The sequence below is a fragment of the Arachis hypogaea genome, chromosome 15 (assembly GCF_003086295.3).
Source record: "Arachis hypogaea cultivar Tifrunner chromosome 15, arahy.Tifrunner.gnm2.J5K5, whole genome shotgun sequence".
Classification (NCBI taxonomy): Eukaryota; Viridiplantae; Streptophyta; class Magnoliopsida; order Fabales; family Fabaceae; genus Arachis; species Arachis hypogaea.
This window is the reverse complement of record NC_092050.1, coordinates 28,044,477-28,116,565: the sequence shown is the minus strand read 5'-3', so window position 1 is coordinate 28,116,565 and position 72,089 is coordinate 28,044,477. Positions and strand designations below refer to the sequence as shown.

The 72,089-nt window shown below is 33.5% G+C and overlaps 1 protein-coding gene, 1 long non-coding RNA gene, 1 other non-coding gene and 1 pseudogene across 9 annotated transcripts; 2 read left to right on the top strand and 2 right to left on the bottom strand.

Annotated features, from left to right (window-relative positions):
* The first annotated feature begins 7,329 nt into the window (after nt 1-7,329).
* On the top strand, nt 7,330-8,655 carry LOC112746970 (uncharacterized). The gene is made up of 4 exons (XR_003174687.2): nt 7,330-7,389; nt 7,471-7,563; nt 7,698-8,253; nt 8,357-8,655. It is a non-coding gene; the product is annotated as an uncharacterized lncRNA (long non-coding RNA).
* Nucleotides 8,656-20,378: 11,723 nt separating this feature from the next.
* Nucleotides 20,379-20,487, bottom strand: LOC112752740 (small nucleolar RNA R71). Its single transcript, XR_003177160.1, has one exon. It is a non-coding gene; the product is annotated as a small nucleolar RNA R71 (small nucleolar RNA).
* Nucleotides 20,488-23,966: 3,479 nt separating this feature from the next.
* On the top strand, nt 23,967-59,483 carry LOC112748182 (uncharacterized; annotated as a pseudogene).
* A 118-nt stretch (nt 59,484-59,601) lies between these two features.
* On the bottom strand, nt 59,602-63,245 carry LOC112750071 (uncharacterized). 7 transcript variants are annotated; one of them, XR_011873335.1, is made up of 4 exons: nt 62,719-63,244; nt 62,525-62,582; nt 62,305-62,393; nt 59,602-59,901 (listed from the first exon to the last, which is right to left on the bottom strand). XR_011873335.1 is itself a non-coding variant. In XM_025798601.3 (3 exons), the coding sequence occupies exons 1-3, from the start codon at nt 62,918-62,920 to the stop codon at nt 62,377-62,379; spliced, it is 333 nt and encodes a 110-aa protein (XP_025654386.1). In that variant the 5' UTR covers nt 62,921-63,245; the 3' UTR covers nt 62,180-62,376. The 7 variants fall into 7 exon arrangements, 1 of the variants encoding a protein (XP_025654386.1); XR_011873332.1 differs by having other exon boundaries at nt 62,525-62,638; nt 62,719-63,239; XR_011873336.1 differs by lacking the exon at nt 59,602-59,901 and adding an exon at nt 60,373-60,887 and having other exon boundaries at nt 62,719-63,233.
* Nucleotides 63,246-72,089: the final 8,844 nt, after the last annotated feature.

The window sequence follows — 72,089 nt, the reverse complement described above, 5'->3', positions numbered from 1 at the left end:
CACAAACAAAAGTCACTCCTTCATGTGTATTTGGTATAACCTCACCGTTATAATATACTCGCAAATTTGCAACACCTTCCATAACTTCAGCCTCAATTAACTCTATTTTTTTGACATAGTTATCTGTCAAAAAGTACACCACTAAGGACTTTATGCAAGAAATAGTAAGAGGAGAAGTGAAGATGAAGATGAATGAAACTGGACTTCGTATTTATAGGCAAACCTGTGGATTTAAATATTATTCTGTGTACAAAATGCAACCTGCGTTTTGGGGCTTCCAAGAAAAAGTTTTTGACACTAACAAAACGCAACCTGCATTTTGTGGGCTTCAAAAAAAGTTGAATTTTTTGACTTAAAAAAACACAATCTGCATTTAGCCTAAAAAAAAATAAAAAAAATGGAAATACCAAAAAGTAACCTACGTTTAGTGTGTTTCAAAATTTAAAAAAAAATATAAAAAGTACAAAACCCATCTTGCGTTTTATATCTGACCCATAGCAGTGCAATTTTTTTTATTCCCTCCATTTTATGGTGTTACACGTTAACACTTTCCATAATAAAAAAAAACAGCGATATAATTAAATACAATATAAGAAAATTTAGGAGGTAAACACTTTTATTAAAATTTAGCCAGCACTTAATCATCAAAAGAAAAGTGAGTAATCTAAATATAATCTCACACCATTAAAAACATTAATAATGACTAACTAATAACTACAAATAACAAAATTTACTAGCTCCTAACACTCCTCTTTATGGATTAGCTACCCAACTTATCTTTCACGCGCCAAAATAAAACAACACAATTCTATCATCTGCATAAAATCGTTCCAGAACTAATAAAAAAACTAGGTCATCATTGTTTCTCTCTGATCGATCACATCTCTCATCTCCTCTACGGTTCCACCGTCATTGCCATTTTTGTGAGACTCAGAAAATCTGGTGCCACTACGGAGGACAATGATGGGGTTGAAAGGAGAGCGGTTGCCGTGACAGATACAGCAGAGGGGTGTGGCGGTTGATAGTATAGTTATTGTTGTTGACGATGTTGCTGTTTTGGTTAGAGGAGGAGTGGGGGTGCTGGCCGATCATGTATCAACAGTAAATTTGATCACTTAAATTTCTATTTTAATATTTGAAATTCGTATAATTATCTATTTTGATTTTGTTCATAAAATCATATTTATAAAAAACAATAATTTTTAATTTTTCATTGCACTAACGTGCTTTAGCCACTATCCTTAATATTTATTTTTCTTTTACTAACTTTATCCTTTATACATGTTATTACATTATTTATAAAATTCTTATTATTTCTCTTTATATGAATTATTTTTTTATTATTTATTATTTATATTTTTTATTAATATTTTTATTTGACATTATATATTTTTATAGTTATAATTTTTGTGTATTATATTTATTATTATCTTTTTATAATAGAATTTATTGATTCCATTAGGTAAAATAAATTAAACAAAAAAATTAACCATAAATAATAATAATAGTTAAAAATTATAACGTACTAAAAAAGAGTACTAAGAGTATTAAAAATATACTATATAAAAAATATATAAAAAAATTAAACATGCATAAAAAATAATATTATAATTTAATGTCATGTCCTTTTAAGTAATTATCTATCTAAAAGTGATTTTAACTAATATTATCTAAACAATATTTATTTTATCAAAATCAATTTTGGTAAAGAGTTGTCAAATATAAATTATGTTAACACAAACTTACTTCTACCCAAAATCAATTCTATAAAATCACTTTTATTCAAACTCCAGTTTGACAAACCACAATCCAAATACACACCTAGTTAAATAGTATACTAGTAACTAAAACAGATTAATGACCGTAGTCTGATTTTCAAAACCTTGGTTTTTACTCCATGTAGTGATAATATGATATGAAAATATAATCGAGATGCATGAAGTGGATGGGACGGTTGAGTTAACCATGCAATATTTGCATGCATAGGGAAAAGACCTCTTGCCAGGAATCTTGCTGGTAGAGAACAGCTAGGCCCTATTATATATCTATCTTTAGGTAACTACCTACTGCCCTAAGCTCCGTAGCATATTGCTAAATGCTAATTACAGGAATAAATCGTCAATTTTGTCGCCTAATTATTCTGGTGCCTCACATAATCACATGACATACTTCCTCAAGCTACGTGTGCTTTGTCGATTCACACTAACTCTTTCTGCCTATAATTTACATCCATTATTGTTCACCATGATTAACCAATCAGAACGTTTTTGTCAAATATGGCTTTGTTAATTAATGAGCATATTTTTTCTGGAGAATAAAATTTCATATTAATATTTTATGGAGAATTTTAAAGTGTAAAATTATACATAGAGAGAATAAATATTGTCAGGTAATAACTCATATTTTATTCAAAATGTCTTTATTATATAGTTTAAAGTTTTGAATATTTGCTGATGGATGTTCAAACCAAATAAGTTTTTTTTCCCTTTATAAAACACATGATTTGGATTTTGATTTTGTAAATTTTTCTTTTGGTCTTGGTCCAATAAAATTTAAAAAGTTTTAGTTTTAAATTTCTGTTGTTAATTTTTTATCAATATAAAATATTATTTTTTTGGTTTTGTTCCTGTAAATTTTTTAAATTTTGGTATCGTAAAATCTAAAACATTTTGATTTTAATCCCAACCGGTAGTTTTTGTTTCATTAAGTATTAATGTGCGAAACAAGTTAAATAGTTTTTAAATTTAATAGACCAAAACAAAAACAAATTATGAAAGCAAAACCAAAAAACATATACTTAATAAACACCAAAAATTTATTTAAGCCTAAACTTTATTAGTCTTCTAATAAACTTTGTTTGAACTTGCATCTAAAAACATGCATGCATGTGTATCAGTCCATGTACAAAATATTCTTTTATATATATTATAAAGAAACAATAAAATTAAAAAAGGAGAAGACACATAAAATTTTGGGTGGTCATTGATACTATTGGAAGATGGAGGACACATTATTGACACCTAAATAATTTCTTTTGTTTTGGTATGAAGTTTCCGTACATTATTAATAGTGAGAGTGGTTGTGGTCCAATCTAAGAGTGGGTGTTAATTATACACTATTACGTGCAATAATAGTGTCCGTCAAAATTCTCGTGACGAAGATTAAGTAAGCGGATATCAGTAACTCTAGACAAATAAACTGTCACTACTATAGTAGTATAGTACTATATATATATATATATATATATATATATATATATATGTTCATGTCATGTCCACTACTCTAATTATTTGAAAATAATTATCCAATTCTGAATTTATTTTTATTTTTTTTTTGAAGAAAGCATTGCTAATGGGTTTGCAATTTGAATGCATGATATTAGGAATCTGCACACATTCTGTGTCCATGTGCAAAGAACGGACACATCTACTGAATTCCAGTGGGTAACCTACCTTCACTGTTCTTGGTTATTATTAGTTTAAATATTTAATAAATAACAAATAAATTATTTTAAATGTTAAAAAAATAATAATTAATAATTAAATTAAATTTACATCAATATACCAATTAATAAAAATATTTTAAGTTTTCAATAACTTTTATTTATATTATATATTTTTTATTCCTCAATTATATATGTATATATCAAGTGACATTATTTTAAAATTAAACAGGAGAAATTCACTAAGTTCATATAACTTTAAAATTAGTTCATAATATATATATCACTACTAGAAAATTAGTTATTACAGACGGATATTTCCAACGGATTTTATCCCACTGAAATACAGACGGAATTTGAGAGGGATTTTTTTGTCGGAAAACAAACAAAATAGATTAGCATAAATTACAGACGGAAAAGAAAATCCGTCTATAATTCCGTCGAAAAAATTAATTTTTTTTCCGTGGAATGGTTACAGACGGATTTTTCGTCTGTAATTAGGTAGATAAAATACGCGTTTTATTAAATTATTACAGACGGAAAATCCGTCTGTAATTTAAAATTTTCTGTCTGAAAATTTTAATTTAGACCTAACCTATACCCTCTTCTCTCTTCCGCCGTGGCCGTTGCCGCTGCCGCCGCTGCTTGCATCGCACAATCTCTCTGTCATCCCTTGCGTCCTACGAGATCTCCCCGCCGCCGCTCTCGTCGCAGAGCTCTCTCTGCCGACGCTCTCATCGCATCTGCTCCCTCTGGCACCTCTTCCATCTAATCTCAACTCGCTCTCTCAGTTCTTCTTGTAACCATCTCAAATTTCAGGTATATAAATCCTGATTTTGTGATTCTGTTCTTTGTGATAAACCTTAGGGCTCAATTTTTCTGTGCCAGTTTTAGGTTTATCATACTCTACTTTTGTGCTTCGTTTGAATCTGCGGATTTACTCTGATTTTGATGAATTTTTTCTGCAATCGAAGCTTTCGTTTGAATCATTTGCTTGGACGAATGTTGAATCTGTTCTGTTCTGCTTTGTTCAAGTAATTTGTAATTCAATTTGAGCTATTTGTTTGATAATTATTTACAACTTTCATTGTTTGATAATCATTTACTTGTTATTCAGTGTTACAGCTCAAGATCTTGTTGACACTATGCTTCTAAATTTGCTTCTAAATTTTTGATATCTTCACTCTTAACGATGGATCTGTAACGCCTCTACTCAAGGTTAGGGTTTCATGTCTCTAATTATATGCTAATTATGAGATTATGTTGATAGTAATTGAGATTGTGAATGTTGCAGAGCATGACAGTGCATAATATGTATGTTGGAGAGGGTTCAGACTTCAAATATAATATATAAAAGGGTGGCTGAGCAGTGGGGTTCTCTTGGTGACTTGACTACGTCTGTTACATTGATTCAATTCGATTGATACAGAAGGAATACTCAGGATCTGCTAGAACTGGCGATGGATCTGTTAGACGAGATCAAGTTGGTGGGGTCAAAATACTCATGTTAATATTTCTTTACTTGATAGTTTCTAATTCTCTGAGTCTGAAACATAAAGTACTAAATTTTCAGAAATAGATTTAGCTTGTTAGAATGACGGCTGAAGAATGCACCAAAAAGCAGATCATTGACATCTAATCCACTAGCATCAAACATATTTAAGCATCAAGTTTAACCAGTTATTTTTCCACTTAACACCATCTTTGTATGTATTTTGTGTCTTCTGAATAGACTAGCATTGCATGATGTGTGATATCCCATAGTTTTATGTCTTCTGAACCAACCAACCTTGTGACCCGCAGCATCAACTATGGCGAGTCCCTTGGCTGTGAATGCCCTTATGGTAGCATATCACTGCCACGAATAACATAGTTGCATTGGCTGTGACGAGCCACAAGAAGTGATCAGCCACGACCCACAAGATGGCTTCTAACTTTTATTGCAATTGTTTCTAACTTTTCCACAGGCTTCAATTATTATATGTATAAATGTTTCTATGATCATAATGATGCTTATTTTAATCTTGATTCTATTTGGTTGATTTTAGATTTCTGCAAGGACCTGAAACTGATCGAGCTACAATGAAAAAAAATTAGAGAGGCCATTGACAACCAAATAGAAATTACTGTGCAACTCATTAATTATCAAAGAGTGGTAACAATTAATATAAGCTTCTTTAATTAACATTTATTCTTTCTATATCCTTTGATTACTCTGCAGTCTGCACTCTACAGAGAAAAATAACAAATTTAACAATTTAAATCTTATTATTCTACTTGCTACTGAAGATTCTTATCTTCTACTCAATAATTCAGGTAAGAAGTTTTGGAATTTGTTTCATTTGCAACCTATGCGAGATCAGAAGGTAAGGTACAACACGCACGCGCGCGCACACACACATATAAATAATCATACTAAATTTAATTAACCAGTTTTAAGATTGTGTTTTTATTAACAGGGAGAAGTACAGTATTTTATTGGTGTTCAACTTGATGGTAGCCAACAATTGGAGCCTCTTCACAACTGCATTGCAGATGATACTGCCAAAGAGGGACAATTATTGGTTTGTTTAATTTCTAATCATTAACTAATTCTTGCAATTCTCTTTATTTTACATTGGATAATTGTTGGTATGTATCTGTGTTAATCAGGTAAAACAAACTGCTAAAAATGTTGATGATGCTGTTAGAGAACTTCTAGATGCTAATATAATTTGTTATTCTATAATTTGCTTTATTTAAGTGTTAATTTGTGTTTCTCTGCCTCCCTTATCAGCTTATACATTGGCATATATAATGCCCTTGTTTATCAGCTTATACCAATTTCAGGGAAGTTGAAAGGCTTTCCAAAATCCTTTTTATATATACAAAAAAGGTGTTTATTGCAATTGTTTCCTTGGTTGCAAACTAATAGTGCTATATGATCAATGAATAAACAAATGATTTGATTATACATACAGTGATAACTACGCAGAATTCACTTTTTAGGGACAGCTTTCTGATGAATGGTTATGTTCTAAATACTTTCTAAATACGCAGAATCCACTTTTTATTGGAATTGTTAGAGCCAGAGTTTGTACAGTGCATCATGTGATTGATTCAACTTTGGTCCCTTGATAGAAATTCTGGGATTGGAACTGGCAGGAATTAGCCCTGTATGATATGGCAGAAATGATCAATTACATATATTCAGTAACAAATTCAAAGCTATTCATAGTTGGGCATTCACAGGTAGTTATGATTCTGGACATCATCCTTTTCACTTGCTATTTGGTGGTTGTTGTAGTATGCATTTTATTCATTTCTCTTATTTCCGGGGAACAATTATATCTGTTTGGGAATACATATTTACCTTTTGATTTTCTTTTTTATTACACAGTAAAAAAATGGTTGGTATGGTTAACTGTGGATCTGTTGTGCTGTAGCGTGTTCATCATCCTTGCAATTTGTTTTTTTTTTAGTTTTATTTGCTCCTTCATTCATTATTCAGATAATTTCTTTTCCTTATTTAACTCTGTTTATTCAGCTTTTCATTTTTCGCTGTTTGAATCTACTTGCTTTATGGATTGAGATATATAAATTAACTCTTTTTTTTTTATGTTGCTTGTTGTAGAGTTTTCTTCTGCTGCAGTAGATTCCATTCATTCAGATGAAGATCAGGTAACATTTTTTTAAAAAAATTCAACTTGCTTTTGGTATTAATGTGCTTTCTTTGTCAGACATTACATCCCTGGTGCTTTTGTGTGTTCCATTTTCTTAGCTTAAGATAGAAGAGATTGTGACTGAAATGGGTGGTCTTCTACATGCTAAAGCATCACTGGATTTGAACTTTGTCATTGTGAAAAATATTTTGGCTGCAAAATACAAGATTTTTTTAGTATCTAAAACTTTTTCAGGCTTTGGGCCTTGCTTATCAGCAATTGGGAAGGTATACTGCAGCCATAAAGGTACCTTCTGTTTGGGTTCCTCTTAAATCTTCTGGATGATTAATTCCTCAACCACCAACTTACTTTTGAATTCTCCATCAGTCTTATGGCCGTGCCATCGAGTTGGATGATAAGATGGTCTTTGCTTTGGTTGAAAGCGAAAATATCTCGTTGACACTTGGTTCATTTAGGAAGGTACTCTTCGATAATAATGAATTCTATTTTTTTGCAAATCCTTTCATGAATTTCTGGAAGCTGTTCAACCACATCCAATGGTTTATATTCTATAACTATCTGTGAAATTGTCTTCGGGTTTTTCTACATGAAAGGGAGTTGAACAATTTTGACAAGCTTTGGAGATTTCATCACAATGTGTGCCAGCACAATATGGGCTTGCTTTGGGGCTTCTTTGTTTAGCAAAAGATTGCATGAACCTGGGAGCATTTAAGTGGGGCGCTTCTTTATTAGAGGTTTGTTTTATAGAAATTGTTTGGATGCTGTGGCATTCGTTTTTAAGTTCAAATAAAATCTTCAATTTCAACAACTTTTAGTAACCGTTGAAGTGACTGCAGGAAGCATCTGAGGTTGCAAGAGCAAGTGCTTATTCTGTTAGGAATGTCTCATGTAGGAAAACGCTGCCTTGATTTTCTTGAATAGATAATCAGAGCTTAATTCCTTGCCATCTGTGTGTTTCAGGTAGGAAAGGATGAATTCGGGTATATGTTATGTGATATTTTAAAGCAGAACTTTGTTGATACATCTAGCGTGCGGGTTTGACTCTGAAGCTAGAACTGCATTAGCTTTTGTCACGCTTAGTCGATGGCGAGCGCGAGTTCTTGTTTTTCCGGAAATCTTTTAGAGGAGAAATTCTACAACTCTATCACGGTACCAAAATACATGAAAACAAAATTACAACACTGCAGTATTTTTTCCTCTAATTGAATTAGAGCAATAATGAATAATTACTTTTCAAAAATAATTATTTCAGGCCACTGTGTATGCCTCAAACAAATCATCAAGTTGCTTCTTGACCAATGCCAACACTACCACCGATGCAACTGTCTCATTTAGAGGAAGAACCTATGCAGTTCCAGCATGATCTGTTTAGCTTGGCTTGGCTTGGCATGGCAAATATACACGCCAAGAGATTTTTTATTCCATAAGATTTGACTACATACTCTTTTAATTAAATATTTGTTTGTTATGAATTATAGTTGATGTATCAACACACTTTGATGTATAGTTGTTACTTAATATTATAGTTAATGTATTAATACACTTTGTTTATGTTTTAAATTATATTAATTTGCTTGTTTATAGTACTATTCTTTTAGTTTGATAATACGATGAATTTGTTTATTTTTTGAAATATTATAAATATTCGAATACAAAATAGATAAAAAATTGTATTTATTAAATTTATATTTATTTTGTATGAAAATAGGTTTATTTTTGTAATAGAAAAATTAAAAAATATATATTTTACCTTACCGACGGATTTACAGACGGATTTTCTGTCTTTAATCAGAGTGCAGATGATTTTCTAAAGTTCAAATTACAGACGGAAAATCCGTCTGAAAATCCGTCTGTAATTACAGACGAAAAATCCATCTGAAAATTCGTCTGTAATTACAGACGAAAAATCCGTCGGAATGTTCGTCGCCTTCGAAAAAATGGATGCAGAATTTACAGAAGAAAAATCCGTCGGTAATTAGTAAAAATCCGTCTGTAATTTTTCGACGGAAAAAAAATCCATCGGTAAATAATTTCCGATGGGATTTTTACAGAGGGACAAAATCCATCGGTAATTTCGTCGGTAACCAAAAATCCGTCTGTAATAAAGACTAAATCCGTCTGTAAATCTGTCTGTATTAATCAATTTTCTAGTTGTGTATATAGTCATTAAATTAAAATTCATAGTGTATACATTATTATGTTAAAATTAATTCATTTTTATTATATAACTGTTTAATATATATGTATTATGTTTCCTTCATTGCATTGATTAAATTAAAAAAAATTAACATAAAAGTGTATTTAATTAAAGATGTGTATTTTAGTAATTTTTATGTCTCTCACATCAGCTCAAACAATGAGTTTCGGTCTTCTATATAACTATAATTTTTGTTGTGATAAGGATGTATGAAGTGAATGTCCATTAATATTTGGGTGGCTAATTATTTATATTTGAAACTTCAACTTTTGTACGTTGATGATTGAATTTTTGCCGGTATAGAAATTATTAAGTAATCAATCGTAGCATAGTCTAAACCGACTCAAAATCTATCACCAAACAAATCAAATCAATAACTGAGAGTATTAATCTCCCGAGTCGTTCTTCCCTAGGAATGCTACAAGGATGCAGGTTATTGGTTAAATGGTTTTTTTTATGGTTTCAAGAATGTGGCATAAAAGTGCTAACAAAGGTGAACAACAATCAATTAATCTTGAAGGCCTTGGCCAAGGTTGGACATTGGAAGTTCTATCACTATAGTTTCCTTCAATGATGATAACAATTAAGTCTTGCTCCACTTAGTCAACCTCTAATTATAGAGGAAATTCAAGTGAGAATGACTAGCTTGAGTCACAAGTCCTAGCTTCACCCTAAGGGATTCTAGCTTTAGTGCACTCCAAACCAATGGCAATTCTTAATCCTCAATCAACAATTGACATCCATTATTCAAGTGTCTCCAATGAATCAACCACTAGGCCAAGTGAGAGAATGCTACTCCATATCTAAAGTTGGTATTTTCTCAAATATTTGGAAGGCAAGAATGAAAGACATAGTAGAATGGAGAAGAGACTTAGAATCAAAGTATTTCAATACAAGAAATTAACAACAATAAGAACAATGAACAACAATGAAAATGAGATCTCCAATGCATTAATAGAATCCAAAACAACAAAATCAAATCTAAGATCTATGGGAGTTGAACAATTACAAACACTAGTTGAGATTAGAGAAGAGGATCTATAACATGAACAAAGTAAATTGAGAGTTGCAATGGATCTCACCAAAGAATGGTTGAAAATGGAGAAGAAATGAAGATGAACCCTAGAGAGAGGTTAGAGTCTCTCTCTCTAACAATGTAACTAACTAAAAAAATCTAAAAAGTGTAAAATGAGACTATGGATGTGAATGTGTGTTAATCTTCTTCAATCCTTGGTTCTTATATGCAGTTTGGCGTCAAAGTTGGTTGCTGAAACCCTCCAAAATCGCCAGGCACGTGTTGCAATAACAGAATCACGTTCAGACTACGACGCGTGCGCGCACGGTACGCGTGCGCGCCCCTGGCTGATTCCGCAATGTGCGCGCGAGCGCCTTGTGTGCGTGCGCGTGCTTGGCCGAGATCAATTCTTTGGCTTTTGTGCTTCTCTCCACTTGCATGCTTCCTTCCTTGCTCCTTTGATCCATGCCTAGCCTATTTCAACCTGAGATTACTAGCAAACACATCAAGGCATCTTATGGAATCAAGGATGAATTAAAATTATCAAATTAAAGGTTTAAAAAGCATGTTTTTACACTTAAGCACAAATACGGGAGAGATTACAAAACTATGCTAATTCATAGGCTAAATGCGAAAAAAGGTCATCAAAATACTTTAAATTCAATACAAGATAAACCCTAAAAATGGGGTTTATCATACGTCTATAAATAGAGAATCTAATATGAAGAATAATATACACAGCAAAAACAATTTTCTTTCTTTCTTTATGTTTCAACTATTTTAAATATTCTTCTCTCACTCTTCATATATTAGTAAATATATTAATTATCTCTATTATATTGAGATAGTAATTGTGGTGGATATTACTACTAGAGTTATCTAATTATATTTCTTTATTTTATATTTATTACCTCTTTCTTATTTATTTATTTATTTATTTTACAACACGTTATCAGCACGAGATTCTGATCAAATTTTAGGAAGACTCAAGTAACAAGTTTTCATTACGTCGAAGCTCTCTCATCTTAAATTTAGTGCTCTTAATATATTTGAAAATAACTATTTCTCATGAATACTAGATGTTGAAATCCATCTTGATTCAATGGTTTACCAAATCTTATATACCAGCGGAAAATACCCCAATTCGAATTGATGTTCCAGTTGGACAAGTGGCTACTGAAACAAATTCACGCCAGAAGCATGGTAAATAGGTTGGTTCCAAAGACAAAAATCCTCGAAAAAGAAAAGAGGTAAATACTATTACTGTTGAAAAAGACATAACAAAGATACCTGTAGTTGTCCAAAATTTTGATATAGTTTTGATGCCAGAAGATGTTCAGGTACCTGAAAATTGTAAAAATGACGAGATCTCGATAAATTATGTCTTTACAGGAGAGAAATGAGACCGAAATAAGACAATTATCAATGAAATATTTACATATAATGTGACATTAAATATCATGCATGAAAGTCAGAATCTTGAGCCAAGAACAGTCGAAGAATGTCAATAAAGGAATGGTTGGCTAAAATGGAAAGAAGTCATGAAGGTTAAGTTAGACTCACTTGCAAAACGTGAAGGTTTTGGACCTGTAGTCCGTACACCAGAAGATATAAAACCTATTGGATACAGATGCGTATTTGTGAGAAAACGAAATGAGAAAAATAAAGTTATACACTACAAAGCTCGACTTGTGGCACAAGGTTTTTCACAAAGGCCCGGTATAGATTATGAAGAAACATATTCCCCTGTAGTGGATGCAATAACATTGCGTTATTTGGTCAGTTTATCCGCATATCATAAACTACATATGCATTTAATGGATGTGGTAACATCCTACTTATACGACTCATTAGATCGTGATATCTATATAAAAGTCCCTGGAGGATTAAAGATATCTAAACCATCCAATGAATATTCACAAGGGTTATACTCAGTCAAATTGCAAAGATATTTATATGGTGTAAAGTAATCTGGACGAATGTGGTATAATCGTCTTACTAAGTATCTGGTCAAAAACGGATTTAAGAATGATGATATCTGCCCATGTGTTTTCATAAAGAAATCTGCATCTGAATTCATTATAATTGCTGTGTACGTTGATGATTTAAATATCATTGGAACTCCTGAAGAGATTCCAACAACTATAAAAGCTCTAAAAGAAGAGTTTGAGATGAAAGATCTTAGAAAGACTACATTTTGTCTCAGCCTGCAGATCGAGCATACAAAAAATGGGATCTTTATTCATCAAACAACATACATAGAAAATATTTTGAAGAGATTTTATAAGGATAAGTCACATCCATTAAGTGGCCCAATGATCGTAAGGTCTTTGAATGTGGAAAAGGATCAATTTCGTCCTAAAGAAGAAAATGAAGATATCCTTGATCCTGAAGTACCATATCTTAGTGCCATTGGAGTGCTAATGTATCTTGCTAATAATACACGACCCGATATATCATTTGCTGTGAATTTACTAGCAAGGTATAGTTCCTCTCCAACTAGAAGACATTGGAATGAAATTAAACAAATCTTTCGATATCTTCATGGAATGGTTGATATGGGATTGCTTTATCTCTATGGCTCCAAGTCACAACTAGTTGGGTATGCAGATGTAGGATACTTGTCTGATCCATATAAAGAGAGATCTTAAACAGGATACCTGTTCACATATGGTGGTATAGCTATATCATGGAGGTCCACAAAACAGACGATTGCAGCAACCTTCTCTAATCATGCTGAAATACTAGCGATACATGAAGCAAGTTACGAGTATTTTTGGCTCAGGAATTTGATCCAATTTATTCTATCATCATGTGGACTGATTGATCATAAGATAGTTCCAATTGTCCTATTTGAAGATAACACAGCATGCATTGCTCAACTTAAGGGTGGCTACATCAAAGGTGACAGAACAAAGCATATTTCTCTCAAATTCTTCTTCACTCATGATCTTCAAAATCAAGGAACAGTTGATGTCCAACAGATCCGCTCAAGTGACAATCTGACAGATTTATTTACAAAGTCATTTCCAAAATCCTCCTTTGAAAAATTGGTACATCAGACTGGGATGCGCCGATTTCGAGACATTAAATAATGTCGACAAGAGGGGAGGCTGTACTCTTTTTTTTTGGTCAGGTTTTTTCCCATTGGATTTTTCTTGACAAGGTTTTTAATGAGGTAGTCCCCATCAAAGGATATTGTACTCTTTTTTCTTCGCAAAAGTTATTTTTTCCATTGGATTTTTCTTTAGTAAGATTTTAACGAGGCATAATCTTAAATGGTCATCCAAGGGAGAGTATTGTGAAAAGGATGTATGAGGCGGATGCCCATTAATGTTTGGGCGGATAACTTTTTCAAGTGAAAAAGTTCAAATTATCAAAGGAAGACTGAAGTTAATTATATTTGAAACTTTGACTTTTGTACGCCTATAAATAGAGAGTCTGATATGAAGAATAATACACACAGCAAAAATAATTCTCTCTCTTTCTTTATGTTGCACTATTCTAAATACTCTTCTCTCACTTTTTATATATTAGTAAATATATTAATCATCTCTATTATATTGATATAGTAATTGTGGTGAGTATTACTACTAGAGTTATCTAATTATACTTCTTTATTTTATATTTATTACCTCTTTCTTATTTATTTATTTATTTTACAACAATTTTATATTTTAACAACAATCATGATAAATGTATATCAAAATAAGCTATTAGTATAAAATATATAAAAAAACTACAAAATATATACGAAAAATAAGCTTATATAGACACACACAAATATATTGTTCGTCAGCTGACCTGAATGAGGTAACTGAGAGAATGAGACTAAATACTCCAACATCGAATGCAAAATTGAAGATGGGGGTGACACTTGCAATGATACTCCGATGCCGGAAATAGATTCTTTCAATTTTATTTTTTCACTTGAGAGGGTAAAGTGTGATCTTTCATCATTAATTTTATAAGTGGAATCAAGGGAAAATATGAGAGATAAAGTATTGAAGAGTTAGAGATCACACTTTACTTCCTCATTTAAAAAAAAATTAAGAGGATCCATTTCCTCCAACGCTTAAGTCAGAGAGTATTCAGAGAAATGAGGTAAAATTAGGATTGTGTTCATACCTTTGGGGGAGCCTCATGCTCCCTATTTGTAATAGTTATGAGAGTTTGCTGAGGATCCCTTGATTTACGGGGTTCTCGTCATTTTCTTCCTCTCATAATTTAAAGGAGATTAAATGTAGGATCAGGGAAAATATCAGACTGAATCTTGCCTTTCTCGGGTTCAGAGGGCCTTCCATCTCCAGGCCATTAGTGATGGGCCGATTTGGTGGGCCGTGGAAAAATATCGAGACTCATGGTCTGGAACAGTGACCCCAAACATGGGGTCGCTAACTTGCGACGTCTCGTGTTTTGTATCGACCGTTATTACTTTTGAATTTGTACCATCGCTGGTGTTTGGGTTCTCGAACTTTCTGGCCTTCTAAATTGACACAATGATTGCACTGTTCGAGGTGTTGTAACTGCTACAAGTGTAGTGGGTTTTAAATGAAGGTGAAAAAAGTCCATTTTCCCCACCTTTTTGTCACCCTTTATAAGGCATTTGAAAATTCTAACTGTTATCTCTGTTATTTCTTCTCTCTGACATCCTTATTCTCTACTACACTTCTACCACCTTTTTGTTCTTCGTTCGCCACAGTGATCCCTTGCCCATCGTCATCCTTTGGTGATGGTTTCTGCTGTTACTTCTTGTCGCACCGTGCAATCGCTGCATTCTTTCACTAGTATGTTCACCTTAAGAGCATAATATACTTGATTGACCATAGGATAGCAGTGCAGTAGGGGTACCATTCCACCTTTTAGCATGTAGGTAGAGTTTAGTATTTTATCCTAGGTTGACATTACAAGAAAATCATCGAATACCATCAGATTTATTGGTAAAATTATGAAAATAATTCGTTGGCAAACTTATTACCGATAAATTTACCATAAAAAATAAGTTGATGGTAATATCCTTGCTGATAACTATTTAACGTCAAAATTTTGTAATCAATGGGAGAATTCTGGCACTGCTGTGTCCATCACCGGTGGTGGTGTTGTCGAAGTAGTGGGCTGCTAAGTGGGTGGAGGAGGTGGAGGAGTCCACTTTGGTAAAGCAGCAGGATGACTACCTAGTGGAGTAGAACAGTAGGACTCACGTAGTTAGGGTTTGGGACCATGATAAATGGATGATCCTGTGACGACCCAGGGGCAGCCGAGGTAGAAGGCGAGGATCGAGTGGTCCCATGGGAGCCAGTATCTAAAATTCGAATTTTTAGGGGAGGTTATATTAGGGGAAAAGTGTTGAGATTTTGGGCTCTTTGCTGTTATAGGACCCAACTAGCTTGAAGGAGAAGAGAAATATTGTCTCCTTGATTCTTAGGTGTGGTAAGATTCTCAACCCTAGTGGAATTTGTTGGTTTATGATATTGGGTATTGAGTTGTTATGTTTGAATGTGATAATTGTGGCTTAGGTAGTGTGTATGTGAATATTGAAGCTTGATTGAGATTTTGAAAAGCTTGGAAGAGGGCTTTGGTGTGATAAAAATCAGTTCTTGGAGTTGTTGAAGCTTGGTGAGCTTGTGAAAGAGTGATTTGGAGGTGTTCCGGGTTAAGCGAAAAAGCGGCTAAGGTCTGGTCTTGGTTTCCTTATCTAAAATGTAATGTGGTATGAAAACCTAGGCTAGAGGCTCTAAGATAGGAATTGAATGGTTGATGTTGTTGAATAGTTGAGATCTATTGTGTGGTCATATATATGATTATGAATATTGGTGTTTTGATGATATGATGCATGAGAGGTATGCATGTTTTGACATATGATTAATAATTGGTTGAGGTTGAAATGTGGGTGAGACCATGTTGAGAGTGAGGATGGTGATGATTGTATGTATTGATGGTTGATTTGAAATGGTATTGTTGGAAATTGGAATGAGAAAAATATATATGGCATGATATTGTGTTGAAATTGGACTATTTGATTGATATGGGTTAAAATGGTGGGATGTTGGTTTGTGATTTTTGATGAAAATGTTATTGTATGAGTTGAGGAGGCTTGAGGTTAGTTTTTGGTATGTTTTGGTTGATTTCAAAAAGGGTTGGAATTGGTTTGTTTTGAAAATGGCACTTTGTAGTTTTGTATGAAATATGGTTTTTGGGCATACTTTGACGGAGCATAACTTAGACTCCCGATCCCCAATTTGTGCAAAATTTTTTAGAAATAAAATTAGATCCGGGATGTTTATGCCATTCAAAGAGCGGGTGAAAAATGATTTGAAACGGAGAAGTTATGCCCATCGGAAGATTGGGGTTTGAAACTGTGAATTCTGTAGCTTTTTAACTTAGTAAAATTTTTGGCAGAACGCACTCCCATGCGTAGGCGTGGCCGATGCGCACGCGTCGTTTTCAAACATTCACTACCCACGCGTACGCATCGATGAGTGAATTCAATTGGCGCAGCCAAATTCCAGAGAGGTGTGCTTGAGTTGTGCTGGTTTTGTGCCTAGGCACAAAACGCACCCACGCGTATGCGTGGCTGATGCGTCGGCGTCACTTGGTTTCTTTCCCATCCACGTGTGTGCATGGGGAAACGCGTATGCGTCGCTGTATCTTGATGCATTCCGCGCGTGCGCATAAGCATCGCGCACACGTGACCCTGTTTTTACCCCGAAGTTGATTTTTTGAGTTTTTAAAGCCAAATTTAAGACTTCTAAGCCTTCGATCTCACCCTTTATGTCTTAAAACTTGATGATATGCCTAGCAATGAGAAGGGCTAGCAAATGTGGTAACTTGTGGATGAAGAAAGGGGATAATTAATGATGAATAATGATCAAGGATCATTGTATGAGATATGGGGGATGAATGTGGAAGTGCTTGATATTCCATGAGTCGAAGGGCTATGATTGTTAATGAATTGGCTGGTTATGGATTGTATTATGAGCCGAATGGCTGAGATATTGCCGAGTTACGGCTGAGCTATTATTGAATTATGGTTGAGTATGATTGCATAAATGCGTATTGAATGAAATGTGAATGTTGCACTTTCACTATCTGAGATACGAGTTTTTCTGGGAGAAAGCAGTGGCTAGCCACCATGTGCTTGATGAGCGGATAATTTATACCCTTTTTGGCATTGTTTTTACATAGTTTTTAGTATGTTTTAATTACTTTTTATTATATTTTTATTAGTTTTTATTCAAAAATCACTTTTCTGGACTTTACTATGAGTTTGTGTGTTTTTCTGTAATTTCAGGTATTTTCTGACTGAAATTGAGGGACCTGAGCAAAAATCTGATTCAGAGGCTGAAAAAGGACTGCAGATGCTGTTGGATTCTGACCCTGCTGCATTCGAAATTGATTTTCTAGAGCTACAGAAGCCCAATTGGCGTGCTCTCAATTGTGTTGGAAAGTAGACATCCTGGACTTTCCAGAAATATATAATAGTCTATACTTTATCCAAGATTTGATGGCCCAAACTGGCATTTAAAGTTAGCCTAAAACTTTCTGGCGTAAAATGCCAGAACTGGTACATTTTTCGGCGTTAAACGCCCATTCTAGCACCTAGGGTGGCGTTTAACGCTAGCTTTGGGCATATGAACGTGAAGGCTTGAAAGCTCAGCCCAGGCACACACCAAGTGGGTCCCAGAAGTGAATTTCTGTACTATCTGCACTTAGTTACTCATTTTCTATAAATCTAAGTTACTAGTCAAGTATAAAAACTACTTTTAGAGATTCATTTTGGACCTTTTGATATTTTTACACTTCATATTGTAACTTTGACGGCATGAGTCTCTAAACCCCATAGGTGGGGGTGAGGAGCTCTGCTGTGTTTCAATGGATTAATGCAATTACTACTGTTTTCTATTCAATCACGCTTGATTCTGTTCTAAGATACTCACTCGTACTTCAATATAGAGAATATGATGATCTGTGACACTTATCATTATCCTCAACCCATGAACGCGTGCCTAACAACCACTCCCGTTCTAATCTGAGCTCAATGTAGTCATTGGACGACAGCTTGAGTGCATATCTCTTGGGTTTCTGATCCACGGACCGAGTCCGGAGGTTAGAACCTTCGTGGTATAGGCTAAAACCAAATGGGCAGCATTCCTGGGATCCGGAAAGTCTAAACCTTGTCTGTGGTATTCCGAGTAGGATCTGGAAAGGGATGACTGTGACGAGCTTCAAACCTGCGAATGTTGGGCGCAGTGACAGTGTGCAAAAGGACAAGGGTCCTATTCCGACGCTAGCGGGAACCGTCAGATGATTAGCCGTGCGGTAGCTGTACATGGTATTTTTCATCCGAGACGAGCAATCCGACAGTTGATTAGCCGTGCAGAGATCATACCTGATATTTTTCATCCGAGAGGATCATACAGCTTGCCGTTGAAGGAAGCCATGCGTGTTTGGAGAAGAAGACAGTAGGAAAGCAGAGATTCAGATGACAAAGCATCTCCAGAACCTTAGCCTGTTTCTCATTACTGAATCACAAGTACTATTTATTTTATGTTATTTATTTTTCGTAAATATAATCACTCTTATCATTAATCTCCTGACTAAGATTTGCAAAATAACCATAGCTTGCTTCAAGCCAACAATCTCCGTGGGATCGACCCCTACTCACGTAAGGTATTACTTGGACGACCCAGTGCACTTGCTGGTTAGTTGTGCGGAATTATGAAAAGTGTAATCACAATTTTGTGCACCAAGTTTTTGGCGTCGTTGCCGGGGATTGTTCGAGTTTGGACAACTGACGGTTTATTTTGTTACTTAGATTAGGAAAAATTTATCTTTTTTTGGTTCAGAGTCACTAAAATTGAGTTTTCTATTAATGTTTTTGGTCAAAATTTTAAAATCCTTATTTTCTTTTTCTAAATTATTTTCGAAAATTAAAAAAAAAACTAATAACTTCATAATTTAGTCTTCTATTTGAGTTTAGTTTTATGTTTTAAGTTTGGTGTCAATTGCATGATTTTATTTTTCTTTCAATTTTTCGAATTATATGTTCTTAGTTCTTTCTTAATCTTCAAGTTGTTCTTGTTTATTTTCCTTGTTTGATCTTTAGTTTTTCTTATTTTGTGTCTTTTCTTGTTTTTCTTGTGCATTTTCGAATTATTAGTGTCCAAAATATAAAAATTTTTAAGTTTGGTGTCCTTTGTATTTCTATTTTCTTAAAAAATTTTAAAATTTATTCTTGGCGTTCATCTTGACATTCAAAGTCTTCCTGTTTGCTTTCTTAGTTTTGATCTAAAAATTCTAAGTTTGGTGTCATTTTATTGTTTTTTTCTTTTCTCATTAAATTCAAAAATTCAAAAAAATATCTCTTCCTTTATTTGCTCATTATTTTCGAATTCCTTAGGTTGACTTAGTCAAAATTTTTAAAATTTGGTAGTTTCTTGTTAGGCAAGTTAAAATTTCAATTTTAAAAATTTATCTTCTTAAATCTTTTTCAAAACAAATTCTCTTTCAAATTTCCTTTATTATTTTTTCGAAAATCCTTTATAAAATTTTTCAAAATCTTGTTCTTTTTCACAATTTTTGAATTACTTGTACTACTTTATTATTTTGATTGAAAAATTTTAAGTTTAGTGTTTCCTTGTTGAGAAAGTTTCAATCTTCAAGTTTTAAAATCATATTCAAAATTTTTTCAAATCTTTTTAATTAATTAGCCATTTTAGTATTCGAATTTTTTATTTATTTTAATCTATTCTATTTTATTTTATTTTATTTCAAAATTTAAAATTTAAACCTCAGTTAGTCTCTCTCCTGCAGCAGAACTGCAAATTCCATGGACTTTCAATGGAAGATCCACATCAGTTCTTAGCTGAGTTCTTACAGATCTGTGATACTGTAAAGACTAATAGAGTTAATCCAGAAGTCTACAAGCTTATACTCTTTTTCTTTGCTGCAAGAGACAGATCTAAGATATGGTTGGATTCCCAACCAATAGAGATCCTAGACTCTTGGGAAAAGCTGGTTAATACTTTTCTAGCTAAATTCTTTTCCCCTCAAAGGATGAGCAAAATTAGAGTGGAAATTCAAACTTTCAGACGAAGAGAAGGTGAATCCCTCTATGAAGCTTGGGAAAGATACAAGCAATTGATCAAGAGATGTCCTCCTGACATGCTCTCAGAATGGTCCATCATAGGCGTGTTCTGTGATGGTCTATCTGAGATGTCTAAAATTTCATTGGACAGCTCTGCAAGTGGATCACTCCACTTGAAGAAAACACCTGCAGAAGCAAGAGAACTCATTGAGATGGTTGCAAACAACCAATTCATGTATACTTCTAAAAGGAATCTTGTAAACCATGGAATCCTTCAGAAGAAAGGAGTTCATGAAGTTGATACTCTGAATGCCTCAGAAGAGGATCTTGACCCAACAGGTCAATATGATCTCACAGCATCTAATTGGAATGCAAACTGCAATTGGCAGTACTCAGGAAGCTTCTTCTGAAATAGAAGCTTATGATCCTGATCAACCCACCATGGAGGAGGTGAATTACATGGAAGAACCCTATGGAAACACCTACAATCCTTCATGGAGGAACCATCCTAACCTCTCATGGAAGGATCAGCAGAAACCTCAGCAAGGTTTCAACAACAATCAAGGTGGTAGGAACCAGAATAGGTTCAATAACAGACCACCATTTTCATCTTCTCAAGGGAACATGGAAACCTCTAAGCAGAGCCTTTCTGACTTAGTTACTCTGGTTTCCAACCTCTCTAAGACCACTCATAGTTTCATGAATGAAACAAGGTCCTGTATTAGAAATTTGGAGGTGCAAGTTGGTCAACTGAGTAAGAGGATCCCTGAGACTCCTCCTGACACTCTTCCAAGTAACACTGAGGTGAATCCAAGAGAAGAGTTCAAGGCCATAATCATTGAGGTAGAGGCTGAATCTGAGGAGAATGGGAAGGCATTGAACGCTAGTGAAGAAGGTTTCACTGGGCGTTCAACTCCCATCCTGGCAGCAGAGCTGGCGTTGAACGCCAGCCAGTGAGGAACCCCTCACTGGGCATTCAATGCCCAACCTGGCAGGCATTCTGGCGCTGAACGCTAGTAAGGAACCCCTTACTGGGCGTTCAACACCCAAACATGCAGCCATTCTGGCGCTGAACGCCAGTGAGGAACCCCTCACTGGGTGTTCAACGCCCGTACACCCAGGGAAGCTGGCGTTGAATGCCAGCAAGGACATCCCTGCTGGGCGTTCAACATCCAAAAGCATAGAGGGACTGGCATTTAACGCCAGTAAGGGTGGACAGCAAAGGCGTTCAACGCCTAAAGAGCTATCAGAGCTGGCGTTGAACTCCAGTCAAAGCACACCCTTTGAGTGCTTAAATCCCACTCAAAAACCCTCTATCTCAGAACCAAAGGAAACCATAAAAACCATTGAGGTTACTTTACTTGCACTTCTGCAATGTATGAGTTCTGATGATGACTCATCCTCAGATGAGGATGAAGACACTAGGGAAGAGCAAGTTGTTCGGTATCTAGGAGCTCTCATAAAGCTGAATGCCAAGTTATTTGGTACAAAGCCTTTGGAGGAAGAACCTCCACTGCTTACCAAAGAACTCCATGCTTTGGTTCAGTAGAGGCTACCTCAGAAGCTTCCAGATCCTGGACACTTTCTGATTCCTTGCACCATAGGCACCATGACCTTGGAGAAGGCTCTGTGTGACCTAGGGTCAAGCATAATCCTCATGCCACTCTATGTAATGGAGAAGCTAGGAATCCTTGAGGTGCAAGCTGCAAATATCTCATTAGAGATGGCAGACAAGACAATGAAAAAGCCATATATGGCTTAGTAGAGGATATCTTGGTAAAAGTTGAAAACCACTACATCCTTGCAAACTTCATAGTCTTGGATATTGGAGAGGATGAGGACGACTCTGTCATCCTTGTAAGACCTTTCCTAGCCACTGCCAATGCTATCATTGATGTGGCCAAGGGAGAATTAACTCTACAACTAGGGGAGGACCACATCTTGTTCAAGATGCCTCATCCCAATTCTCCCTCAAATAAAGGAGAGATAATTGTGGAACACCTAATGTTCCAACCCTCTCTTTCTGTGTAGAGCTTTACAAAGCCCCCAGACACCAATTCTAAGTTTGGTGTTGGCCAGCCACCAATAAGCTCTAAGCACAAAGGTACTAAGAAGAAAGTACCTAAAGGCTGGAGGGACAAGAAAGTTCTAACTGAAGACCTCTCACCTGGCATGAGAGTTGTCTTCACTAAGAAGTCAGCCTTACCACATACAGTGAGTCGTATCCTGTCTCTAGAGCATGTGGAGCTCATTCATGAGAGGACATGAAGAAAGTTCACTGTAAGGGGTGAAAATCTGAGCCCATACTCACCTCCGTAAGGAGCTAACCGTCAAGCTAATGACGTTAAAGAAGCGCTTGTTGGGAGGCAACCCAACTTTAATTAATTATTTATTTCATGTTATTTTGTTTTGTTTTTTTTTAGGGTCATGATCATATGCAGCAATCAGAACAAGGACAGAATTTCACAGTAGTGAAAAAAGAACACCCTGGATGGAGTGTTATTAAAAGTTGAACACCAGCCAGGGAGCATACCCTGGGCGTTCAACGCCCCAAATGGGCAGCATTGCTGGCGTTAAACGCCAGCCTGCAGGGAGTAGCCCCTGGGCGTTCAAACGCCAGTGCAGAGAAGCAGGGAATCTGGATTCCCTAGCCTCTCAGGATCCGTGGGTCCCACAACATCTTTCACTTACCCCACTCCTATAAATACCCTCCTTCATAACCCTTCATACACACACCTTTCATACACCACAAAACACCACAAGGTCGAGCCCTCTCTCTCCCTCCATCTCCTTCTATTTTATCCTTTTTCTACTCCATTCTTATCTTCTCTTTATTTTTGCTCGAGGACGAGCAAAGTTTTAAGTTTGGTATGGGAAAAGCATAGCTTTTTTTCTTTCTATTACCATTCATGACACCCAAGGTTGGAGAATCCTCTAGAAAGAGAAAAGAAAAGGCAGTAGCCACCTCCTCTTAATCTTGGAAGATAGAGAGATTCATCACCATAGCCCACCAAAATCACGTATATGAAGTAGTGGCAGAGAAGAAAGTGATCCCTGAGGTCCATTTCATGCTCAAGAAGGATGAGTATCCGGAAATCCGAAGAGAGGTCCTGAGAAGAGGTTGGGAAGTCCTAACCAATCCCATTCAGGATGTTGGGATTCTTATGGTGCAAGAATTCTATGCTAATGCATGGGTTACTGAAAACCATGACACTAGTGTGAACCCAAATCCAAGGAATTGGATCACTATGGTCCGAGGAAAAATCTTAGATTTCAGCCCAGAAAGTGTGAGGTTAGCGTTCTACTTGCCTCTAATGCAAGGAGATCCTCATCCTTACACTAGGAGAGTCAACTTTGATCAGAGATTAGATGAAGTGCTCTCAGACATCTGTGTCGAAGGATCACAGTGAAAAGGGGATTCCCAAGGCAAGCCCATTCAACTAAGAAGGGTTGACCTAAAGCCTATAGCTAGAGAATGGTTGGAATTCATCCAACATTCCATTATTCCTACTAGTAACCGGTCAGAAGTAACTGTTGACAGAGCCATCATGATCCACTGCATCATGATTGGAAGTGAGGTGCAAGTACATGAGGTGGCTCCTCAAGAACTGTACAAGATATCTGAGAAGCCTTCAACCAATGCAAGGTTGGCATTCCCACACCTCATCTGTCATCTATGTAATTCAAATGGAATTGTCATAGAAGAAGATATCTCCGTTGGGGAGGATAAGCACATCACTAAGAAGATGATGGAGCAAACTAGAGAGCATGCACCAGAGCCCATGCAGCCACCTCAGTATGAGATTCTTGAGATGTCTCAAGGGATGTATTTTCCTTCTCAAAGCTATTGGGATCAATGGCAGACTTCTCTTGGAGAATTGAACACTAACATAGAGCAATTGAGGGTTGAGCATCAAGAGCATTCTACCACCCTCAATGAAATAAGAGAAGATCAAAGAGCCATAAGGGAAGAACAAAAGGCTATGAGGGAAGAACAACAAAGGCAAAGGAATGACATTGAAAAGATCAAGCATCACATTGGATCCTCAAGGAGGAGTACTATTCGCCACCATTAAAGGTGGATTCGTTCTCTTTTACTTCCTTTCCTATTTTATTTTTCTGTTTTCTGTTATGTTTTGTCTGTTCTCTTGTTCTAGTTGCATGATCATTTGCATTGATGTTTTAAAGTTGTAAAATATTCCATATATCTCTCACCTTGCTTAAAAGAAAATTTTATTTGAAAAGAATTGAGAGAACATGAATTTCAAATTTAAAATAAGAATAGTTTAATTATGTTGATATGGTGGCATTGCTTTTGTTTTCTGAATGTATGAAATAAACAATGCATATTTGAAGTTGAAATTTTAGAATGTTGGCTCTTGAAAGAATGATAAAAAAGGAAAAGTATTATTGGTAATCTGAAAAATCTGATTCTTGAAGCAAGAAAAAGCAGCAAAAAGAAAAAGAAAAAGCTTGCATTAAAAAAAAAGTGGCAAAAAAAAGGGGGAAAAATAAAAAGCAAGCAGAAAAAGTCAAAAGCTCTTTAAAGCAAAAGGTAAGAGCACCAATAACCCTTTAAACCAAAAGGCAAAGGTAAAAGGATCCAATGCTTTGAGCATCAGTGGATAGGAGGGCCTAAAGGAATAAAATCCTGGCCTAAGTGACTCAATCAAGTTGTCCCTAACCATGTGCTTGTGGCGTGAAGGTGTCAAGTGAAAAGTTTGAGACTGAGCGGTTAAAGTCGTGGTCCATAGCAAAAAGAGTGTGCTTAAGAACTCTGGACACCTCTATCTAGGGATTCTAGCAAAGCTGAATCACAATCTGAAAAGGTTCACCCAGTTAAAGTGTCTGTGGCATGAATTTATCTGGTGGTAATACTGGAAAACAAAGTGCTTAGGGTCATGGCCAAGACTCTGAAAGCTGTGTTCAAGAATAAAAAAGAACTGAACTAGGAGAGTCAATAATATCATCTGGATTCTAAGTTTCTAAAGATGCCAACCATTCTAAGTTTCAATGGATAGTGAGAAGCCAAAACTATTCAGAAGCAAAAAGCTACTAAGTCCCGCTCATTTGATTGTAACTGAGCTTCATTGAAAACTATGAAATTTATTTGTATCTTAATTTTCTTTTTTTATCCTACTGTGTTTTTAGTTGCTTGGGGACAAGCAACAGTTTAAGTTTGGTGTTGTGATGAGCAGCTATTTTATACGCTTTTTGGCATCATTTTCATATAGTTTTTAGTATGTTTTGTTTAGTTTTTATTAATTTTTTTAGGTTTTAGTGTTAAATTCACATTTTTGGATTCTACTATGAGTTTTTGTGTTTTTGTGCAATTTCAGATAATTTCTGGCTGAAATTGAGGAGCTGGAGCAGAAGTCTGATTCAGAGACAGAGAAAGCACTATAGATGCTGTCCAGATCTGACCTCCTTGCACTCGGAAGAGCTTTTCTAGAGCTATAGAAGTCTAAATGGAGCATTCTTAATAGCTATGGAAAGCCTACTTCTATATCTTTTCAGCAATGGATAATAGTCTACACTTTACTTCGGATTAGAAGACCCAAAACTGGCGTCTAACGAGCTTCTTGCCCCCTTCCAGGCGTCCAGTGCCCAAAGAGTAGAGCCCAGTGTCCAAACGCCCATAGAGGACCCCCTAGCTAGCGTTCAACGCCCTAGGAGCCTCATAGTACATGGATTTCACCAAATCTCAGCCCAAACACTCACCAAGTAGGTCCCAGAAGTGAATTTTAACACTAGATAGACTGTTTTACACTTACTAGTCATCTGTTTAGTATTTAAGACTTATTTTACATCTCTCGTAGGGGAGATGCCTATCATTTACCATTATTTGGAGTTTTACATTGTATTTTTCTTTCAGTATGAGTTTCTAAACCTCCAAGGTTGAGAGGAGGAGCCTTGCTGAGTCCTATGAATTAATAAAAGTATTACTGTTTTTTCTTTGATCGGTGTTTGATTAATTCTAAGATGTATATTCGTTCTTCATCAATAGGAATGTGTTGAACTGGCATAAGGTTATCACATTCTACATGGGTTCAGAGTGCGTCTTTCATTGGACAATGATGAACCACCAGCTTGATTATATATCTCTCAGACGGCTAATCCACGACTTCGTTGGGGACTTCTTGAGACATCCATTCAGCCGATTTACGGGAAGATTAGGGTCTCTGTGGTAGAGGCTAGAACCAAAGGTGCAGCATTCCTCTGATCCAGAATATTCAACCTTGTCTATGGCGCTTTGAGCAGGATCATTAAGGAGAATGGACTGTACGAGCTTCACCCTCAAGCAGAGATGGATCCGCACTAACCCTGGGGTTCAGATCGGGAGGAGTATTGGCGGCTGCTCAAACTAGCGTCAATCACATACAGCCTGCCATTGAAGAGATCACTCACAAGCAAAGAAGACAGTACTACCAGAGTTAATTCAAAAAGACAAAGCAACTCCAATCCTCAACTATATTCCTATTACTGCTTCCAATAATTCTAACACAATTCCGTATCCAACAATCTTCTGATTTTGCCTGACTAAGACCTGTAAGATAACCATTGGTTGCTTCAGACCAACAATCCTCGTGGAATCGACCCTGACTCGCTCAGGTATTACTTGGACGACCCAGTGCACTTGCTGATACAGCTGTACGAAAGTGTGGGATTCGTGCACCACTAGGGCTTATTGCCATCGTCGTTCTGCCATCGTCGTTCTGCCATCGTCGGGCTACTGTACCGCCACCGAGGAGTTCAAAGGGATGTCTCGCTGCCATCGTGCTCTGTCGCCGCGCTGCCATCGACTAGAACTCGCCGTTGAGCTGCTGCACCGTCTCCCAGCCATTGTGTCACCGCTCATCTCTTCTTTGCTGTCGCTGCTCATCACCATCGTCGTATCCTCTGTCACCAGGTAAGCATTCTCTGTTCTATATCCTCCCTTTCTCGCTTATTCTCTAACTCACTCTCACTTTTTCGTTCGAAGGTGTGTATAGTTTTGATAGTAGTTAATTGAGATAGAGAAGGTATGTATCAATTTTCAATTGGTTCTGTGAATTTTTGGGGGGGGGGGGGTTTGGGTTCTAATTTTAGGTTTTCAATTAGTTTAGTATCTTAAGGAAAAATTAGTGAAAAGAACAGGTTTCACACTGAAATATTCTGATTTATGCCTTGGTTCATACGCATTCCTTGAACATAGTGGTTGCTTTCAATTTCTAGCTTCAAGCTATATTCCTCTTTGATGCTTTTTTTGGTTATGTTTTCTTTGCTTTGAGTGTTTTATATGGATAGCGAACATTGGGTATCTTTTTTATAAATTATTTTCTAATTTGTAATATAATATAATAGATGAAATGAGAGGTAAGATTGTTATGGTTGTGATAATCCGCTGCTGATTGTAAAGAGGATTATATAACTACAAGTATGCCAAATGAAGAATTTAAATATTAGTTTGACGTGTTAAATAAGAATACTTACAGAATATTCTCGTTGATTTTTCTTGTGTACTAGGTTCTCCAGCAAGATAAAGCAATGGAGAAAAAGAAAAAGAAAGAGTCATGGTTTCTTCTTACAAGGTACACAATTTAAAAAATTTTGCATTCATTTGGAACCCTCTTATGTATTAGTTTTAAATAGAAAGGCCTTTTGATTGGATTGGATTGGATCAAAAAATGAATGGAAGACCTATCACAAAACTATGAATATTCTCATAGTTCTGTATGCTAATAGAATCGACATGATATTCCTGCTTTTTGGATTGCATTCACAAGTTTTAATTCATTTATCTTTATGAAAATCTAAATTCATAATGGTAAAATTTCTCATCATATAATTAGTTCTTCTTATATGATGTTAGCTGTCATTTATAGATTGGTTTGCACTATTTTACAGTTGAAAAAAATTATTTTCATGTATTTTTTTATCCAAAGCCTTGTGTTTTCTTTCTCATTTGTTCTCCCATTTGATAGGTTGATGCTGAAAGAACCTGTCATCAAAATGCCCTTGTCATTCTAGAAAAACTATATATTGAAGTTAGCCCTTGTAGCTTGAACTATAAAAATGAGAGTCAAGATTCAAGAACTATGTATGAAGAAAGATTTTATACTTTTACCAGAACTTACCATTATATATATAGTTTTACTGTCTTTTTATTTAGTAGCTTTTGGGAATGGATGCATGAGTAGATATTACAAAATATGGTATGACGGTATGACCATCTTTTCCTTACTCCTTGTATTGCTAAGCACTAGAGAGATTGTAACTGAAACTGAGTAAAAGAAAGTACTGATCAGGTTAATGATCTCTGTTCCTATAGTTATAATATTGGCTACTGAATTGGATAGCTTAATTCTGTACAAATAGTTTTGTCAATTGTATCGTCTTTCTGAACCTGGATTAGTTTTTTGAATAGTAACTTCTACGGATTTTGGTTTGCATATGGCTGGAAAGCATTTGTTGCTGGCTCAACTCATCAGGTAGTGTTGCAGTTATTATTCCTGTTGAAGATTTTTCTGCTCAACTTATCAGGTAAAAAGTTTTAGAACTTGTTCATGGCTCCTACATGCACATGGCTCCTACTTTCCTCTAACTGACATTAAGTTCTCAATATTCATAGATTTTATGCTACTGAGGTCGTGGTTGCATTGGAGTATCTTCATTGTCAAGGTAGGTTATTAGGCATTCATATGGCCTGACAATTTTAATTATTATCTTCATTGTCAAGGTATTGCATGAAAGCTTGCCACCCTAACTTGAGTGGTAATGATTTCGAAAAATTTCTGCATGTTTACTATGGTAAGAAAAAGAGTTGTGTGTTGACTTTGTTTTTGGTTTCTAATCTTAATTTTGCAATGTTTATAGTGCTAAAAAAAGATGAGACACTTTTCTACTATATGTAAGAATGTAAAAAATGAAAAATCTTGTGCCATCAAATTTTGTCACAAGTGCCTTTTAAACAGGTTAGTTTCAGTTTGAAAAAATTATTCCATTTATAATTAGTTAAAAGTGTACAAAGCAGAAAGGTAGAGTAATAAATATCTTTTGTTGTGTTAAATTAGATATGGAGACTAGAGAGAAAGGAGAAGAAGTGATGCAACAAGAAGAATAGATTTGTATGTTGATATTGAATGAGAAGTGAATCAAGACATGTTGATAAATACATCTTTCAAGGATTAGTGTAAGGACCAAGTTTCTTATGTAATGTGTATCACTTTTTCTTTTCTTTTTTTATATGAAATGTCCATAGAGTTTATATAAGGTCCCACATCGATTGGGGAGGGGAATAAAGCATGCCTTATAAGGATGTGGATACCTCTCCCTAACATGACGCGTTTTGACGAGTGAGTGTGCGGGGTTTCGGCTATCATCCCTATCGTCAAAGGCAAAACTGTGAGGCCTTGTGTGGCAAAGCGGACAATATCATACTAGCGGGTGGTCTGGGCTGTTATAGATGGTATCAGAGCCGGAGCTCGGATCGATGTGACAGCGAGGGCACTGAGCTCCCTTAGGGGGTGGATTGTAAGGTCCCACATCGATTGTGGAGGGGAATGAAACATGCCTTATAAGGGTGTGGATACCTCTCCCTAGCATGACGCGTTTTGACGAGTGAGTGTGGGAGGGAGGGTTTCGGTTATCATCCCTATCGTCAAAGACAAAACCGTGAGGCCTTGTGTGCCAAAGCGGACAATATCGTGCTAGCGGGTGGTCTGGGCTGTTACAGATAGTATCAGAGCCGGAGCTCGGATCGATGTGATAGCGAGGGCGTTGGGCTCCCTTAGGGGGTGGATTATAAGGTCCCACATCGGTTGGGGAGGGGAACGATGCATGCCTTATAAGGGTGTGGATACCTCTCCCTAGCATGACGCGTTTTGACGAGTGGGTGTAGGGGGTTTCGGCTATCATCCCTATTGTCAAAGGCAAAACCGTGAGGCCTTATGTGCCAAAGCGGACAATATCATGCTAGCGAGTGGTCTGGGCTGTTATAGTTTAAGTGTTATAAGTATTATTTTTTTCTTTTCTCATAGTATGATCTCATTTTATTTGCATCACAAAGCAAACTTGTACAATGATTATTGATTAATGAAAGAGGCCATGAAGATTTCTTTTTATGAATTTGTGAATTTAATAAAATATTTCATGTTGTAGTAATTAATTTTAGTGATAATATATTTTAATGAATTTTATGAAATATATTTTGTTGAAAGATCATTTTTATTATTTTAAAAAATTATTTATTATTATTATGTATTTATTTTTATTTTATAATATTTAACTCATTTAATTAAAAATACAGAATTATATATGTAATTATATTACTAAATATTATGTTGTACAAAAAATTATTAATATATATATAAAACGATGAGGGACTTAAGGCTACACTTATATAGAGTAGCTATGGTGTACAATGTGGCTACGTTTTAACGGTGATGCAGTAGTAAAGATAAGTGTAGCCTATTCTGCTAAATATGGAAGCTGAAAAGCGTAGCCTTTGTTCTTGAACAGGATCACTTGAAAAACGCACCCTATTCCCAAATGCCAAAAGTATAGCCTTAGGTACAAAAAAGCGTAGCCTTTGAAAATACGCAACGGCCAAATAAGTATCCCCCACTAAAGCGTCTCCATAGTCCAATTTTTTTTTTCAATTTTGGCCACACTTTTCAAGTGTACTTAAATGGGTGTTTTTCTTGTATTGTCTTCATCTTTTTATTTCTCGTAATTTTTCTTAGGAGGAAAAAATCAAACAAAGAAAAAAAAATACATAATATTGCAAATTCAATAGAAAGAAGAGGAGGGAAAAAATGCAACAATAACAACAGTAATGAAAAAACGACGATGATGATGAAACACGCGAAAAAAAAAAGAAAAAATGTAAAGAAAAAGGAGAAGAAGAAAAAAGAGGAGGAGGAGGAGGAGGAGGAGGAGGAGGAGGAGGAGGAGGAGGAGGAGGAGGAGGAGGAGGAGGAGGAGGAACACGAGATATAAAGAGGAACAAAGTAATTTTCACGCGCGCTTTATGTAAGTAAATTTTGTTGAGTTAGAGTTAACTTGTATGACTTATATACCAAAAAGACTTGTATATATAACCATACTCTTTTAATTTTAAGTCTTTTGAGAACTAAAATTTTTTGAGAACTAATTTAAATCTTTATTCTATATTAATTAAATTGGTTCAACTAGGTATCCTTTAAATATGGTACAATTTTCAGCCTTTTCTTACAGTGATTCAAAAAAAAAATAAATAAAACTAACACATCTAAAAATTGTAAATAGATTTAGTGTCTTTAAGAATTAAATTTATATTTAAAATTCAAATTAAATCAAACTAACATTTAAAATTTAAATCTTAAATTTCTGTTTTAAATTTAATATATTTAATATAATAATATTTTATAATTTAAATACACATCTAAAATTTAAATTACTCAAAATTTAAAATTTAACTTTTAAAATTCTAAAGGTTTTTTATTTTTTAGAATGGATTAACTCTGACGGGTGCAAGGAAATTATGATTAAGTTCTATTTAGTAGTATGTTAATGATCGAAAGATGTTATTTTTGTTGCATAGCTTTCATAGTCAATTAGCTTGCTGGGTTGGTTGCATGGGCTGGTTACACTGAAATTAAAAGAAATACATCTATTTGTTGAGATGAGAATAAAGATAAAAACTTGTACAAGTAATTAGCGTGGATTATTACGATTCAGGACGTGTACTTAATTAGTTTGAGTAAAAAAGTAAAAAGTAAAAAGTAATCTAGAGTTTACAAGAGAAGATGTAGCTGATATAGTCATAAAAAATTGTGTTTTTATTTTTCAATTATAACACATCTAATAGTATGATATTATATACAAAATATTCTTAAAACACATCTAAAATGATAAAAATCTAGTTTTTAGATATAAACGTTTTCAAAATCGTTAAATTCTAGTTTTTAAATAAAAATGTACATAATACAATTAATCTTTTGATTTTTGATTCGATAAAATGCATCTAATATTTATTATTTAAATTATTGGTTGGATTTTTTCGTTACTTTTCAATGATAACACATCTAATAGTATGATATTATATACAAAATATTTTAAAACACATCTAAAATCGTAAAAATCTATCAGATGTGTTATAATCGAAAAATAACAACACAATTTTAAATTAATTGTTGATTATAATAATTTTGAAAACTAATAAGTATCGAAAAAAATTCAACTAATAATTTAAATAATAAATATTATATTCATTTGATCGAATAAAAAATTAAAAGATTAATTGTATTATTAACGTTTAAATTTAAATATTTAAAGTTAGCCTGATTTTGGATGTGTTTTAAAAATATTTTGAATAAAATATCATACTATCATTGTATTATAATTGATAAATAACAACAAAATTTTTATGACCATATCAACTACATCTTCTCTCTTAAACTCCAGATTTTTTTTTTGCTTCTTTGTTCAAATTACTTACGTGAAAAGTACTTTATTTGTAACAACTTTATTAATAAAATTAAATAAGATCAACTTTGTTCCAATTAAATTAGCAGAGTGTTTTTATGTTTAAATTAAAATATAATTAAAAATATTGAATATGATATTTCTCAACAAATTACATAAATACATGTGTGAAAAATAATGATACCTTTCACCACTGCAAAATAAGAGAGTACTTCAGCTGGAAGGTGGTAATAGTCTTCACGAATAAAGACAAGATGGAGAATTCAGCTGGCAGCATCCTTTTTGGTTTGGGATTTACTAATGCGTGTGAATGTCCCGTAGAATAAGGAATTTAAAAAACTGTATCTGTTACGTGAAGTTACGAAAGTAAAGCAAAGTCATAGTAACTATCAATGAAGTGGGTGGATTTTAAAATTTAAATTTAAATTAAAATCTAATTATAGATATGTATCTATAAAATAGGAATATGTTACACTAAAAAAATAATTAAATATTATTTAAATCTGATTAAAGGCTGATTAATATTGTACGAATAGTATTTTCCTAATTAAATAATATATCCATGTTTTCTTGATCGATCAACAACTTGATTAACAACTACATTAACATATGGGTAATTTACTTAAACATAAACTAACTGAAATAAGAAACTACGTACTAGATTATTCTATAAAAGGACAACATTTTTATCCTCAAATATTTTATATTACTCGTTGTCATCTAGAGGTTTCAATAAAAATATATAAAACTCGAAGAAAAACAACAATTTATGCTTAAATAAAAGAGTAAATCGTTGTTGAATTACAGGTTCGCTTTTTACGCATAAAACAAAGTCACAAACCACGATTTATAATTAATCATTGAAGCATTAATAAAATTATATCCCATGCCAAGATTTATGTTGTAAGGACATGAAACTCTTATATATATACATACAACGATTTAATCATTAATGGAATAAAACCACGTGGACTTAATCGCAAAATAGCATTTCCTTGATTTTGTTTCATGAAAAAAAAATAATAAGTTGATTAGTTAACCTCATATAAATATTTATACTATATGAAAAAAAAAATCAGACTTTGATGCAATTTTTTGTAAGTATTATTAAAAAAAATCTTTTTAATTTAATGTGAATGATCAAATTTAAAAAAAAAAATCTAAAAATCAAATTTTATTCTAATTTTTTTTATACCTTTTAAATATTTATTAGTTATTTTTTATGTATGTTTAAATTATTCAAGAACTGTTTGTCAATAATATTTTTTAAAGACTTTTTTGTTGCTAAATCTTTTAGATATCAAATGAATAGTTATCTCATAAATATAATTACCAAAATAATACGTATACTTACTAATAATCTAATTATTGCTTCATATTTATGTCAAGTAATTGTATTATTGACTTTTTTTATTATTAATAAATATTATATTTTATATAAATAACAAATTTTTTTTTATAAAAGACTTATTTATTATGACAATATTTGAATAAATATTAAAAAAGTACATAAAAAATTTGGAATAAAATTTAAGTTTTAGATTTTTTATTTTTTTAAAAAATTGATCATTTACAATAATTTTTTTAAAATTTACTTAATATAAAATTACCAAATTTTAAAATTAAAAAGATTTTATTTTTTAATAATGCTTATAAAAAATAGCATCAAAATCTGATTTATTTTTTTAATGGTATAAATGATTCCGTGGACTTAATTAATGAACTTGTTTTTTCTTTTTCATTAAACAAAATCAAGGAAATGCTATTTGCTATCAAGGAACTTTTTATTTTCGAATTTTATATATTTTTATTGAAACTTCTAGAATAACAATGATTTATATAAAATGTTTAAGGACAAAAATATTATCTTTTTACAATTAAAATAATCTAATAATTTTTTATTTATTTAATTTATTTAAGTAAATTACCCTAAAACATATACATAACTTAAAAGATAAAACGACAACAAAAAATGTATGTAAAGGATATACTAGAAATGATGTATATCAAAATATGTATATTTTCCCTCTTTTCGTTTTATAGATGCTGATTATTAAAGTTGTTAATATATAGCGGTTTCCCAACTTTTGATATATACTTGATTTATTAAACATTTTTATGGTAATATTAAATAAATTCTGTCACATATACATAATTTGAGTTTTATTGTTAGATGCGCTCACAGTTATGCTGATATTTAGTAGATATTTATGTTTCCATGACTTTTTGAATAGTAAATATTAAATCAAATTTTACAATGGATTACATATTTGAATGTCTACAATATTTTTTGCACGAGATTTATACAAATTAAATTAACGACTAAAAAAAGAAGTAATGAGTATAGAAAATCGAATATATTTATTGAGGTAAGATAATTTTAAAAGTTCAGGGTTAGTATCTGTGGATGATAATGAAAAATAATTTTTCACTTTTAACTAATTAACTTAAATTTAAGGATTTCTTGTTACATAAAAAAATAATTTAGGAATTAATCTATCAAATGGTTATTTAAACAGTGAACAAGAAAAAACTGGCCAACGAACTATAGTTCAAATAGTATAGTCTTTTCATATTTATTGAGGTCGCATGTTCGAATAATCATACTATTACTCTCATAATTTATTTAAAAGTTCAATTTTTATAAATTCTTAAGCTCTAAACTTATCCATTTTTTTTTATCGATTTATTGACAACTAATTTTTGACCGATTTGATAGTTGATTTCGATTAATCTAATCGAATTGATCGGTTTAATATGATTCTCAGAACCATGTTAATAATGGATGAGAGAGTTTTATAAATAATAATAATCATAATTGATGAGAGAAAACATTGCTATTTTTTAATTTCTAGTCATCAACAAGACAAAAACCTAAGCACTTTAGTATAAAGTGGTGTTCCCCCTTTGATGTGTATTCGACAAATTCATGCATGCACGAATGGAAAAAGATTCATCAATTTCCTTTTTCCTTTTTCATTCACTTTTCCCATCCAGATGATGATGATTTTTAATTTAACTAATGTCTGTTTGCTTCCTCGCACGTTGGCCTCACATGGAAAGAGATGGGCACAAGACGGAGGAATAGTAGTAGTAAACTTTGATTATTGGAACACAGAATTATTGGTTATGAACAAAAATAAAAATAAAAATAAAATAAAATTATAAAAGGTTACGTTGTGCTAGCAACAATTTGTAGAGAGGATGAGAAAATTGACACTACATTGTTGTGGTGGTCACCTTGTCTCCCACATAATTTTGGTTTAATCAAATCAGAAAATAGGAGTGCCTTAGATTTTGGGGACATTTATAAGATCATAATGGGATAATTATATGCATTAAGAAGAACATTTCTTGTTTGGGTGTCAATTTTTTGTCAAACGGGGGTGACAACTTTTGTCTTTTCTTTATTCTCACTTTTCTATGGGATTTGACTTGAGGAATAATATGCAAAATAAATAGCATTGTACTAATATAATAATAATGCACATGCATGATCAAAATTATTTACTAAAACAAAATAAAGTACATCATAAATATCAAGTGATGCGAGGCCTAATTACCACTTGAATAATAATATCATCGTAAAAATAAAATAAGAATGAGACGTGTATATATATATATATATGTGTGTGTGTGTGTGTGTGTGAGAAAATAAAATTTTTATATGAGAATGTGAAAATGTATTTATTATAGTTATTAGATTAATTTAAATGATTAAAATTAAACCTACTCATATATAGTATATAAATAATGTATTTATTATAGTCATTAAATTCATGTATGAATGTATTTATAGCCTTATATTTATAGCTATGGTTTTTAATTTCTATTAAAATATAACTAATAAATAAATTTAAATAATCATATTTTTTATCCAAATAAAATTAAAAGTATTTTTGAAAATAGAATGTATTTTTTTAAAAATTTATACAAATACGAAATAGAACTTCTTAAAAAACATTTTCTTAAAAAATAAAAAATAAATATTTTTTAAAACTAAGCGAAAGTAATCCTATATTATATTGTTGATAATTTTTAAAAAATAATTTAGTAATCTATGATTTATTGGGAGAAATAATTTTTTTAATTATTATTTTAAGAATTTTTTTAATATATGAAGAAGTTACAGTACTATATGAAAGTTAGTTTTTAAATATAATATTAAAAAAATAAAATATTTTGGTGCATAAATAAAATAATTTATTTTTATTAATAAAAGAAGTTAAAATTAATTAAATTTCCGACGGCCTAATTTATCAACCATAGTAAAATTAATTAAATAATGCTACCAACAAAGTATTAGATTATTCCTGCTGAATTATTTTTTCCCACCATGGAGATAAAAGTCACGTGAAGATTTTCTAGAACAAAAGATAAAAATATGGCTTTTGTTTAGTTAAAAATTATAATTATTTTAATTTATTTATTAGTTATATTTTAATAAAATTAAAAATAATAATTATAAATATAATGATTATAAATACATTCATATATAAATTTTATAACTATAATAAATACATTATTTATATACTATTTATTAAATTTAATCTTAATTATTTGAATTAATTCAATAACTATAAATATAATTTTACATTTTTATATAAAAATTTCATTCTTACAAAATACATCCCATATATATATATATATATATATATATATATATATATATATATACGGCAGAGCCTGCAGGTTCTAGTAACCATGACAATTGAATTAGTCCTTTGTTAAGGAAATTAATTAAAAATTGATAGCTACATGCCTACTACACAGTAACATCGAGATATTCTGTGCATGTCTATGATATATAACATAAAAAGAATTTACATCGTCGGTTGATTAAATTTATGCTTTAAATGGTTGTTTAAATAATAAATGTGAAGAGGAGTAATAGGGGACAGCAGAATTTGTAATATTTAACCATCAATTAGTTATCATTAATATTTTTAATGGTATAAGATGAAATCTAATGGTATAAGATTAATCATTTTTTCTTTGATGGTTAAGTGTTGGCCAAATTTCAATAAAAGTGTTGCCTCCTAAACTTTCTCTTAAAAATTTTTATTGTTCTCCTAGCACTCCCCTTATTTTTATTAGCGTTAAGTATTATTTTTGTCTTTAAAATTTGAGGCCAAACTCAAAATCGTCCTCGATTTTTTTTGTTATTAAAATTATCCTCAATGTTACAAAATATTATAAAATCGTTCTTTTGAACATAATAATTTTTGAAATGACACAAATATCACTTTCCTATTATTACTAATTACCCCAGTCTCACCCATCCATTACCCCCACCCCTTTTCACTGCACCTAAAACAGACAAACTGAAACGAACAAAAAGAACAAAAGAAGAAGAAAAAAGAAAAGGAAAAGAAGAAGAGGGAGACGACGGCGGAGAAGAGAGCGGCCTTCTACGGCGGGGAGACGTCAGCAGTTGCTTCGTCAAGAGGATGGCAACAAGTCGGAGTCAGACGCTTGGATTGCACGGGGCTCCTTTCTCTGTGTTCCTCCCTTCGCTGAAGGTGCTGCACGTTGTGAATAGGGTTCTGTTTGGGTGCCATGAGTATATAGTGATGCTTTTCGCTGTCTTGTTCTTGAGAAATTGGTGTTGGAATCAACCTACAGCGACGCATGTGGAGGATCCGTTTGTGTCCAGGGAAGTTCGATTTGAATTTGAATCATTTGGTGAAGGCTAGGATTGGGTTCTCTTGGTACAAGACCTACACTAAGTTCATGTTCTTGATAATCAATTTCCTCTCTGATGTTTGATGCCTTTCAATTTTGTTCTCGACGGTTGAGGTATGGTATTTTTTGTTTCTGAACTTGGATTTCTTCAATTCACTCTATTGAAGTTTGATTATTTTAGAATGGTAAAGTAAAGTTTTATGTGATGTGTAGGGCTTGAGGGTGACTGTTGAAAAATCACCTTAATTTAAAATTTTTATGAATTTATTGTGATTGTTGTTGTTAAATTGTTGCACAAAAAAAAACAGTTCAGGTGAAAAAAATGGTCGGGAGTAGTAGGTGGACGGTAGTGATTTAGAATGATAAATTGAAAATAAAGAGAAAGAAGATGTGCTGGTTATAGTGGAAGTGGTGATGATTATGGTGATTGTAGTGATGAGGATAAAGAAAGAAAGAAAAAGATGTACAGCAATGATGATGATGATAGAGGTTAGTGGTGAGAGTAGGGAGGATTTTTCTATTTTTTTAAAAATAAAATTGTCAAAAAAATATTGTTTATGAACAAAAGAACGATGTTATAACATTTTGTAATGTTAAAGATAATTTTAATAATAAAAAAAAATCGGAGACGATTTTAATTTCGGTCTCAGACTTTAAAAACGAAAAAATTACTTAACTTTTTTATTAATATGGCAATGTGATCTCATTGATATAGAATCTTATTAGCAGGCACAAATATATCTCATATGATGTCTTTGGTACGGTGTTAGAGACAAAAAGGTTTTCCATTGAAATACATTATATCATATATGCAGACATATCAAGTAGTGACATCCAGATCAAACACCCAGGCCATGATATAATCGACCCACACAAATATATATACATATTTTTTGTGACATAGATAGATTCATATATATATATATATATATTAGAAATCCAGTTTTTTAAAAATATACAATAAAATATGTACAGTAAATGAAATATATATCAACGAGGTTAATTAATGAGCGAAAGAAATAGATAGATGATTAGATGTAGACGTAGTTGTATTTTGGCTACGCGATAAATATAATTTTCTTTCAAAAAAATTACAACTTGTTTTGAATAAAAATGACTAAATACTAAATAAGTTTATTTATAGTTATATCTTAAAATTTAGTCTTTAACAACTGATTTGACAACCTCTTCATTTTTTTTTGAGTTTTTTATGCTCTTTTTTTTTTACTGATATTTTCAATTTTTTTTATTTCATTCTGCCCATCAGCCCATGTTTTCAATGCATATTTTGCTGAAAATTGATATTTTTAATCTTTTTACTTTTATTTAATATATCTAAGTATATTCAGTTTGTCAATACATATGCTATTGATCATTATTGTTTTTGATTGATTTTACTCATTATCCATAGCATTCATTTAAGTTTAACACTATCATCCCCAATTTTGTGAAAGGCTTGTTGCTCCTGATTGAATTAGGCCGAGTTCTCCTCAAAATCTTCTTCCACCATCAAAAGCACTCTCCTTGCTGACTTCTGCATGCCTTTTTTCATCGGTTGTGAATTTGTGCTATTATTCCACGGTCTTCCACTTTATCTTTTTCTTTCAGGTCTTTCTGGGTGCACTGAACTCTTTTATTAATCTCCTTACAATTTCTTCTTCCTTAACCTTTCATTACATCCCCTTCTCACTGCTTCTAATTTCCTCTTTCTTTTTCTTTCTTTTTTTTTCTTTCCTTATTACTTTTTTAAACTCACTTTTTAAATTTCGATTTTTAATCGTTTTTTTAGTCGTTTATTATGTTTGATTGTTTTAGACATTTTTGTTTTAGAAAAAAAAAGAATTTTTCTTCTTTTTCCTTTTGGTTTAGTATTAAAATCATGGAAAGTTGGAATAAAATAGGAGCATGATCGAAGCAATATGGTGTGACAAAGTCAATTTTAAAGATTGGCTCAACAGTTGCTGATATCTAAAGGACTAAGAAATTAGAGAAAATTTGTGTTTAAATTCACTGTTTATGCTATAGTTTATATTTGTTAATTAAATCAAATCAAATTAATTTTTTGAGAATTGTTTTGGTGGGTGTTTCTTCATGCAAGTTTCTAGTTGATTCTAAAATATAATAAAATTCGACAATAGATGAGAATCCAAAGATTTTTCGTAGGATAATAATTTCAAATAGAGATGATGTAAAATCATACGAACGCACTAGGCAATCCTAAACTCCGACAAACAAGATCCAAACCTAGAGTTATACTAATCCAAAATGGGTAAACATACTACATACTTTTCTATGTCAATGATCCATGATCTCAAATTCTCTCCTATGCTCCCCTCAGCCCTTTTCTTTTTAAATTTAATACCACAGAATTTTGGTATTGAGTTTAGTAAATATTCAGTAGGAACAAACACAAGTAATAGGGTGCTATCTATTTATTCTCAGTTTTTCACAAACTTTCAATCAGCACATTCACATCAAGAACAACTCTCAACATCACCATCGCCAACATAAAAGATCTCTCAGTTGTTTAAACACATACAAAACAATAAAAAGAATACACAAAAAGAGAGAGTAGATAAAGTAATTAGTTCAAATAGCATATAGATACAATTATTCAACAAAGCAAGCCAAAAACAAGATGCACACCCAATCAATACACACAAATGCATATGATGCATGCTTATCCTACTGGCCATGAGCTCATGTGTCAGTTATAATGCCAAAACCTGACACATTCGATAGCTAATCCGGACATTTTCTCTCTGTTGCGCACTAATATCTCAGCACACTGGCTAGTTATTAGAGGGAATATGTGCCATGTCACCATTAGAGGGAATATGTGCCCTGTCACCATTAGAGAGACTATGTGCCCTGTCACCATGCAACCAGAGAGAACCACGAACAAGCAGGAATAACCACCGTCCTTGTCCTGACCTGACTTAGTTCAGTGTGCAAGCGGGATTCACCACCGTCCTTGCCAGTACAATGAATCAGATCGCAATATGTATTATCAATGTCTTTTAATCAGTTTTTGAAATCATTAGGTTCACTAACCACATTCTCATTCATTTTACCAATTCTTCCATCTTGTGAGCGAGATAACACCACCGTCTTCACAGGGAGCGGGACGAACTATAAGAACCAAAAGTTATTAACCGTTTAATTAAAATAAAATAATAATTTAATTGTCTGAAATAGGTTCGAAAATTTAGAAATACTAATTAGAAAATTTAAAGGTGAGATTTGAATTCAGTATATTTTTTCGAGTGGAAAAATGTAATTTTCTATGAAAAATTACGTAAAATGCGTACCGGTAAATTAGCCAGCAGTACTGGCTTAATTCTGTCTGATACTGCGAGAGAGAAAATAAAACCTTAGAAAAACTTAAAAAAAAATATTTAAAGTTAAAAATCGGGTGCTAATTCTAAAGATTTTGGCCCAAAGTTGGGCCGAAAGAACCAAAAATACTAAACGGTTGGACCGGATTCAAGTTGGACCCAAGCCCAACATATATAAGAGTGTAAATGAAGGTCATTCAGCCTCGTAACAAACCAAACATAGCAGCTGGGAATTGGGAGTAAAGGGAGAAGAGAAGAGGGATTACAATATTTATTTCCTTCTTCATTTACTTGTAACTTGAGCTACAGTGCTCCGATTTACGTGCCATTTGTGGCCACGCGTAGCTCTCGCCGAGTCTGTCATTTCTACTAAAACAAAGTGGTAATGAACTCACACTTGCTTGCCTAGTTCTCATCCCTAACAGTTTCAAAATTTTGGGTATAGTTATTGAATAGATTTTGTGATTTTGGTTATTTAGGGGTGATCTAGCATTGGATTATTGTTGAATTTTGCCTCGAATACCATCAGATAAGGTAAATTACTTCAAAATCCTTGTGGTTTGGTATATTTGTGAGTCCTAGATATTAATTATGGCAAATTGAATATGTATAGCTTGAATTTGATGATTTTTGGAGTTGATTTGGCTGCTTGGAGCATTGGAATTAAGTTTGGAGACTTGTTTGGACTTGGAAACTTGTTTAAAAGTCAATTTTGGTATTTGGTGCGAATTGGCCAAGGTATAATTTCGATTTGTTTAGTTAATATGTAATGTTTTGTAAAATTTAGGCTAGTAGACCTTAGGATAGGATTGAATTGATATTGGTTGTTGATGATTGATGATAAAAAATGATGTTATTGATAATTAATAATAAAAATTAATTTTTGTTGATAAATGATACGGATTAAGGGTTTTGACAATGATAAAATTGATGAATAATGACTTGTGATAGTTTGGATTGGTAATTGTTGAGAGTGATGGTGTACGAGTGGAAATTGTAGAGGTAGTTGTTGATTTTGGAACTAAATGGTTAAGGGTTGTAGGGTTGAACAGTGATATCATTGTAATTGGTAATGTGTAAGAAAGTGTAGGATTGGAATTTATTATGTATGGATTTGGTTTGGTTAGCTAGAGAACTTTGCAAGTTTTGATAAAACCTTATTTTTAATGAACTTTGACAAGACATAACTTGTGCTTCGGACCCTCAATTTTGATGAAACTTATATTAAATGAAATTTGGGTCCAAGAACTTTAAGACGTTTGAAAAATGGATGGAAAATATTTTAAAATAAAAAGTTATGCGCGTTTGAAATTTGATACAAAAATATGAAATCTGCAAGTTTTAAAAATTTTCTAAGATTTTCAAGGCATGCGTACGCGGACAGTGCATGCGACACGGGAATTGGCTGCTGCCAAGCACTCTCGCATACACGACACTGGCATGCGTACGTGATAATGTCATTTTTACAAGCATGCGTACGCGACTTGTAACATGCGACGCGGAAACCCCTTGCTGTTTCTAAGTGTTCACGTACGCGGACATAGCTTGTGTACGCGACTTGGGCAATTTGACACCCATGTGTAAGCGAGAGGGAGGATGCATACGCATGACCCCCTTTTGCTAAAAACTTTTTTTTTGACATTTTAAGGGTTCTTCTAGCTTTCTAAACTTCTCTAATCTCTATTTAAGACTCTTAACTTGTGATTAGGCTTTAAGACTAGTGAGGATGGGTTAGGTAACTTAATTTAGATATTTTTTGTTAATGATTTTAGAAGACGAAGATTTAGGCTTGGAAAGTTCTCTGGATGGAATGACTTGAGTGAATTGGCAGAGAGTTGAAATGATAATATATTAAGAACTGATGATGATTTTGGAACTTGGAAATGAATGACTTTGGTTGATGAGATTAATGAGTTAAGTATTAATGGACTTGTGCTATATGAGCACTGATCACTAAGATTTATTATATACTATTTATATACTGAGATTAATGAGTCGCTATGCGCCTAGCAAGGACGGTAGTTAATCTCATTTGTCGAGGTTGCGGCGCTAGCGTAAGGACGGTGGTTAATCCTGCTTACGTTGAGATGTGAGGTCTGAGGCAGAATATCCCGCTCGCATCCTTTCGAGTTGCAAGAGTGGACTGGACACTATATCCCTGGGGTAACAATTATTCGTGACCGAAAGGCGACATCCTAAAGGGATGTGTTGGGTTGACAATTGAACCGACAAGTGATATTACGGCCAATAGGATAGGCATTCATCATATGCATCTTCTATGTGTTTGTTTGCTTTGCGTACTTGCATTTAGTGCCTAAATGTATAACATGCTTACTTACTTCTTGAATTAGCTACTGTATATGTATATTACCTGTGTTTTACTTACTTGCATTACTTGTGTTTTCTGCTGGGATTGAGGAGGCTCGGTAGGCAGTGACGATGGGATCGCATGGATGATAGGTTGGTAAAGGCTGTGGAACAGCGGTATTTTTATTAGACTTAGAAATCCTTTAAGATAGATAACCCTTTTATGGTTTAAGTTTTTATTATAAGTTGAATATCTTTATATCGGTATGAAATTTTAGGATTGCCTTTGGCACCCCGAAATCTTATATCTTATCTATTGGGCACTGTTACCATACTAAGAACCTCCGGTTCTCATACCATATGTAGTTTTTGTTTTTCAGATGTAGGTTGCAACCCATCTCGGTGAGTTTGCGGGATAGTGACAGAGCGGAGGATCTCTTTTATCTTTGTATTTTGGTTATTTTGATGTAGTATCTCTCTTACTTTTGTATAGTATACTTGTTGCCTTAGAGGCTTACTTTGAGAGACAGAATATTGCTGTTTTATTTCAAAAACTCTGTTGTATTCTGTTTGAGCTAGCTAGCCGGTCTAAACTCCGCAGGCTGTGTCTAGTTCTCTTTTATATATATATATATATATATATATATATATATATATATATATATATATATATATATGTCTACTCTTGTTTATCTTGTATCTATGATCCTTTTCTTACCTTTACGCATTTAGTTTTCTCGTGTGAACGTTTCACGCTTTTGTATCTCTGTTTTCTAAGTCCTTGAGCTTTATTCCTTCATCGGCATTATGGTATTATTACTTCCTTCCATATATATTATTGTATGAGCTTTAGAACTGTCGTGGTGCTCTGTTATCCTTTGCTTTATGGCTAGAGGTAAGGTTTAGAGTGATAGGATATTACACAAACTACCATCCCCGCAACCAAGTCATCCAATTTAACAAGCATTTATTTGGGAATATCTTAAATCAATGCCTTCAATATGCTCTCACTTATTCTAGAGCCTAAAACTGGTTAGCAAATTTTAAATAGGAGTTACAGAGGTGAAAAATCATAGTGAATAGACAAAAATAGTTAAAATTGACATTTTCTAAAAAATAGGACAGTCGTGGATATGCATGCCTCGTGTGTAGTCCCCTTTTAGCTCGTACGCGCGGAACACGCACAAAAACATTCAATTTTGTAACTTAGGTTTTGTGTACGCATGACTTGAATTTTGTGCATGTGCACGGTATGCGCACGGAACTCTTTCAGTTCTGTAACACCTCTCATGCGTACGCATAGGCTGCGCGGACGCATGACCTCATTTTCTGCAATTTTTGCAGAATTCAATTTTTAATCATAAACTTCAAACGTGCATATCTTTTTCGTTAAAAATTATTTTTCATCCGTTCTTCAAATGTCATAAACTAAACAGACCCAATTTTTATTTAAGATAAGTTTCACAAAATTTAAAGATCCAACAACCAAGTTATGACCCGTCAAAGTTGGTTAAAAATCTATTTTTACACAAAATTCTGCATATTCATAATTAACCATTTCTTCAAATCTTTCCTTTTGAAACCAAAAATCCTTTTTCTCTATTTCAGTGCCAACACTCAATCATATTCAATCTATTCAACACCCTTTCATTCATTACTCATCAATCTCAACAATTATCCAAATCAAACACCTTTCACATATTAAATACCAAATTCAATATTACCATGACAACCACAAATCGCACCAAATTCACTTATTCCACTCCATCACCTTTACCTGAACTTACCCGATCACAGCCTCCGTCCCAAATTTTCACTAATATAAATCCCTCATCCATTCCCACAATTAATTCTGATCTAATAACATCAACGGTATCATTATGCATCACAATTTCAAGCAACATACAATATACTCATCATATCTTCATAAATTTAACTAAACAATCACAATTCAACCACATCAACATTTGATCATGCATACACATACATATATCCATTTAAATAATTACAACAATAACCAAATTTTATTCAATCTTATGCTAGAGACAGTTAACCTAGGCATTCACATAATCTTACATAATGCCAACTCAAAACCAAAACTCGTATCTTATTGACGGTGCTTTTCTCCAACACTTGGATTTTCGCTCTGGATAGACCCAAGCCTCCATCGACACCACCAAGCCTCCATTGAGTGCTCCAAAAGCAAGTCCAACTCCAATTCCACAACAACTCAAATCAAGCAATCCAACTTGCACCAAAATCACCGAGCAACTCTACCCAAAATTAATTAAACCAACATTACATACTTTTCAAGCTAGGGTTTTATACATAATTAGGAAAAATAAATTGATTAGGCTTTCCTACCTTAACCTACTAAATTTAGTGACGAAAATCACCAAGAACACAAGTTAGAGAACTCCGATAACATTAAAATCACTAAAAATCCTCAATAACCAAGATCAAAACGTAAAATTAGCTTTGAATGAGAAAATAGAGCTGAAATTTCAATTTGCTTACCAAATTAATCGGATAGAATTGAAGAAGAGGAGATAAGTTTCGTGTGGCCGCAAACGGTGCGGCGATCGGAGTTCCATAGAAAAAGTTATCGTGGATTGAAGGTGTATGGAGCTAGAGTTTCTTCTCCCTTTTCTCTCTTCTCTCTCAACGTGCTTCCTCAAAGAAGGGGGAGAATATATAAGTGCTGAATTCACTAAGTTATGAGCTTATATATGTGTGAGCTTGGGCCTAACATGGATCCGTTTCGTGATTTTTATCCGTTGGTCTAACCTAGGGTCAAAATCTTTAAGATAAGCGTTCGGATTTTTATTCTAAATCTTTTTCTTGTCATATCAACAGTTTTAAGTTCCTCACACGCAGTACCGGATAGATTTAAGTTGGCACCACTAATCCTAACGCCGGTATACATTTCTTCGCAATAATTATATATACTATTTATCTTTTTTCAACCTTATAGTAATAACACCGTAAAGACCTTAGAAACATATAATAGAACAGCGACTAAAAGAGTTTTTGGAGTAGAGACACTTACTGTACCAAGAAGGAACCATGAACAGAGCAGTCGCAGTTCCAACGACGAACTCCGGCGGCATCAACACTGCTCCTAGCAACCATGCATGGCGGCAACAAGCACGGCAGCAGTAGCAATGGAACTCCTGTTGCTGCAGAAGTAAAATGGAATTGTAGTTGTGGCTGCCACTATTGCAGGCCAGGAGAAAGAAAGAAGGGTTCTGATGCATTTTATAGCTTTTGGATTTCGACTATTTGACGTAGGGTTTGTTCTTAAAATCGTTTTTATTATCAAGGATATTGTTACAAGTCGATATGGATATGAAAAATATATTTTTATGATTATGTGAGCCTTATGGATTGAATGGATTGAACTGGATTGCTTTGGATGAACATAATTGTTTGCCTGATTGATTTATTAACTGTTTGAGAAGGCTGAGTATTCTGGTTTGTTGGTTGTTGTTGAAGTGGTCGTTTGATGGTTGTATTGGTGTCTTGATTGTGTTGGAGTCACTGAGAATTTCGGATTTACTTGATTGATTGAGTTGGCGTTGTGGCAGTTAATGAAAGCTGAATTTGAAATCTGATTTATATGTTTATATCGAAAAACGGTTTTATGTTGGAAAATCTAATTTATATGTTCATATCAAGAAACAGTTTTATGATGGAAAAATCTAATTTATATGATTGTATCAAGAAATGGTTTTATATTGGAAATCTCATTAATATGTTTATATCGAGGAATGGTTTGGTTTTGAAATTGTTGAGAAGGGTTGGGAATTGTGGTTTGGATAGAACTCTTGAAAGGTGGTAAAGTCCGAGTTTTACGGGAGGTGCTGCCAAAATTTTTATAAGTTTGAAATGAATTAAATTATAAGAAAAAATGAGATTGGTGGTTGCCTCCTAAAGTTTAGAAGACCTTGGCACCTTGCCGTGAAATTTAATTTAGTAAATCTTGATTTAAGGTAGTTTAAGCAGAATTTTGAATAATAAGAATTTAACTTATTTTGTTTTGATTTTGATTAAAGAATCACATTTAAGAAGTTTTAATGAGTTTGATTTAGTGAAAATAATGTTGAACGGAAATTCACAGATGTTTATGAGTATATGAATATATGGTAACAAGATAAAAGAAAAGAGAGGTAGTCTAAGAAAGGATGTTTATGATATTGCAGGGTTGAGCTATGACTACGGACAGAATGAACAACAAAGATAAGATGCCACCTTCAATTTAATTTTTGCAAAGGAGAATTCGAAACTTGAAATTCTACTTGGAGTTTGGTGAGTTGCACGTTCTTTCTCTGTTTATCTTTTTTTTTTTGTGTTTTACACTTAATAATTAGTATTAATCCTTTTATGCGTATAGTAAGGCTGTTGAAGTTATTGTCAAACATCTATCTGAAAGTTACTGAAATTCATCATGTATCATCACAACAATGAAGAAATTCCAGGACATATGTGGAGGGCCTGATGAAGCTAGCATCTGCAATCTTGAGGTATTTGTCAGGATGTGGAACAACAAAGTATCTTAAAGTCCATAAGAAAGAATTTGTAGAGGTACGAAAACTTGGATATCTTATTATTCTATCTTAGACATGTTTTTCTTTAACTAAGTTATTGACATTTTTGATAAGCTAATGGAAGCTATTCTAAGTTTTGGCTTGTTTTCCTGGGTATTATTAATACCGATTTACTTTTTATGGTTGAAACTCTTGTTTTATTTCAAGTTTGTATTTAACAAGGTGTAAAAATTTCTTCTTCGACTTTCACATTATCTAGCATATCTAATTTAGACTATGATATATTGTACTTGATCTGGACAACTGAGAAGCTTCAGCAGCAACTAGACGTGATTGACGGACGTTATGAGTCGTAAGTTTTTGTTTACAAGTCTTTATTATACTTGTATGTAACCTTAGGGGTGTGTGTGGTTGGAGAAATTATAAATAATTTTTAGGAATTTTAAGATGGAAATATCATATTCCCATGTTTGGTTCAAAGTTTGAAAAGCTATTTCTAAGCAAGTTTGATTCCAGGGAATCAGAATACCATCATTTCAATTTCCATCTTTCCTTTGGGTATCTTTAATTCCCATGGAAATAGAATCTTTGTAACAAAGTAATACTTGAACCACACACACCCTAAGATGCTTCTAAGTATACCAATCAAAATTGGAGTAAATAAAAGAAAATCTTCATATATTTTTGCCTTTCTTATTCCAAAGTCAATTATTGCTATGTTATCTTAGTGGATATACAAAGTAACATTCTCGCTGTAAAGGATATGATAAATTATCTTCATATGATTATCAGGTTATACTTTTGTGGTACTTTCACTTGACCTGATAACCAAATCACATATAAAGTTTCAATCAACTCAAATTGATTTACTAAAAAATAATTTAAAAATATTTATGCACAAGACAAAAGGTGTTTACAAAATTACAATAAAAATTCAACAACACTCTTGGTTTTCATAATACACATTGTCTTTTCAGTTTATAGATGTTGTGCATGAATATTTGCTCAAGATTAATTAGTTATCTCACATAATGTGCAACAATCCGAATTTTTAAAACTTCTCTTATAAATTATTTATGATTTATTTTATTAAATTGAACTATTTATTTAAAAATTATTTTATTAGATATAATTAAATCAATTTTATAATTATTGAAGCTTAAATTGACTAGGATTATTATATATAATTTTATGTGATATTTTACATAATTAAAACTAGAATTTCAGTAATTTATGAATGGTAAATATTACATAATTTAAATTAAGTGATTGATATTTTGTTAAACATCATATTTTAAATTGTTGATTATGAATAATTTATGACTTATTCTATTGGAGCTTTCATTTTTAAAATTTATTTTGTTAAAGGTATTTAAATTAATTTTTTTATACCTTGAGTTTATATTAATTAAGATTATTATATAATTTTGTTATAATAAGATATTTTACATAATTAATTTTATGATAACTAGAGGTTAATTAAATTAATTAGAATTTTTATATTATTTTTTTATTATAACGAACTATTTTGAGAAAAGATAAAATTATTATTATTATTATTATTATTATTATTATTATTATTATTATTATTATTATTATTATTATTATTATTATTATTATTATTATTATTATTATATTCTATTTTTATCCGCTTTAATTAAAATAAGGATTTGTTTAATAATATTATTATTGAGTTCAAAATCTGCCGATCGATATGAGTAAATATCGATACTTTTCGGTGAACTTAGTTTTGCTAATGTTTTATCATATATCTTTTATCATTATGTTACTAATGTCATTTATATTAGTAATTTATATATATTTATCCTATATATATATATATATATATATATATATATATATATATATTTATTATTACTTGTGTTTTAATATATCCGGCTTTTATAGTTATCCGTTTAAAATATTTATAACTTGAATATTTAACTCAATAGCTTATATGCTTGCATTGACACCTGTAAGGTTCCATATCGGTTGGGGAGGGGAACAACGCATGCCTTATAAGGGTGTGGATACCTCTCCCTAGCATGACGCGTTTTGACGAGTGAGTGTGGGGGAGGGGGTTTCGGCTATCATCCCTATCGTCAAAGGCAAAACCGTGAGGCCTTGTGTGCCAAAGCAAACAATATCGTGCTAGCGGGTGGTCTGTGCTATTACAGTTGGTATCAGAGCCGGAGTCCGGATCGATGTGCCAGCAAGGGCGCTGGGCTCCCTTAGGGGAGTGGATTGTAAGGTCCCATATCGGTTGGGGAGGGAAACGAAGCATGCTTTATAAGGGTGTGGATACCTCTCCCTAGCATAACGCGTTTTGACGAGTGAGTGTGGGGGGGCTTCGGCTATCATCCCTATCGTCAAAGACAAAACCGTGAGGCCTTGTGTGCCAAAGCGGACAATATCATGCTAACGGGTGGTCTAGGCTGTTACAACACCCAACTCCTTACGTGTCACAAAACTATTCAAAATCATCATTTGTCACTTAATCATCAGTTAATCTCATCATTCTCTCTTCATCACCGAAGAGAAAAAGAAAAGAAAGAACCAAAGAGAGAAAGAGAACGTGAAACCATGGCCAACCTCCTTTTGAGTTCAATTTTTTTAGTTCTGTAACTCCGATAAAAATATTTAATCTGATTAAAGTGTTCGTATCTTTCTCCTCTTCACGTTGACGTCACTATTGTTCGGAAGAAATCAACAGTGGCATTGCTGATCTTTCATGCATGGTTCGGCCAAGTGAGAACCTTGGAGATGGAGTAACTGATTTTTACGTTTTTTTTCTTCGATTTCTCATTCATAAATCTTTCTTGGTATTTGGTTTGGTGGCTGCCATACAAAGGTAAGGTTTGGTAATTTTGTGATAATTAAATGTGTTTTTGATGTGTGATTGTTGATTGGATGATTAATTATTAAATCTGTCGGTAAATTATCGATGGAAAAAAATCTGTTGGTAAATAATTTTCGACGAGGCTTTTACAGAAGGGCAAAATCTGTCGGTAACCAAAAATTTGTCTGTAATAAAGATCAAATCTGTTTGTAAATCTGTCTGTATATAGCAATTTTCTAGTTGTGATTGTGGCTTGAAATTAAATGATTTTGTGTTTGAATTCGATGAAATATTGTTGATTTAGTGTTTTATGTTCGGTTTTGATGAAGTTGCCAAAATGGATCTATTGTGGATATTTTTGGGCTATTTTTTAAGTTTGGAACATTGATAAATTTTATGTGGTTTGGTTGTTGTAAGATTAAATTAAGAGCTGCAAAAAATTTGGTAACCGAAAAGCTCAAAAACAGATTTAAAATCAAGTATATATTTTGAAAGATCACAAAAAAAGATTTCGGTTTTGAAAGAGTGTTTGTCACCAACACAAATATTATTTTTGATAAAAAATAGTAATTATATAAGTTTTGAGGGTATTTATATAGTAATTAAAAATAGTAATTATATAGTAATTGATAAACCGTTATTTTACGGTTGATTTTGTATTGAATTGAGTGGATTTTATCCATTATTCTCACACTTATACATATAAATCGCATGTTTTACATTTTCCTTCCTGATTTTGTGCTATGATTGAAAACATACTTCTTTGGCCTTAAATTTGCTAATTTTAATCCTCTCTTATTACCATTTGATGCCGTGATATGTATGTTAAGTGTTTTCAGGGTTTATAGGGCAGGAATGGCTTAGAGGATGGAAAGGAAGCATGCAAAAATGGAAGGAACACAAGAAATTGTTGTTTTGAGAAGCTGACAGCGACGCGTATGCATAGACGACGCATGCGTACGTGTGACTGGTGCAGCAGCCAAATGACGCGCACGCATGGATGACGCGTACGCATAACTAGGAATTCTTTCAGCGAGGTGTACGCATAGCCGACGTGTACGCGTGACAAAGCGTCACGTGCTGCAGATATCAGAATTCGCTGGGGGCGATTTCTGGGCTGCTTTGGACCCAGTTTCAGGCTCGAAAATACTAATTAGAGGCCGCAGAGTGGAGCTAGAAAGGGGAAATCAATCATTCATACATTCATACACAATTTTAGGTTTAGATGTAGAATTCTAGAGAGAGAGGCTCTCTCCTTTCTCTAGGTTTAGGGTTCTTAGGTTTAGCTCTTCTCAAATTCAGATTTCTACTTTACTTTAATTTAGTTTCTCTTCTACTTTTATTTGTTCTAGCACCTTAGTTATCTATTTCTCTTGTTGATTACTTTATGTTGCCAATTTATTTTATGAGTTCATGTGTTACTCTCAATTTTAATTAATGCAATTTATGTTTCACGTTCCTTATTGTTCAATTGCCTTGTTATTGTTGTTTTCTTGCTTTGGTTAGTTTTAGATTTTGCTATGTCTTGTTAGCTTTCTCTGTTTTATTTTATGCCTTCCAAATATTTGATAAAATGTTTGGTTGGATTTTAAATTAGATTTTTATGTTCTTAACTTGGATTGATCAATTAGAGACTCTTGAGTTATCAAAATTCTTTTGTCGATTGATGATTGAGACTTGCTGGTTGGCTTAGGCTTCACTAAATCTAGTCTTTGATTAGGACTTGTGAACTTAAGTTGATTTTGCTCACTTGACTTTCCTTCATTGTTAGAGATTAACTAAGTGAAAGCAAAAGGTAATTACTATTACAATTGATGATGAGGATAGGAATTCCAATTCTCAATCCTTACTAGGACTTTTCTTAGTTGTTATTTTATTTCCTTGTTATTTACGTTACTTGTCTCTTATCACAAAAACCCCAAAAATACTTTTCCATAACCAATTATAAGTACACTTCTCTGTAATTCCTTGAGAGATGACCCGATGTTTAATACTTTAGTTAATTTTATTGGGTTTGCTTAAGTGACAAACAATTTAAATATTGATTGAGGTTTAATTGTCGATTTAGAACTATACTTGCAACCCGAAAATTTTTGTGAAAATTTTTACCGATATTTTACCTCCGTCAGTAATTAAAAATAGTAATTATATAAGTTTTAGGGGTATTTTGAGTAAAAAGTAAAAGTTCCAGATAAATCGAATATTTAATAAGAATTCAGGGTTATTTCTAGAAATATAAAGTTAAATTAGTAATTTTATAAATATGAAGTTAAATTATAAATTTTATAAAATATTGGGTTAAAAATTAAAATATTTAAAAAGTTTTAGATTTAAAACGGAATTTTCTAAAAATTAAGAATAAAGTCCTAAGAACTAGATTTTGATATCAAAATAAAAATATTAATATTAATACTCTTTTATTATTATTATTATTATTATTATTATTATTATTATTATTTATTTATTTATTTATTTTTTTGAAGATATTATTTTATAAGAAAAGAGAGCTAAAACAGTTATAATTCCTAAAAATTTTAGAAAGACAAAGTTAAGTTAAGAATCTTATGATTCTTCTTTCATAAGACATTTAGGAAAAGGCGAGAAAAGAGTATGAAAATAATTTGAGATATTGAAAGCAAGAAAGTAAAAGAATAGAAGAAAGAAAAGTAAATGATTAAAAGGGATCTTTGCCACAGGAGAGCAGAGAGTAAAGACTAAAAAAATCTAACGAATCTTTACCACAGAAGAGTAGAGCACAAAAAATGTATTAATTAAAGGGATATCTGCCACATGAGAGTAGATTTCTGCCATAGGAGAGCAGACAATAAAGATAAAAAGATTCTAAAGACTGTCTGCCACATGAGAGCAGATGAAATATGATTGTTGTTTGGACCTTAGTGCCAAATGTATAGTGGAGACGTACCACACATTATGAACTGTTTTCCAGATATAAGCATATTGCGACAGATTTAAAAGTCACATTGTGTGCGGCCTGGCCGTAAGACTTATATGCACACTGTATGCATCTAGAAAGTCATATCTGGGACTTGTACCTGGATAATGTCGGGAGCGGGTAGGCAACCGACACACGAGCTTATGGCTTGTGTAGGGCTAGAAATGCATCATACTTGTTTGTGCATATTTCTCTATGATGTGTTTTTTGTGTATATGTGTAGGTGCTTTGTATGTACTTTATGATTGTTTGACTTATGTGTTCTTTATTTTTTAAGTTGAATGTATTCTGTTGATTGTTGTTGCTGGCTGAGTAGTATATTAAAATAAATTTAACTAACTACCCCGACCTACTAAGGACTTTCCAGTTCTTACCCCCTCTTTCCGACCCTTTCAACTACATGTGTGAAAGCTTATTGTGGAGCTGTGGAAGCATAGAAGAGTTTGTTCAAGAGTCAAGTTATTGTTAGGATTTATTTTTCCCTCGCCTTGTTAGTTGGAGTTTTATTAAGACGGTAGGTTTTGATAATTATTTTTGTATGTATTATTATAATGTATTATTAATATTAAGTATGTGAATTTGTATTATTTGTTCTTGATGGAAAAGTTTTAAACTTTTAGTAAAATTGTCGATGGATTAACACGTAAAGGCTTAATATTAAATAGATAATAAAGAAATTAGGTTAGTAATATCTTACTTTTAGTACGATCATAGCATACTGAAAGTTGGGTCGTTACAAGATGGTATCAGAGCTGTTCGTTCCTGATAGAGCCTTCGGAATTGATTGACTATGCTTCACTGCATACTCTGAGTGTCTGTCATGTAGTAGGACTTGTGCTAATGACAAGAGTTTGAGTTTCAAATGTATGATTGTCTATTAATTAATATTGTTTGTCGATTATTGCATCTCTCATGGTATTAGATCTGGCCAACTTGATACTGATGATTTGTATACACGGAAACACTAATAGGTTATCATAGATGAAATAGAAGTAATAGGTAATGTAAATCACTGATTTGGAAAATTAGAAATTAAGTTTTAGAAATTAGTTCCGTTTTGACGTATAATCTTTATTCGTGCCAATATGACTTGGTGTCATCTCTTCCTTGATTACTTGCAGTGGAATTCTTTGTTTCAAAATTTTTTGTTGGAATATATTTCAAAAATTTTCCAACCATACTTATCGTTCATGCATATTCTTGCTTGGTTATGTTCTTAGTTGTTTCTTGAATCCTTTGGAACATTTAGTTTTGTCATTGTTTATAAATTTTCTACTCCTTGATTTGATCTTGGGATTTGTTCTGACGCAACAAGCGATTCTTGAATCTTTGGAAACATTGCCGTTGATTTTGGTTGTCTATAATTGTGAACCTTTTGTCCCTTTGATTCAACATAAATTTGTTTCGACTTATTATGCTACCTTTTTTTATTGCTCCTATCCAAGTTTCTTGCCTCATATTTCTTTCTTAAGGTACGATTTAACTCTTTTTCTGATGGATTTCGTATTTTGTGCACTCTTGTTTGATTTTGATTCTACTCATCCTTTCGAATTCTTGTAACTATTATCTGTGATGTTTGACCTTTTCTTTCTAAATTTTGAATTCCTTTGTTCAAATTTGATTTTATTTGTTAAAATTCTAAGTTCTCGGATTCTAAGTTTTAATTTACATTAAATCTATCATACAACTTCTCCACCACACTACACTTTTTCATTCATTTTCACACGATATGATTTTTCTCATGTTTGAAAACTGAACAGTCAAATCTTTATGTTTTTCTTTGACTTGTTTAAAAATATCAATTTTTGAAGACGAAAATTTTTGTAAGGTAGGTAGATTATAACAACCCATATTTTTAAAACTTCACTTATAAATTAGTTATGACATATTTTATTAAATTGTACTATTTATTTGGAAACTATTTTATTAGATATAATCAAATTGATTTTATGATTATTGAAGTTTAAATTGACTAGGATTATTATATATAGTTTTATTAAATGTGATATTTTGCATAATTAAAACAAGAATTTCGATAATTTTTAAAAGGTAAAAATTATATGATTTAAATTAAGTGATCAATATTTTGCTAAACATCATATTTTGAATTGTTAATTATGAATAATTTATGGCTTATTTTATTGGAGCTTTCATTTTTAGAAATTATTTTGTTAAAGGTATTTAAATTAATTTTTATGATACTTTGAGTTTATATTAATAAAGATTATTATATAATTTTATTACAATAAGATATCTTACATAGTTAATTTTATGATAATTAGAGATTAAATTAATTAGAATTTTTATATAATTTTTTATTATAATGAGATATTTTGATAAAAGATAAAATTATTATTATTATTATTATTATTATTATTATTATTATTATTATTATTATTATTATTATATTGATATTTTATTTTTACCTGCTTTAATTAAAATAAGAATTTGTTTAATAATATCATTATTGAGTTCAAAATCTGCTGGTATGAATAAATATCGATATTTATCGATAAACTTAGCTTTACTAATTAATGCTTTATCGTATATCTTTTATCATTATGTTACTAATGTCATTTATATTAGTAACTCATATATATTTATCCCTATATATATTATTACTTGTTTTTTAATATATCCAACTTTTATAGTTATCTGTTTAAGATATTTATAACTTGAATCGCTAACTCAGCAGCTTATATACTTGACCCCTAATCACCTACGTGTCAACAAACCATTCAAAATCATCATTTGTCACTAATATAAATAGTAATTATATATGTTTTGTGGATATTTTGAGTAAAAAGTAAAAATTTCGGATAAACAAGATATTTTATAAGAGTTCAGGGTTATTTCTAAAAATTTGAAGTTAAATTAGTAATTTATAAAATATGGTGTTAAAAAGTAAAATATTTAAAAAGCTTAATATTTAAAACGAAATTTTCTAAAAATTAAGAATAAAGCCATACAAACTAGTTTTTTTATATCAAAATAAAAACATTAATATTAATACTCTTTTTATTATTATTATTATTATTATTATTATTATTATTATTATTATTATTATTATTATTATTATTATTATTCGTTTTATTAAAGATATTATTTTATAAGAAAAAAAAGGTAAATCAGTTATAATTTCCAAAAATTTTAGAAAGACAAAGTTAAATTAAGAATCTTATAATTCTCCTTTCATAAGATATTTAGAGAAAGGCAAGAGAAGAATGTGAAAATAATTTGAGATATTAAAAGCAAAAAAGTAAAAGAATGAAGAAAGAAAAGCAAATGATTTAAAGGGATATCTGCCACAGGAGAGGAGAGAGTAAAGACTAAAAGAGAGCAGAGCACAGAAAAAAAGAATATATTAACTAAAGAAATATCTGCCACATGAGAGCTGATCTCTGCCACAAGAGAGCAGAGGCCAAAGATAAAAAGACTCTAAAAGACTGTCTACCACATGAGAGCAGATAAAATGTGATTGTTGTTTGGGTCTTAGTACAAAATTTATAGTGGAGACACCCACACATTGTGAACTATTTTTCAGATGTAAGCATATTATAATACATTTAAAAGTCACATTGTTTGAAGCTTGGCTGTAAGACTTATATGCACACTGTATGCATCTAGAAAATTGTATCTAGGACTTGTACTCGGGTAATGTCGGGAGCGAGTAGACAACCGACACGTGAGCTCATGGCTTGCGTAGGGCTAGACATATATCATACTTGTTTGCGCATATTTTTCTGTGATTTGTTTTTTGGTATATGTGTAGGTGCTTTGTATATACTTTATGATTATTTGACTTCTGTATTCTTTATTTGTTAAGTTGAATGTATTATATTGATTGTTGTTGCTAGCTGAGTATATAATAAAATGAATTTAACTTACTACCCCGACCCTACTAAGAACTCCCCAATTCTTACTCCTCTTTTCAACTCTTTCAGCTACAGGTGTGAAGGCTTATTGTGAAGCTGTGGAAACATAGAAAGAGTTTGTTCAAGAGTCGAGTTGTTGTTAGGATTTATTTTTCCCTCGCCTTGTTAGTTGGAGTTTTATTCAGAGGGTTGGTCTTAGTAATTGATTTTGTATATATTATTATAATGAATTATTAATATTAAGTATGTGAATATGTGTTATTTGTTCTTGACGGAAAAGTTTTAACTTTTTAGTAAAACAATCGATAGATTAATGCATAAAGACTCAATATAAAATAGATAATAAAAGAATTAGATTAGTAACGCCTTACTTTTGGTACGATCATGACGTATTGAAAGTTGAGTCGTTACAGATTGATTCTTTTAGGCCAAGAAAGTCAGCATTGGCTTCTTTACATTCGGGGAACAAAAAACTTGTCCCTTAGATATACAAGAGAGCTTAAGCTGGCCACTCAGAGGGGAGATAAGTGTTCATCACTTTTGAGCAAAATAGAGAAAGTACTTCGTGTTATTGCAGATGCCGAGTCTACCAAAAAGGTACAACTTCAAATATTCTTTTGGAGTAATCAGTTTATACTAGATTCTAAAGATTGTATTCAGCTGTTGATGCATCATTTGCTACCAGATATTTGAAGCTATGCATATTGGGGCCAATGTAATTAAAGAAAATAAGATTAGTGTGGAAGAGGTTGATCTCTGTTTTACGAGATCTCCAAGAGAGCATTGATTCACAAAAGAAAGTGAAAAATATGCTAGGTATATTTTTCATATCTTCTGTAGCAATCATTTAAATTGTGCCTTTCAATTTTCTTTAATGATGAGTTTTGTAATAGATATAGAACCCAAGGATTTTCAAGATTTTTGTAATGTTAAGTCCAATGTCTATTTTTTAACATTCGTGTTTTTATTGGTTGTTACTTTGTGCCAACTGCAGAACAAACTCCATCTTACACGAATATCGAAGATGAAGATATCCAAGACGAATTGGAGAAGCTAGAGTTGGCTATTGAGAAGGAGGCTCTAGTGTAACACCCTTACTACCAAAATGTTATGCTTTTGATTGCGTCACTTTAGTAGCGAGAAAACTATAACAACATCCATATATTTGATAATATAATAGGAGCCTTTAATTCGAAACCGAACAGACTTTTCTTTGAAAAATCAGAAATTCTTTTTATTTCTTTTCACCAACAAACATACTTACAAACCAATCACAACACTGCATATATACATACATACATACATACATATATACACGCACACCTAATAATAAGAGTCTTTATACAAGTAATTTGCAAACAGTGCATATCATTATAAATCTCGGCTCCTATCCCTCTTTATAAAAATATAATAATAATGGAGAAGGAAAACTAATAGCTAAACTAATACAACCATATTGCATAACTAAAAGTACAATAAGCTCTTTATAAGCCTCTTCGTTCGTTTTCTGAAAAGATAAAGTTGTAGGGGGTGAGAACCTAACCACATGATTTCATGAGAGGAGTTGCAAAATTGTCATAAAAGGAGATATATATATATATAAAATCAAAGTTTGTTCACAGCAGTGATTTATGTTTGCCTTATGAATCCTTTTCTCTTATTCAAATTATTTTATTCTCAATCCCGTTCAATTCTTATTCATTAATTTACCAAATCTCAATCTCTATTTCAAAATCATACGAATATTCTTTTAAAACCAAAATCATCGATCACGTCACCACAAGTCAATATTTATATCAGTTTCCACCGACTTACCAATTCACGGCCTCTGACCCAAAACATAACCAAATCACGGCCTCTGACCCAACATATAATCAAATCACGGCCTATGACTCAAAATATAATTAGATAATAGCCTTCGCCTCAACATATAATCAATTAACACTCAAACCACCGTAATTCTAAGTTCAAACACAACTAAGAGCAATTACGCCAAGTTTGGCAATTAGCAGATAAACAGAAGTATTCATATAGGCAAACCAAATACAATATGCACACCCAAACAATGTCACATAGATACATATTATGCATGCTTGTCCTATTGACCATGAGCTCACATGTCGGTTATTATGCCAAACCCGACACAAAATCTACTTGGCGTCTCATGGATCAGTCTCTCGATGCACATCCCCAGGAGGAAAAATCAATAAGTCATGATACCAGTATCTCAACAGAGAGTGTCATCTCAACTTCTTCTGGAGGTACAAATCATGCCAAGAAAACAGAGAATACCGTCTCATTTCAATAAAGAGTGCCATCTCACCTTTCATCCGAGAGAATGTGGGTGATATGCATCGACGTCCTCGTACCACACTACATCCATGGAGTGGATCACATCACATCGCATCCACGGAGTGGATCACATCACACCGCATCCACAGAGTGCGTTAAAATGATTATCAATTCAACACACAAATGGGATAATACCCAGACCTTACCAATCCAGACATTTAGGCCACAATCAATCAAACTTAAATTCACAATCAAAATCGAACCATAAGTCTTTAAACTCATATTCATCACGATTCAAAATCATACTTGGCCCATTCACTTTCAAAAATAAAACGTATTCAGTTCACATCTCGCCAAGAATCACTTCCATATCTCATTTAATCTAAAATTCACGGTCCGGTTTGCAAACCATTTAGAAACTCAATTCATCGAATTTTTCTACACTCATTTCAGAGTTTAAAAATCAATTATCAAACATCATATGGTTTTACAGGGATCACAAGCTTGTCGAGAAAGCTAAACGGTTAAAAACAGAGTTTTTTCAAGAAAATAGGATGTCTGCTACAAAATTTCTAGGTTTCAGTTTTAAAGCCCAGTTTTCAAACCTTCATAACTTTGTTTCAAAAATTCATTTTTCGTCCATTCTTCGAACATCATAAACTCGTTATACTCAGTTTTAATTTAAATCAAGTTTCACAAATTTTTGAGATTTGAGGACCAAGTTATGATCTATCAAATTTAGTCAAAAATCACTTTTTACCCAAAAGCTCAGCATATTCAAAATGAACCTTTTTCCAAATTCATTCTTTTAAAAACAAGTTAAATATTCATTTCATCCTTTCCAAAATCCCATTTTTCATACATCATACCATTCAAAACACTTTTTTTCTAAAAAGAACATTTTTCTTCAAAACCAATGCCACCTTCCATAACATCTTCCGAAACCTCTAAAGCAACTTCACTTAAAACCATTTTCTTTTTTATAAAACTCCTTTTCATTCAACCAAAATCATCAAACTAACTTCAAAACCATTTTAAATTTAAGCCTCTTTCAAAAGACTCAAAAATAATTTATTCTTAAATCAATCACTTAATTAAGTCCAAACTAATAAAAATTTCATCAGCACTTCCCCTAAAACTCGGACTTTATTACCCTTCAAGGGTTCCATCCAAACCACTTTTCTCAATCCTTTTGAACAGTTTCAAAACCAAACAATTTCTCAATATAAACGTATAGATCAGATTTCTAATACAAAATCATTTCTCCATATATATATATATATATATCAGATTTCCAACAGAAAACCATTTCTCAATATAATATATAAATTAAATTTCCATCATAAAACCATTTCTCAATATAAATATATAAATCAAATTTCCATCACAAAACCATTTCTCAATATAAATATATAAATCAGATTATCAAACTTTCGTTAACTATCACAACGCCAACTCAATTAATCAAGAATTCAATCAAGTAAACAATCATATTCATCCAAAATAACTCGGTCAATCCATAATACTCACATAATCACCAAAAATGTATTACACACATCAATATCAATCTACAACAATTCCATAATATAAAATATATTTTAAAAAAAAAAGTCCCTACCTTAAATAGTCGAAACCCATAAAACCAAACACATCTAAGAACTTCTTTTCTCTTGGCCTGAAATCAGCGGCATCAAATCTGACTATTTTCTGCAACAGCAACAGCCACAAACACACCATACAACAACAGTAACTCAATTCTGAGATATTAACATCGTGTAAAACTCAATAATATATAATGAAACAACGACTATAGAGGTTCAGAATAAGGAACAACTTACTGTAATTACGAATAAGTGAAAGAATGGAGTAGCGGTAGCTCCAGCGACAACGCAGCAGCTTGGTGTTGCATGCAACAACCATTAAAATCAGCATGCAAGAACTAAAACTCGACCCTACATTACCAACACCTCAGAATTTCTAACAGATTATAACAGAATACTTATTTTAAGGGTTCCGAAACGAAAACGCTTACTGTAACTGAAGAGGAATAGCTGAACCGAACAGTAGTAGCTTTGGGGAGGTTCCAGCGACAACAGAGCCATACTCGATACCCAGAAACTTTGCCAGTGGCAGTGACAGAGGAACGATTTCTTTCCCACTGTGTTCTCCTCCATGGCAGACCGAATGGCAGCGGCGAAGGAAGCTCCGGCAGTGACGGCAATGTGGCTGGCCATGGTTCTCCCTCTCTCCTCGCGCGTCTTCTCTCTCCTTGCACGTCTTCTCTCTCCTGGCGAACCTCCATTGGTGGTGTTGATGGAACGGCGATGGCAGCCATGGAAGCTCGGCGACGAAGCTGGCAGTGACGGGAGGCACGAACGGCAGTGACGGTGGTGGCGATGCCCACCGGCGTCGTCTTCCTCTTTCCCCTTTCTTCCTCGGTTCCCCCCTTATCTCTTTCCTTTTCTTTCTTTTTTTCTTTTTTTCTTTTTCTTTTTCTTTTTCTTTTCTGACGCAGGGGGTTGACAGCTAGAGTTTGGTGAGGTGAGGGTGTGTTGTGTTAGATTTTAGGGTAGTGTAAATTAGAGTTTGTTTTGGTAACTTTGGTAAAGTAAGTATTTCAATAAAAATTAAGGGGTAGAGTAATAATTTAAAACCAAATTAAATACAAACTAATTATCTTTGAAATGCTATTTAATTATCAACTTGTAAATTATTTTTAAATAAATATTAATTCAATAAAAATTGGAGATAATTAAATTAATTTTTTTTATTCATAAAATAAAGTTAAAAGTCTAAATATTCAAATAAAACATATAAAATTCTCATAATTTAATTTCTAAAAATCAGGGGTCTTACATCTAATTCCTGCAGTCGAAAAGGCATTTGGCACCATAGAAGAAGGAAGAGCAACTACAAAAGTGATAAATTCACATTTTATAATTATTTTTGGCTTGAAAATAGTGGATTTTATTAACTTACTTTGCATTTATTCTTTGAAATTATATGTTTTTGTGAATCTCTTCCCAATTGTGTTTAATTGTAAAAAACATGTTTTTTATGCTTAGAATTGCCAATTTTAATTCACTTTTCTTCCATTTGATGCCTTGATATGTTTGTTTGAGTGATTTAAGATTTTGAAGGCAACGATGGCTTGAAGAAGTGAAAAAAAAAATATGCAAAGTGGAAGAATTCAAGAAATGAAGGATTTGCAAAGTTGTCAATCCTGACATTTTCGTACTAAATTGATCACAACTTGATATAGAGGTCCAAATAAAACGATTCCAGTGGCACTAGAAAGATAACATCTAGGGCTTCAAAATGATATCCATATGTCTATAGTGGACATTAAGTTGAGTGTGCATACGCACACACGCGTCTGAGCACGTGTCTCATTTAATGCAGCACATGATCTACAATTTCTAGCCCATTTTGGACCAAATCCAACTCATTTCTGATGATATTGAACCAAGGATTGAAGAGGGATGAATCAAGTAGTGATAGTTTAGGTTTTTATTATGTTTTAGGACAATTCTAGAGAGAGATTTCTTAGTTTCATTCCTCCTTAGATTTAGGCTTTAATCTTGTTTTAGTTTATTTTTGGTTTAATTACTCTGTTCGTTCCTATAGTTTCACAAATTTTCAATTAGGTCCCTATACTTTTTTTTCTTTTAATTGATTTACTGTACCAATTTTTTTTAATTAGGTCCCTCTTAGCAGTAATTGGCTTAATTTTATAGGGACCCAACTGAAAAAAAAATTGGTGGAGGGATCCAAATAAAAGAAAAAAAAAGTGTAGGGACCCAATTAAAAAAAATTAGTGCAAGAACTCAATTAAAAGGAAAAAAAGTATAGTGACCTAATTAAAAATTTTGTAAAACTATAGGGATCAACAGAGTAATTAAACCTTTACTTTTTTTTTTATATTTCCTTATTCTATCCTCTTAATTCACTTAGCTTTTCTTGTTAATTTTTCTATTTTGCTACTCTTTAGTTTCATGAACTCTTGAGAATTTTGGTTTTCTATTAATATAATTTTGATGTTTTTCATGTTATTGATGCTTATTTGAGTTATCTTTATTGTTTTTCTGAGTTTGATAGTTATAACTTTTATAATTTATGCAATTTAAGATGTTTTGTTTATATGCCCTCAAAGTGTTTGATAAAATATCCTTTTTAGTTATTGAGTAGTTTTTCACACTCTTGTCTTGAGATTGAGGACTTAGGTGACCTTGAGTCATTGATGTCCAATATTGATTGGTTATTTAGGGTTGTTGGTTGATTTTGTTTCCACTAACACTAGTCTTTTATTAAGCTAATTAGTGAGTTGACTAGGATTTGTAGATTAAGATTAATTATATCTATTTGACTTACCCTTGATGTTAGGGTTGACTAAATAGGATTTACTCTTCATAATTTTCATGTTTGTGGTCAATGACTAGGATAGGAAACCTTGACTCTCAACCCTTGCCAAGACCCTTTATAGTATTTGATTTTTCTTTATTTTATTAGTTAATTGTCACTTACTTTCTTGCTATTTAATTTTATTAGGGACCTGTGGATCTGCTGGGGCTCCTCATGCTGGGGCGCTGCCTGCTCGGGTTCTGCCTGCTCAGCCTTTGCTCGTGCATCCTCCTCATGCTCATCCGCCTCCTCCTCAGATGGCTCTGATGGTGTGTCAGGCTCGGAGGGGATGTCAGGGTGTCCCGATCTGATCATCAGCTTTAAATGCTCATAGCATCGCTTACTGCGACGCTCAGTCCGCTCATATCGCTGCTGGTTGCGATGCTCCATCTGATCTAGGCGCTCAAATAGGCAGTGCACAAGGTGGTAAATGGGCTGGGAGGCAGGTGAGGGTGCTGTGGGTGTGGGTGGTGCGGCAGGTGCTAAAGGGGCATCAGAGGATGTGGCTGCATCAGTGGAGGTAGTGAGAGAGGGCGGTCTGTAGCCCAGAGCCACGAACTTCCTGCCATATGGGATGATCTTCCTGTAGTCTGCGGCTGGTGGCTTCTCATCCTTAGGCTCCTAGGGTACCTCAGCTCGGCGGCCCAACTGGGTAATCAAATATGGGAAAGGTAGAGTGCCTCGAACATGGACTTTAGCCATGGAGTGACGGATGAATCGAGGAAGGTACAGGTCCTTGCCTTCTATCACGCACCAGATAAGAGTAATCATGGCAGCTGGCACCTCAGTCTCGCGAGTGCTCGGCATCACATAGTTGCTCAGAATTTGTTGCCATAGCCGAGCCTCATCATTAAGATAAATAATTTTTATGTCTTTTGGGTGCACTGTTGACTTACCCATAACCCATGGGATAGTAGGGTCAATAGCTATGGTGCGCTTCATTGCTTCCCAATCAAAACGCATAAACCTCATATCTTTCTCAGCCTTCTGGTAACCATCTGGTTCATTTGACTTAGGCTGAAAATGGAGGATATCTTCAATTACCTCCTCAGTAACTAAAACTTGTTTTCCTCTGAGCTGGACTGCATCCAGGGTCGTTTTAAAATAGTTGCAGTAAAATTTCCTGACCCAAGATGCATTAACCTCAGTCAAATTCCTCTCCAGAAAGAACAGCCTCTCTATTTTATCTGTTCTGTAGTGTACTGTTGTAATTCAGCTGGAATTCTGAGGGTCTTTTCTAGATATAGGTTCCTTGCAGTTGCAAAGATCGGATACTTCAGTTCACAATATTAATTTGCAAACTTGACTGGATCAGTTGCAGGCACTAACTGATCAGCTTTTTCCTGCGGAGTAAAGTTCTTCTCACGCCCGGAATCATCATGTAGTATATCTAAAATAGTGGTAGATGATTCTCCTCTTTTTCTTTTGCATGTGCCTGCTTTAGCTTTTTCTTTTCCTTTTGGATCTGACATCCTGAAAAGTAGAGGTTCCAGGATACAATTTATTAAACTAAAGTAGGAAAACAGGAAGGCAAATAGTATTCAAGTAATATAAGCATAGATGATTAAAAGAGGAATGAAAGCCAATGCATGAAGTGAGTCAGAATTATATAGGATGTTGGACTGAATGCAAGGTACAGTTCAAAGAAATTAATTCACAACCAAAAACTATGAGATGCAGAATGCTTGTTTGTCAAGAAATAATAATAAACATGCCATGAAAGTGGTTAATAGTCAGTTAAGTTATAAGCCAAAGAAGTAGGTTAGAATTAGTGGCATGGTAATGTAGTTCCTAGAAGTGCAAAAGGTTTAGAAACAAGCATGATCACATTCAAGCATACAATGCAGATTATTAATGATAAATCGTGTGATAAAAGAAGCACAAAAATGAATAAAATCATCAATAATGCGATTTAACTAAGAAGGGAACCAGAAAGAATAGGAATGCTAGCCCATTCGTCCATAAATTGGCTTGGTTGAAACCCATTAGTGCAGAATTCAAAAGTACCAAAGCCAATTCATGAATGGGATTTGAGTGAAACAATTTGCAAAAAAATCGGGCAGCATTCCGGCAGTTAAAGGAACGTTCCTGAAAAAACAAATAGTGGAATCAACAGCCAGATGAATGTTGTGAGTGGCAGATAGCATGAAGAACAAGAAATCAATGAATCAAGAAGCATAAAGCAAGGCGAAGCAGTTGGCGCATAAAGCATATAGCATAAAGCATATAGCAAGAAGCAATGATTCTTAAATGTAGCCAGCTTTCTCTTATGGTAAATCCAGCAATTGATAATGAGCAAAGAATATGCATTCAAAGAATTAATGGTCACTGATAAAATAGCAATGAAAGGTCAATTGTAATTCATATTTGAATTTCATTAAAATCATATATTAAGAATCTAAAATTAAGGAACCAAGTTAGCGCAGGTAAGATCACAACAGCATCAACAAATCAAGTCAGGCTCATATAAACCGCAACATTTGTCAATTATCATGAAGAACAAGGTGATTCACATGATGCAGGTAACATTAAGCAGAACAAAGTAGCTGGTTAATCCCTAAACGCAACCAATTCCTTGGTATGAGTAGGAGAAGTCTCAAGTTCAAAAGTGTCAAGTTCAATAAAACTAAATTTTTCAAAAATTTTGGCAGCATGCCGGCTATAAATTGGACGTTCCCCAGCAACAGAAATTCAGTTCATATGACATTAAAGTAGTACATAAAAGAGTAGCAAATAGCAAGTCATATGAGTTCAGAAAAGAAACAAATTCAATTTGTAGCAAGAAATGCCATTTAGGTGGAATAATGTCAAAACAGCATTTAAACAGTAATGAACAGCATATTAGCAGCATCAACAGCACAGCAATTTCAAAATTGCAAAACAGATAAAGCAAGCAGCAAGAACGGCGCAATTATCAGACCTAAATCCACTAACCATATCCTAACTACCTAACCACCTAAAATCCACTACGAACAGGCATCTCTAACTATCCTAATTCTAACAAAATGTAACTAAGCTAATTAATCTAACTTAACAGAAGTAGAATTTGAGTTTGCAGAGATAGAGGCAGTGAAACCTGGGAGGTGTTGTGACTCTAGAATTGGGAAAAGAAGAAAGAGGGTTGGTATCGTCGGAAGTGGTAACGGCGCGGCGGCTCTACGGCGGCGCAAGGAGGTGCGGTGGTGGCGGACTTGGGGTTGGCAATGGGGCAGGGGTGAGAAGAGGAAGAGAAGGGAGAGAAGAAAAGGAAGTAGGGGGAGGGGGTGATGGTGGTGGCGTGGTCGTCGACGGTGGCGGCGGGGGCTGGTTCGGTCGCGGCGGAGGCAGGGGAGGGATGAGGGAGGAAGAAGTAGGAGAAGAAGAGAAGAGGGAGGGGTGAGGGTGGAGAGCGGTGGCAGTGGTGGTGGGCGGCGCTCTGGGTGCGGCGGTGGTGGTGAGCTCGGCTGTTATGGAGGAAGGGGGAAGGGAGAGTGGAGAGGGAACGTTGGGGAAGGAGGGGGAAAAAAGTGACGTTGGGGCTAGGGTTTCCGCATCAGTGGGGGGTTAGTGAATTCAAATCCACGCGTACGCGTGGATCATGCGTGCGCGTGGATGAGGTAAAATTGAAACGACGCGAAAGCGTCATTGACGCGAACGCGTGAAGAGGGGTAGGTGAAGATGACGCGTACGCGTGAAGCACGCGTATGCGTCGACCAGAATCGTGCTAAACGCACGATTCCAGCGTCGTTTTGGCGCAACTCTCTGTTTCAATTTGGGGGGGGGGCAAAAATTTTTCAGGCGACGCGTGCGCGTCGCCCACGCTTACGCGTGGTGTGAGTAAATGAAAATGACGCGTACGCGTCATTGACGCGCACACGTGGGCCAATTTGTGCCTAACGCACACCAGCCGCACGATTCCAGCCCAACTTTATGGGCGTTGGATATTGACGCTGATTGGGATACGACGCCCACGCGTGGCCTATGCGCACGCGTGGTGTGAGCTGCTTTTTTTTTATCGAATATGCAGAATGCAAGATGCAGATGCTGATGCGGATGTTTTGAATGATTCTAGGGAAAATAAAATAATAAAAAAATAAACTAAAAACAAATAGAACAAAATAAAATTAAGATTGAAAAGGAATGATCATACCACGGTGGGTTGTCTCTCACCTAGCACTTTTAGTTAAAGTCCTTAAGTTGGACATTTGATGAGCTTCTTGTTATGGTAGCTTGTGCTTGAACTCATCCAGAAATCTCCACCAACGTTTGCAATTCCAATAGCCTCCGGGGTCCCAAACTAGGCACGTAAAGCCTTCGAGCAAGTTATAGCAGGTTTTCAGGCTCCATGGGTGTTGATTATCAGAATGAATTCCAGGATCCCAAACTTTACTTTTGTACCCATCTTCACTTTTATCTACATTATTCCAACCGGGCGGTACACAATCTGAATCTCCACTGAGATACCCAAACTTCTTCCGAAACCCATCCAATCGAGCTCTATACCAATCCCTGCACTTCCACTTGGAGTGTGGAACCGTATTGAACTTTGGGTGCCAACTCCTATTACTAACCATCTCCCTCTTACTCTTAAAGCCACAAAGATCTCTAAGCTGGCCATCGGTTTCAAGCAAACCATATTCAAGTGGAAAGGTAAAGATAAAGGCTAATGATTTTACCCACTTGAAGTTTGTATTGGGTGGTAATGGCCTTGGGAGAGGTATTTCCAGTGGTCTTTCAAGCTCCACTCCCTTGTACTCTTCTGTGAATAATTCCACTTCCTTACAAACCTCTTCAACTGCAACCACGTCTTGATCAAAGTCTTTGATTTCTTCCTCATCACTCAAGTCATAAGTTGGAGGTTGAGAAAAATCTACCTCTACATCATCTTCATATTCACTTGAGGAAGATTCTTCAATCTCAAAAAATTCAATTGCGGATGCAAGTTCATCACTAGGAGAGCTTGCTTCATGATGATCATTACCAAGGAAACTTGCTTCCTGATCTGTTCCGTCCAGTTCTTCATAAGATACACACCTTGGGGGTTGTGCACTATCTTCCTTAGCATCAATTGCAAATTTCTGGGCAGAATTCTCCACAACTCTTGATTCCCATGGAGGTTCAGCGTCTCCTAAGTCTTCAACCAATTCTTCTTCCTTGATAATTTCAGCTTCCTCTACTTGTTCCAGTACAAAGTCATGCTCCGTACTGTCAACCGGAGCTTCTAGTGTCTCCTTCATGCTACGTTCTTTATTAGATTCTCTACATGAAGCCATGGGAGTCCCTTGAGTGCCCAAACGTCGGAAAGCTAATTGATTTATCGCTTGCTCTAGTTGATGAAGGGTTGCATGAAATTGATCTACTGTTTCCTTGAGGCGAGCCTGTGATTCTTGGGTCGATGGATATGGACATGGTGCATATGGAAGTGGTGGTTCTTGGGAGTAATTGAATTGGAATTGGGGTGGATAAGGGTTAGGGTCATATGGAGGCGAATGGTTGTAGGTGGCTTGTGAATATGGTGGTTCGAAGCTATGTTGAGGAGGTGGTTCATTGGCATATGATGGGGCTTGTTGGTAACTACAAGGAGGTCCACCATATCTATCATCTTGTACGCACCTCGGAATGGCTCTTGACCATAGTAATTTGGTGGAGGTAGTTTGTCATGAAGGGGTCCACCATAACTATTGTCTTGGCATGCATTGTAGAATGGTCGTTGTCCATGGTATCTTGGAAGGTGTTGTTGTCGAAAGGGTTGATCAGATCCTCGGGGCTCCTTCCATCTTTGATTGTTTTGACCTTGATGCATGTTTCTATTATAGCTTCCATTCCTTACAACAACGTTGGAACCAAACTTAAAGCCAGAGGGGTGAGAACTCATAGTAGCTAATAAAAGTATAAATTAAAAACAAAAACAAAAATAAAATAACAAGCAACAGAAAATATTTACAATAACCAATAATAAGGCACACAATTGTAATTCCCCGGCAACGGCGCCATTTTGATGATCGGATTTAATGTCAGTAAAGAATTTTCACAATAAATTCCCGTTGTAGGTATAGTTTCTAAACCAACAGAGAATCCTTTCGTACAAAAGTTTTAGTTGTCACTTAAGCAAATCCAATAAAATTTATAACCGAAGTATTTAAACCTCGGGTCGTCTCTCAAGGAATTGCAGGGAGGTGTGATTTATTACTGGTTATGGAAGATTATCTTTTTTTGGGGTTTTTAAATAGCGAACAGGAAAAATAATCTGGCAAGAAAGTAAATTAATTATCATGAAAACTATTGCAAGGTATAAGAACTGGAAATCCCATCCTAGTTATCCTTATCAGGTGTGATGAGAATTGTTTATTGCTCCCACTTAGTTAACCCTTACTAAATAAAGAAAAGTCAAGTGGACTAATCAATTTGATTCCTCAAGTCCTAGTCAACTCCTATGGAAAGACTAGCTTTAGAGGGATCCAAATCAATCAGCAAATTCTAATTTTCAATCAACAGCTGAGTTTGATAACTCAAGTGTCACCAATTACTCAACCAAAGCAAAGGGAAAAAATCTAAATTATTTATATCATAAATAGAAGAAAGCAATCATAAATCTGAAATACCTCGAATTGTATTAAATAGAAAATCAAATTAAACATAGGAATCCATAAACCAATTTGGCAACATAAGTAATCAATAAGAAAAAATAGATAAAGTAGAATACTAAGACAATTAAAAATAGAAAAGAAACTAAATTAAGAAATATTGAACCTGGAATTGAAAATGAATGAACCATAAACTAAGAGAAATCCTAAATCCTAAAACCTAAGAGAGAGGAGAGAGTCTCTCTCTCTAGAAAACTACATATAAAACCTAAAATTGTCAATGTGAATGAATGATTGATCCAATCAATGAATTGATTTCCTCATTCTCCAGCCTCTATTCTGTGTTTCTGGGCTTGGATTTGGGCCGAAAAAGGGCCCAGAAATCGCTAGGGGCGAATTCTGCAACTTTCTGCACGTGGCATCTGTCACGCGTACGCGT

Bases quoted from the DNA above. Each gene is read 5' to 3' on its own strand.
- LOC112750071 (XM_025798601.3), bottom strand. From the start codon at position 62,920: ATGGCCAGCCACATTGCCGTCACTGCCGGAGCTTCCTTCGCCGCTGCC. The intron at 62,639-62,718 runs GTAAGCGTTTTC...TTGGTAATGTAG, and splicing joins GCTATTCCTCTTCAGTTACA to GGTCGAGTTTTAGTTCTTGC.